This window comes from Cibotium barometz, chromosome 60, assembly GCF_041138505.1.
Source record: "Cibotium barometz isolate CiBa-2024 chromosome 60, ASM4113850v1, whole genome shotgun sequence".
NCBI classification, from domain to species: Eukaryota; Viridiplantae; Streptophyta; class Polypodiopsida; order Cyatheales; family Cibotiaceae; genus Cibotium; species Cibotium barometz.
The window spans coordinates 13,212,654-13,284,742 of NC_141105.1; the positions used below are offsets into that span (position 1 = coordinate 13,212,654).

The following is a 72,089-nucleotide window of genomic DNA, read 5'->3' on the forward strand; positions in this document are numbered from 1 at the left end:
ACCATTGCAAAGCACTGTGCTTACTAGAATTACAAACACTGTGCTTATTAGCCCTGGAAGTCCTCACTACCATTGCAAGCATTATAACTAGTACTAAAGTACTATGGCATACAAGGTAGGTAGCACAATGGCATTGATAGCTACCACACAACAATATTTACATGTACTCTAAAGCACTACTAACTAGCATTGCTACTACTTACTATCACTACAAGTAGTACTACCTAGCATTCTTAACTAGCTGTTATAGAAGTTAGATTAATGGAATGTGCAAATGTTCACAAGGTTATGTGCGAATGAGCACAAGGTTATTTTATAAGTTATTTTTGTTGGCCACGTGCCAAATGTTTGTACAAATTATTTATGCACACTTGTGCGTGGCGTTACCATATTCCTAGCACATATGCTAAAAGAGTTTTGATTATTTACACTTAGTGTGTGAACAAGCTCTAGTGCTTGAGCTATTTTGTAAAAAGTGGAAAAGCAAAGCCCAATTTTGTATGTACAACTATTAATAGCTCCTTAGGCTATTTATTGAATAGAATTCTCAAAATACTCATGTCGTGGAAGTGGAGCTACACGCATGAGGGGGGAGATTGCACCCAATCTTGGAGTTGTGCTTTGTGAGCTAAGTATTATTTATTTTTCACTCAAATATTGAATATGTTTAACATGTGGTATTTGATAAGTTATTTGGTTTAATCAAATTCTTGCAAGTTTCTTTTAATTCTATTTTCTTAGAAATTTAGATCCGTGACATTGGTATTAGAGCGAGGATCTAGGAAGATGGAGGCAAGAACTTTGGTATTAGAGCGAGGATCTAGGAAGATGGAGGCAAGAACTGAAGGCTTGATTCAAAGGTTTTTGAAGGGTTGCACTCTATTATCCAAGGAGCATAGACCAAAGAATAAAGAGGGTGCCAAACCACTCTATTATCCAAGAAGGATAGACCAAAGGAGCCAAACCACTCTGCTGAAAACCATGAAACCATCTTCTTCTTCAAAAGTGGTTTTTCCCAAAACCTCTCAATGATCCAAGGGTATGGATTGAATGAGATTCTGAAGGAGGTTTGAGTTCCATAATTCAATTACTGAACCACTAATGGAGATAAAAATCCATAATGAAGGGTGCTTGTGTCTCTACAAATCAATTTATGGAGAATACGTTTGAAGGCTTCTTTTTCTTGTTTAGAATTAAAAAAGAGAAGAGCTTGATTTAATTGGAAGAAAATCAAGATTACAATTAACCCAAATAAAAAGAAATTGGATTGCGATTTGTTTTTTAAAATTTTTCCCTTATGCACATTCGCGCAACGCTGCCTGAGAGAGAAAAACGCCGTTTCTTCTTTTTCTTCTAAAAGCTTAATAAGCTTTTCATAAAGCTTAATAATAAGCCTTACAAAAATTTGAGATAAAAGCTTAATAAGCTTTACACAAGCTTAATATTATAAGCTTTAAAGAGAGTAAATCTTAATAAAATAATAGCTTATAGTAACCACAAGCTTACAACGTTTGCTTTCAAAGGTTTCAAAGAAGAAAAACAGCTTAAATTTAAGAAAATTGAGCATTTCAGAGTTTCAGGTTGCAAAAAATTCACATATAAATTTCAAAAAAGATTTCACCTCTTCTTGTTGCAGAAAAAATTGGGAGTCTCTTACAATAAATTTTTGGACATCCAAGAGCAGCAAAGAAATATCAAGAAATATCGGCATCATTAAATTCTTGGAGGATGGAATCAAGGCCAACCATTGGACAACGAATTCAACGATTCAAGAGCTAAGTTTTCTGTCTTCATTCATTTATTTACATTATTAAATAGCACTTTCTTTATCTATTTAATTGCAATGACCACTTTACCTGCACAACCCACTGTGCAAGATCAAATCTTAGCACTACAAGATAAAATTGCTAGTGAGTGAGAACTCCGATGCAAATTAGAGCGTCAAGTGAAGTGTTCCAAATGCAAAGGTGACTTTTTCGACTCTTCCAACTCTGACAAAGAGGAAAGTGATCATGTTAGACGCACTGTTAAAGCTACCTTGTGTGCTTAAAATTCTTATAAGAAAGCTTCAAATTCTACAAAGAGAAGGTAGTAAGAAAAAGGAAACCTTAAGAGGTCTAAACACAGAGATGGGAGGAGGAATCAAAGAGATGAGGGAGTTCAGGGGCTTGTGGAGTAGACATCATAAACAAGAAATGTTCCAACAAGCCATTAAGGACATAGCAAGAAGGACCTCCTCATATGCAAAAATCAACAGTTGATTAAGCCTTAAAAAAGCCATTGGTTCTAGTACTTAAAGAGCTACCTGATCCATTATGAGAGTAGCTGATAGGGAGCAAAGGAAGGTGAAATACACAGGGAGATAGGGTATCTTGGTCTTTCTTTAAATAGAGACGTCCATAGAGCCTTTTTTTGGTTCAACAGCAGGCTGTTGTGCAACGCTTTAGAGTCGGCTATATGGGAAAACTTCTATGCTTCATATCAAGTTAGGAAGAAGGTGGGCATCATCAGGGTAATGGCAGATTTAGTGAGACGACCTAGCTGTTGGAGAGTGGTAGACGGTTGGCCCACACTCGTGCTGCCAGTCGACCACTAGAGCGGAGTGTCAGCGTGTTGCGTGCACGAAGCTGGCAGAGTGCAGGATGATTCGGTTCTGTCAGAGAACCATTCTGAGCATTTATCACAGCACCTACCCATTGGCAATGGGCCCCCTCTAATCATGGAGAGGGCCCCTTCGCCCCCTGGTTTGGCGGCTGATTCCTCGTCGAGACTCCTCTCCCGACTCTCAGTGCCCATTGAGGAGGCCGATAGACCCCATTGATTCCCCGGGGAGCCTCTCCCAGCAGCCTTCCTCTCCGTCTCCCAGAAGCGACCCTCTCTAACCCCCCCGCCCCGGTGTGCGGAATCTATTCCTTCAACCATCAAAGGAATAGCCTTCTATCTCCAATTCCATAACCTCATTAAGTCGAGAGCCATTCTTAAAAATACCCCTTCAACCCCATTGACACCAACAACCAAGGTCACGTCTTACTCTCTGACAAGGGTAATTCCAAAAAACCAACTCAACATTAATAGAACTGTTAAGGGTCATCTCTCCAATTGATAAAGGTATAATGTAGGAGGGCACTATGATAACATAACAAGAAGGACCTCCTCATTTGCCCTCCTCATATGCAAAAATCAATAGTTGATTAAGCCTAAAAACAGCCATTGGGTCTAGTACTAAAAGAGCTACCTGATCCACGATGAGAGTAGTTGATAGGGAGCAAAGGAGGAAGGCAAAATACACAGGTAGATAGGGTATCTTGGTGTCTTGCTTTAAATAGAGGCGTCCATAGAGCCTTTTTTTGGTTCAACAGCAGTTGTTGTGCAACGCTTTAGAGTTGGCCATATGGGAAAACTTTAGTATGCTTCATATCAAGTCGGGCGAAGTAGATAGGAAGAAGGTGGGCATCATCAGGGTAATGGTAGATTTAGTGCGATGACCCAGCTCCCGAAGAGTGGCGGGTGGTTGGCCACTAGCCGACCACCAAAGCTGAGCGCTATCTGCTCACACCAGGCTAGCAGAGCACAGGAGGATTCGGTTCTGTCATAGAACCGTTTTTAGCATTTATCATAGCACCTACCCCATTGGCGATGGGACCCCTCCAATCACGGAGCGGGCCCCTTCACCCCCCCTAGTTTGGTAGCCTATGCCTTGTCGAGACTCCTCTCCCGACTGTCAATGCCCACCCAGTGAGGCTGATAGACCCCACTAATTCCCTGGTGAGCCTCTCCTAGCAGCCTTCCTCTACCTAAACTCCCATGAGTACTTGGTCTCATTAAAATCCAATTTAACTTAGTGTATTGATCAGGGATCCAATTACCTTCATCATCTCTCCTATTAAACACCTCCACTGTGTGAATACTACTAATATTCCTCCTCCTTGGAGACATCTACAATAAAAAACAAAGCACCAAATTAACAAAGTTAGACTGCATGATTAATAAATATCTATGTTAAGATTATAAGCAACAAATAAGCATTATAACAACAAGAAATAAACAGCAACCTATTGCTTTGATTCACACAACCTTGTTGCTTACAACCTATGAAAATGAATATAAACACATCAAGACAAAACATAAACAAACCCTAAACCTATGATCATTACTCACTCACAAATAAGTATTTTATGCCACTTAAAGTCAAGATAGTTATCTGTGGTATAGAGAAGATTATAAGCAACAAATAAAGATTAAAACAACACGAAATAAACAGCAACTTACTGCTTTGATTTGCACAATCTTGTTGCTCACAACCTTGCTCCTATGAAAATAAACAACAACACATCAAGACAAAACATAAACAAACCTATTTTACATCAAGATAAAACATAGACAAACCCTAAAGATATGATCATTACTCATAAGAATTTGATGCCATTTCAGATCAAGATAGCTATTTGTGGCGCAAAGAAGAGAAAGTTCATGTGAGAAAACGTACATAACTCATAGAGCTTTTGTCTAAATGAGATGAAATTTTATGAAGAGAGAGCTATGGTGGAGAACAAAATTTCATAAAGAAAGAACTAGAGTTGCAGAATATATGGCAAAATTGAATTCCGCTAAAAAAAAGGGGGAAAATGAAAAGGTAGTGAAATGCAAAAGGCGGCAAAGTAAAAAGTTAAACATAAAAAAAGGAAATTCAATTTTCAAACTTCCATGTGCTAACCACAAGGTACATTTGACATGAAAGATATGAAATCTGACATTTCTCAAATTTTTTAAGATATGGGCTCTATTATTTTATTATCTTAAGAGATTTGGGCAAAGATATGATAAAAATATCCATGTTACATGGATCTAGAATCCCAGCTCTCTCATTGGTCAGGCCAATCTTTTTTTATTCACTCCTTAAGGGAAAAAAGATATGATAAAAAGATCCATGTTACATGGATCTAGAATCCCAGCTCTCTCATTGGTCAGGCCAATCTTTTTTTATTCACTCAAGGGAAAAAATGGAGAGTCCATATTTCTCCTAATGCAACAGATTCCCACTTTCCCGCTTAGTATGACAGGGCTATCCTAATGCAACAGATTCCCACTTTCCCGCTCAGTATGACAGGGCTATCCTTTGGCACCTTACCTCTTCCTATTCATCACCGAGGCCATGAGTAGTTTTCTCTAAACCCAGGAGACTGGGCTTTAGGGATTGCATCTCCCCCTCTGTACGCAAGAGGAGCTGCTTGACTAAGAGTTTGCAGATGACACAGCGGCTTTTCTTTCAGGAGATGTGGGGAATCTCCAGAGACTCGCAGAGGTGATCGAGGTGTTTTTCCGTGCATCAGGAGCACATATCAACTGGCACAAGTAGTGTGCTTTTTGGGTAGGCTCTGCACCCAGCCCGACTTGGTGCCCAGTTGAGGCTTTCCCTCCAGTGGAACCCAATGGGCACTCCGGTTTGCTATCTTGGTTGCCCCACGTTGGCATTGATATCTCTCCTTGAGCAGTAGCTCGCCCCTCTTCTTCTAAGTATTTGAAAGAAGCTTTTATTGTAAGATTCCTCCTCCAACCTCTAAAGGTGTATAACACACACCCAGTGATCACCCCCCTCTCTTCTGTGCAATGAAAGACCTTGTTTACCCTGTTCTAACCTAGAGAGAGAAAATTATTCTAGACAGAGAAGACCACATCTTGGAAATATTTTGATGGAGAAATTATCCCATACTTTATAATCACATTCCTCAAAGCTGTATTTTAAAAAGGATTTTTAGTTGAGAGATATTTTGGACGGTGGATGCACATCGCACATAAGGTAAGAATTAAGTCTAGTGAAATTTTAATAAATCCTTTTGAATGAAAATATTCTTCTAGGCTCTATAATATAGATCGATCGATTAGAAACCAAAAAGTATTTATACATTGGGTTAAAATCTTGGACGGTGGGTGCATGGAAACACACCCTTATTCAAAAATGAGTGTAAAATTTTTCAAAGGCAAAAAATAAGAGATCTTTCTAGATATCAATATTTACACACATGGGAAATGTGGAACAATGCAAAAATAGAAGATAATTATCATAAAAAACATAAAATATTCAAGCATGATGAGGTGGCAAACAAGTGGCAAGTGGTGGCATAGACTTGGAAGAGTGCTATTGTCATAATAAGAGGGAATCACACTTCAAGGGGGTGCCTAGAAATCACATCAATGGGCCATTTTTTATTCAAGAAAGTACATGAGGTGGCTAGATATTTCCTCTTATTTTTTGATGGGCATAACTAGGCCAATTTTGACTAAAATTAAGCTAAATTAAATGGGAACCTCTAAACTTAGAGAGCACCCCCATCTCCCCTATAAATAGATCCTCCCCCTTTGTAAAAAAGTTAGTGTAAACCTCATTCTAGTACATTTTTTCTCATTTCTCCCTTCCTCTCCCTTGGTGGAAGCTTTGGGGCTTCACTAAACCATTTCATCTTGCCCTAATCCTCTCCATGGTGGCCATGTCTCTCTTATCTTGAAGCCTACTCCTCTCCATGGTGGTCTAGCCTCTTCTCTTAAAGGTGAATCCTCTTTTGAAGGATCCTTCTTCTTCTCTTGAAGGCTACACTCTTCCCTCCAAGATCAAGAAGCAAGCTCACACTAAGGGTAAGCCTAAACCATGATGCTTATACGCTCTTCTTCTCTTTTGTAATGCTTTGGAAGCATGGAAGTCATGGCTTCCTTCTCTAAGTCATGTTTATGATGTCTTTTAGATCTTTAATCTCTTCTTAATCATTAGGATTTTCTCTCTTCTCTTCCACATGCTTTGGAAGCTCTCCACTCCATGGTTTTTCTCCTAAACCATGTAGAGTTGATCTATATATCTTCATGTTTAAGTATGAATCATGTCAAATGCTAAAAAGAAGGAGTTTTGTCATAATTTCATATTCATATATGTATGTGTATACATGAATCATATAGATGCTAAAAGAGGATGTTTAGTCACATTTTCACATTCATATTCATGTTATATTTAAACATGAATGTTCTAGATGTCAAAAGAGGAATTTTAGTTACATTTTCATGTTACACATTCATGGCATGCTTATGCATGAATGTCATAGATGTCAAAAGAGAATGTTTGGTTACATTTTCATGTTCATATTCATGGCATGCTTATGCATGAATCATATAGATGCAAAAGAAAGATGTTCGGTTCCATTTTCATGCTTACATTCATAGCATGTTTATGCCTCAATAGTTTAACTGAAATAAATAGAGAAAGGTTAGAGAAATTTCCTTTGTTTTCATTTTCATGGATAAGAATTTATCACATGGAGTATGTAAAAATATTCATTTATGAAACTCCCTCTATATTATTGGATGGGTATTAAAAAGATATATTCATTATTCTCTTTAGAAAAAGATTGTTCTCTACATTTTTCTAGATAGAGGATTTTCTTATACTTATTAGAAAATGAATAAGATTTTTTATACTATTATTATTTATTTATTCATAAGGTTTTCTTTGGAAATTAAATAAAGAAAATTCTTGAGATTTATATTTAATAATTTAGAAGATAGATAGAGTTCAATATCATGATCATATGAAATGGGTCTTAATATAAGAAACAAGTGTTTCTATGGGATGACCACCTTGTCTCGATTTACGGATCCATCAGTCCAGCCTAACCCCATCCAGTCCCATGGGTTAGCCAACTGCCCAACCACTGTAGTGATGGGATCCAATTACGAATTTGGTTAGGTTTTGTCCCGGGTACCAAGGAAAAGAGTTCTCAGGCCCCCTAGCTGGATGTTCATGCAAACATAAAATTAGTCACACCACTTACACACCCAATATGAAATTACCTTTTTTCTTAGCATCAGCTATCTTTAAAACAATCCTTTAATGAAACCATTGTGTGACTGATCACAATCCTCAAAATCTCTGGTTGAATCCTTATTTCCAATCATTCTTTCATCGGTATACTTATGGCATCATTGGCAACCAAAACGCTCACCACCTGTTCACTCAGGGGCCTTTTCGATAGTTCCTAGCTCATAGTACCCGGCAATATAATCACTTATAAAATCAAGATGGAATCTCCGTTGAAGATCAGCAAGATCAACCAACAGATCCATAAAAAAGAGCCATGGACTCATCTGTTGAGGACCAGCAAGGTTAATCAACCAGATCCATGCCCGGTTTCAGAAAACAACTCTTACTCCTTGTTCCAATATCTTCCACGACGCACGTGTGGGTATCTTCGATGACCCAGAGCCCGAGCACCGTATGGTCAGCACCCTCTAGGATCCTTCGCAGGTCTCCTAGCTCTTCACTCATAGGCCGCTTCCTTGGTCCCTCATCCACCGTATCGGAAGCTCACCATTTAAATCGAACCCCTCATCAGTCCACATTTATTCCACATTCCATTCATATGTGTACTCATTATCCCTTATCAGTCCACATTTATTCCACATTCCATTCCATTCATATGTGTACTCATTCTCATCCAATCATATGTGTACTCATTCTCATCCAATCACATCATTTTCCATCTCATCACATCAGATTCATTCACATCACATATCATTTATTCACATCCCAATTCACATGTCATCACATCTCATCCATTCACTCATATCGACATCACATCATTTCACATACACATTCGCATTCATTATTCCACATACACATCCACATTCGTACATCCACATCCATACATCCACTTCTACTTTCACATCTACATTCATACATACATATCCATATCCACATCCATACATCCACATCCATACATCCACATCCACATCCACATTCATACATACATATCCATATCCACATCCATACATCCACATCCACATTCATACATCCACATCCACATCCACATCCATACATCCATTTCCACATCCACATCCGCATCCATACATCCATTTTCACATCCACATTCATACATCCACATCCACATCCATATCCACATCCACATTCATACATCCACATCCACATCCATACATCCATTTCCACATCCATACATCCATTTCCACATCCACATCCCTTTTCACATCCACATTCATACATCCACATCCACATCATCCATTCATCCATCTACATCAACCCACATCATTCACACATCAAACCACATCATCCATACATCAATCTACATTAATCTACATCATTCACACATCAAACCACATCATACATTCATCCATCTACATCAATCCACATCATTCACACATCAAACATCATCCATATATCCATCCACATTAATCTACATCAAACCACATTATCCATTCATCCATCTACATCAATCCACATCATTCACACATCAAACCACATCATCCATATATCCATCCACATTAATCTACATAATTCACACATCAAACCACATCATCCATTCACATCCGATTCACATGCCGTCATTCATTCACATCCCTTATCATTCATTCATATCACGATTCACATGCCATCACATTCCTTCACATCCTCCTATACCATTCCTAATTCACAGGACATCACATCCATTCATCCAATTTCATTTATCTTATTCATATCACCTCCATCCATCCATTTACATCTATCTGATTCCTATCACATCTCATCACATCTATTTATAGAATGTAAGAGAATTCTAATTTTTTGATATAAAGATTCTTTACGCATCTAATTAGGCATAAAGACAACTTTAGTAGGAATAACACTTTTATAAAAATCCTTTTATGCATCTATTTAGGCATAAATTCAATTTTAAGGAAAATAACACTTTCGAATTAAAAATAAACCTTTTATACTATGCATAAATTCCATTTTAATGAGAATAACACTTTCAAAATAAAAATAAATCTTTTATGCATCTTCCTATGCTGCATAAATTTAATTTAAATGAGAATGACACTTTTGAATTAAAAATCAATCTTTTATGCATCTTCCCATAAATTCAATTTAAATGAGAATGACACTTTTGAATTAAAAATCAATCTTTTATGCATCTTCCTATGCATAAAATCAAAATTGATGAAAATAACTCTTTTGAATTAAAAATAAAATTCTTTATGCATCTTTCTATGCATAAAATCAAAATTGATAAGAAAAACTCGTTTGGAATAAAAATAAAATTCTTTATGCATCTATTTATGCATAAAATCAAAATTGATGAAAATAACTCTTTTGAAATAAAAATAGATTTCGTTATACATCTTTCTATGCATAAAATCAAAATTGATGAGAATAACACTTTTTGGATTAAATTAAATTCTTTATGCATCTTTCCATGCATAAATCCAATTTAGTAGGAATTACACTTTTAGAATAAAAGAATTTCTCTTATTATGCATCTAAAATCCATTTATGATGAAAATCACACTTTTAATATAAAAATATCTTTTATGCATATGTTTATGCATACAAATCATTTATGATGAAAATCACTCTTTTAATATAAAAGAATTTCTTTTATGCATAAAAATCATTTATGATGAAAATCACACTTTTAATCTAAAAAAATATCTTTTATGTGTGTTTATGCATACAAATCATTTATGATGAAAATCACTCTTTTAATATAAAAGAATTTCTTTTATGCATCCATTTATGCATAAAAATCATTTATGATGAAAATCACACTTTTAATATAAAAAAATATATTTTATGCATGTTTATGCATACAAATTATTTATGATTAATCTTTTTGAATTTAAAAAAAATAAAACTTATTTACACAATTTTAGAAAATTTTGCCATAAGCTTCTTTGTATGGTTGACCATTTTTCAAATTTTAACTCTCTAAAATTAATTAGAATTTCACCAAGAGTATTCAAATCATTCTAATCTAAACATTTTCTACTTATTTAAGAGAAACATTATGAAAAACTTGATTTTATCCATTAATCATTCATCTAGGATAAAGAATGGTTAAATTTACTAAAGAAGAGAGGGGAATGCCTTTTCAATGAGGCAAAACATCATTATTCACTTTAAAGAAGACAAAAATCATTAAAAAACCATAAAATGAAATAGAAAAGAGAAGAATTTCCAACTTACTATTGCCATATGCATAGGCAGTGATGTGTGTGAACACACTTAGGACCGCCGGGGCATTTTTTCCCTCTTTAGGAGGTTTTTTCCCCGGCTTATATATACGCCCATCCTTCTAGGGCTAACTTATCTTTTGTACATTGACACAATCTAATACACTTTGTGTTGTGTGCATTCTTGCTTCTTCTTCTCCAAGCTTTGTGTGCTTTCCTGCAACCCTAATTCCAACAATTGGTATCAGAGCAGGCATCGGCTCCTAGGGCTACGCCGCCAGCACCCTCCGACTCACATTCTCCGATTGAGGTGATTTTTCACGAGCGCTTGCAGGTCCCTATACTCTGCAAACTAACCCGAAGGGCTTTGCGTTCTCGGAATTTGCATCTGAGGTCGTTTCGGGCTCCGTTTTTGCATTTCAAGTTCTGCACAGGTGTTTTCGTCATTTTCTGCAGAAATTTTGATAGTGCAATTTTTTGTAAAACAGGCATACGTGTTCTATTGTGGACTGTGCTACATAGCACGAGTTGTTCTCTGTTCAGTATTTGCTTCATTACAGGTAGCTTTTGCATCAGTTTCAGTCAGTGGCCATGGCTGATAATAGCAATGATGTATTTCGCATGTTGTCTGCTGAAGACAAACTGGATGGAGACAGCAACTACCCACTTTGGGCATACATGATGCAGCATGTTTTGGTTGCAAAAGGAGTGTGGAACATTGTGCAGGATATGGATGTACGTCCAGGTTCTTTGGATGTAGGATCTGTTGAGGATGTTGCAGGTTCTAGCAGTTCTACTGTTGTTGCTGTTTTACCCACTGCTGAACAAGCTCGTTGGGATGGTAAAGATGCGCAGGCTCATGCCTTGATTGCACTTTTTGTCAAACGTAACATCACCCCACATATTCGTTCAGCTAAAACAGCAAAACAGGCTTGGGATATTCTAGCTGGTTTGTATGCAGGTCGTAACGAGGTAAAAATCGCTTACCTGCGTAAAGAGCTAGAATTGAAGATTATGCAAGAAGATGATGACATGAATGTTTTTCTTGCTGAGATTAAAGATCTCAAAGAACAGTTGATTTCTGCAGGTGAGATTATTCCTGATCATTCTCTTGTGTAGACTGTTCTTGATGCTTTACTTGAGACATATCAGACTTTTGCTTCCACGTGGAGACTTCTTAATGAGGACAGACTTGATGCTGTCAAGTATGATACTTTAGTCAACAAACTCTTGCAAGAAGCGCAATCCAGGAAAAACAGGGCCAGGCAGCATGCAGTTGATCAAGCATTTATTGCTGCCCAGCAGCAGAGAAGAAGTGGTAAGGCAGCCCCTTCCACTGTTTCTTCTCCTATTAGTAGGTCTGCAACTTCTTCTCCTTCCACAGGTAGCAACAATAAGTCTGAGAAGGCTCTTGATAAAGGCAAGAAAAAGACCAGGTGCAACTATTGTAAGGCAAATGATCATGTCATTAAGAATTGCCCTAAGCTAAAGGCTAAAGAGGCAAAGAAGAAAGAGTCAAATGCAGCCACAATAGCGGATGCTTCTACAAATGCAGATTCTGCAAATGTTGTGCAGGATACAGAATGGGCGTTTAGCGTGTATTGCCAGTATGACCCATCTGTACATGATGCATGTTTGGCAGTTTTTGTTGACTCTCATGTATGGTATTTTGATAGTGGTGCTACAAAGCACATTACCTCGCATCGTGATATGTTCACTTCTCTTGAGGCTGTCCCTAATAGGAATACTGTCACATGTGCCAATAATGCTTCTTACCCAGTGAAGGGCATTGGTAAAATTATGCTTACTACTGCAAATGGCAGCACTTTCACACTTTCAGATGCTTTGTATGTGCCAGGGATAAAGAAGAATCTATTGTCTGTCTCTGTGCTTGCTAGACTTGGACTTGTAGTCAAATTTGTGGATAACAGATGTACTGTTTATGATTTGACTTCTGGTGATACGATTATTGCATATGGCACCTTGTTTCGTGGGCTGTATAGGCTCAATTCTTATGACAAGTGTGTGGAAGATTCAGCAAATGCAGTTTCTGATGAAAAGGCAGTTTCAGATGCAAAACTGTGGCATGCTCGTTTTGGTCATCTAAACTTTGCTAGTTTGCTGCGTTTGCAGAAATTTGATATGGTTGCTTCATTGCCCCCTCTTGAGGCACCATTGAAACATGTTTGTGAAGGCTGTATTTTGGGCAAAATGCAGCGTTTTGCGTTTCCAAAGGATGGTTCTGTGCGGGCCAATCGCAAATTGCAACTTGTACATAGTGATGTATGTGGGCCTATGCAAAACTCCGTCATTTGGTAAACACTTGTACTTCGTGACTTTCATTGATGATTACTCAAGGCATGCATGGGTATATCCACTGAAGGCAAAGTCCGAAGTGTTTTTGTGCTTCAAACAGTTTATGCTTATGGTTGAAAATGTATCCAATTGTACTGTGGGCACCCTTCGTTCTGATCGAGGGGGGGAGTACATGTCTAAAGAGTTTGATGCATTTCTGGCTAGTCGTGGGATAAAACACCAATGTACAGTGCCGTATACCCCTCAGCAAAATGGTGTTGCTGAGAGGAAAAACAGGTCACTTATGGTGGAGATGGCATGATGTATGGTCAAGAGCCAAGCTTTGCCACATGCGTTTTGGCTTGAGGCTGTCATGTGTGCTGCATATGTACTCAACACGTGTCCCACTAAGGCCTTGCAGTCTATTACTCTATACGATGCTTGGCATGGCAGGAAGCCTTCTATTGGTCACTTGCGTGTCTTTGGTTGCTTGGCCTATGCTTTAGTGCCTGTGCAACAACGCAGAAAATTGGATGATAAGGCTGTCAAATGCATTTTTGTTGGTTACAGTGCTGAAAGCAAGGGTTACAGATTGTATCATCCACAATCAAAGCATATCTTGATTAGTCGAGATGTTATTTTTGTGGAAGATGCTGTGCAGCCCTTGTTATCATGTACCAAAGAGATAGGTGTGAGCTCACGGGATGTATTTGATACATTGTTGCCTCTGTTTATAGGTGGGAATTCAAATGTAAGTCCTAATGAGGTAAATATTCAGCCTATGCAGATTTCAAACGACACCATAGATCAGCCTATTTCTGATGTAGATTCACAAGATGTAATTCATGAGGATAGGGCTAAAAATGAGCAGGCTAGAGGTATGCCTAAATGGCTGGTGCAAACCTTGCGTGATAGTAAGATTGATGCACCTATAATTAGTCATACTCGTTCAGGTTTTCAACATGCCTCTTATTCATCAGATTGTTATGCTTTGGCTGTGTCTAGTATGTGTGAAGAGGAAGAACCTCTTTCATTTGATGAGGCACAAAATTCAGAAAATTGGTTGGCTGCAATGCAAAGTGAATATGATGCTATAATGAAGAATGGTACATGGTCTTTGTGTGATTTGCCTATTGGTAAAAAGGCCATTGGATGTAAGTGGGTTTTTAAGTTGAAACGAAAGCCAGATGGCAGTGTTGATCGCTATAAGGCTAGGCTTGTTGCAAAGGGTTATGCTCAAGAAAAGGGCATTGATTTTGATGAGACCTTTGCTCCCACTTGTCGTATGACTATCATTCGTAGCATTTGTGCATTGGCAGCTCATAATGGTTGGAATGTACATCAGCTGGACATAAAGACTGCATTCTTAAATGGAGATTTGCATGAGGAGGTGTATGTATCGCAGCCTCGTGGTTTTGTTCAGGGCAGGAAAACAAAGTGTGCAGGTTGAAAAAGGCTTTATATGGTTTAAAGCAAGCTCCACGAGCTTGGTATGAAAAGATACATGCATATTTGACTGCACATGGTTTTCAGAATAGTCCAACAGAAAGCACTTTGTATGTTAAACGTGTGGATGGTGTACATCTAATCATTGCTCTCTATGTCGATGACATGCTGCTCACAGGACCAAATGAGAGTCATATTGCTGATTTTAAGGCTGATTTGAATGCCTCTTTTAAGATGTCAGATTTGGGGCATTTGCATCATTATTTGGGAATACAATTTAAGCAGTGTGATGGAGGTATTGCTTTGTGTCAGACAAAGTATATTGAGACATTGTTGCGGGGATTTGGCCTTGAAGACTGCAAGCCTATTGCTACTCCAATGGAGACAGGTCTGAAGTTGAGTCTTCATGATGCTGGAGATCACTTTGATGTCACACTCTATCAGACAGCTGTTGGTTGCCTCATTTATGTATGCATTACGAGGCCAGACATTCAGTTTGCAATCTCACAGGTGAGCAGGTTTATGCATAGCCCAGGGTCTCAGCATTGGAAGGCAGTTAAACGCATCTTTCACTACTTGAGTGGCACCATACATCTTGCGTTGTTTTATCCCAAGGGGGGATCGTTGCCGCCAGATTTACATGCTTTTTCGGACTCAGATTGGGCTGGTTGCTATGACACAAGAGTGTCCACAAGTGGTTTTTGTTTCATGCTCGGTAGCTCATGCATATCTTGGTTGAGCAAGAAGCAACCTACTGTGGCCACTTCTAGTTGTGAAGCTGAGTACAGGGCAGCTTTCACAGCTACGGTTGAGTGTGTGTGGCTCAGACGGCTTATGGCTGACTTGGGTGTTGGACAGGAGTCTGCCACCTCTATCTTCACTGACAGTCAGAGCGCATTGGCAGTTGCGAGAAACCCAATTTTTCATGCTCGCACAAATCACATTGAGGTGCATTATCACTATGTCAGGGAGAGACTCTGAGCAGGAGAGATCAGCTTGGCCTATGTGCCAACACAGGACAACCTCGCCGATCTTTTCACAAAGGCGCTTCCTCGTGAGAAGTTCGAAGCTTTCCGCAAAGCTTTGGGCTTGCTCCCCCTTGTGGACTGATCTACTTCGGGCATGGCACTCCCCTATACATGAGTGCCAGCTCTCGTTCACACCATCACTCCCAGGGGGGATTTGTTGCCATATACATAGGCAGTGATGTGTGTGAACACACTTAGGACTGCCGGGGCATTTTTTCCCTCTTTAGGAGGTTTTTTCATTTGTTGCCATATACATAGGCAGTGATGTGTGTGAACACACCTAGGACCATCGGGGCATTTTTTCCCTCTTTAGGAGGTTTTTTCCCCCGGCTTGTATATACGCCCATCCTTCTAGGGCTAACTTATCTTTTGTACATTGACACAATCTAATACACTTTGTGTTGTGTGCATTCTTGCTTCTTCTTCTCCAAGCTTTGTGTGCTTTTATGCAACCCTAATTCCAACACTTACAAGGAGAATTTGAGAGCTTTCCTTTGGCTTGATGGTTTGAGGGATCTACTCTTGTTTGAAACAAGAGTGGCCACCAATCTTTAGAAGAGGGAAAGGTCAAAAACTAATGAATTATGTAAATTCACAGTTTTTGGCTCTAGGGAGAAGTAGAGTAACAATGCAAAAACACTATTAAGCTTCAACAAAGGGGAAGGCTTCTATTTATAGGAAAAAGTGAGCCTCTAACCAAGCAAACTGATTCTAGAAATTTCCATATCAGTTTGGTCAATTTTTTACCATTTTTAGGTCATTTTAGCTCACTTTTTGGATCTAGTTGAAATAGGAGAGAGGAGAGATAAAAATATCTCATTATTTGGGAGTTTAAAACTCTCCCACACATGTGAAATAGGCACCTCCTTCATGAGGGGAATTCCCCCATACTGTGTCAAAAATGCATCATTTCTTCTAAATATCTCTCTTTTTTAACTATTAACCTTGTCCTTAGTCAACTCTTCATCTTATGTGAGTATTTACTCATTTTTGGGGGGGATTTTCTTTATTTCTTCCATTTATCTCCTCCACACATTTGGATGAATCTGATTAGCCCCTCAAAACCTTAATTTAAAATTTTCAGAAAATCTGGACCCCCAAGATAAGGCCTTTTGAATAGATTATAATTTATTTCGAATGCACCTTCTGAAAATCTTTTTGATCTTCTGTTTCGGGAGAACTTATTTAAATATGAAGAGATATTTTTCTATCCAAAAATATCCAAAATCAGAATAATCTCTCTCTAGAATATTTTCTCTCTCTAGGCCAAAACAGGTATAAACAAGATCTTTTATATTTCTGAAGAGGGATTTGACTACAGGGGAAGATACTGGACATTCTGAGAGGCTGGGGAGGAATCTTACAGGACCTATAAAAATAAGTTGTTTAAGAATAGAAAGAATATAGAGACTTTGTAGTGGTTATCATGACAAGACCCCAGAACTTACCCAAAGGCCATAATCGCACAAGTAAGGGTTAAATGGTAAAACATTTACCCAATTAAGGGTGCAAAATAAATATGAGTTTGTTCTAGAATACTATCAACCCCCGGATTCAAAGTTTGGTGCTCTATCCGATTGAGCTACAGGCACAAGTTGACCTTACAGATCGAACAGAGGCTAGATCAGTGGAATTCCGTATAGTTGAAATATAAATAAATCAAGGGTAGAAGTTTAGTTCAAGATACTTACGGTAGATAGAGAACCCAGACAAGTCTTGTTTTAGGGGACCGGATCAGCGCGACTGTGCCTCACTCGAGGGGGAAAAAAAGCATTGATCTCTTTGAACCAAGTGCAAGACTTGCTCCTCTTTAGACTGGGTCACTCAATAACGTGACATAGTCTGGATTAGAAGACTAGTAGACTAAATGACCATGTTAGATAGTTGTGTTAGATTTTTCCTTGGAGGAATCGCCCATGTTTTCCCAGCAAGAAAGTTTTTTGGGGTTTGGCTTAGGGAAGAGTCACCGGATAGTCTCTTGCTCGGATAGACGTAGGCGAGCTCCCGAGTGGGATACTCTACCCTGTGTAGTTACTATTCCACTGCTAGCATTCCAATAGATTGCAGAGGGTGGGGGTCTCACAGTTGGTATCAGAGCTTTGTTTAAAGCTAACAAACAAGAAATTGTTTTTATCAAATCTCTAATATCTTAGAAGAATGTTGATGAATGAAGACGGCTCCCCTATTGATAATAGTAATTCGGAATCCATTCAAGGCCTTTATCAGATCACTACGAGAATAGGGATGGATCATGTTAACTGCCGCAGTAGACAAGTTGATCCTCAAGTAGAGGAGGAAGAGCTCAATTCTGATGTTCACAAGGCCCTTCATAGAGCCCAGCTGAGCCCTTTTAAAGGAGAAGGAGAAGATTTAGGTGAAACTCTTGAGAAATGGATAGAGGCAATGGAGGAATACTTTGATGTGACTGAGTATAATGGCAAGAGCAAGATGGCTCTTGGTGGCAGGCTGAAGATTATTAAGACAGCCGCTTGAGTAGCCTAGAGAAATCATTGTGATACTAATCATTTAGACAGGAACACCCAGACCTGGGAGGATTTGAAAGCCTATCTCCGGAAGAGATTTTGTCCCCCCCACGGTTCATAGAAAATAAGATGAATGAATTTCTAGAACTTATTCAAGGAAGCCGAACAATAGAGGAATATCACCAGGCATTTTCTCTCCTTCTCAAGTATGCTCCACCCTTAGATGAGAAAAAACTGTTGGACAGGTTCATTCGCAAGTTAAATGAACCTCTAGATACATTGGTCAAAAATGTTAAGCCAACTTCTATGGCAGAAGCAGTAAGGATGGCAAAGGATTTTTCAAAAGCTTTTGTGTGGTAAAGATTCCACCAAAACCAGTAACTTCCTCTTTCAAACTCCGAACCATCAGCCCAACGAGCTTACAAAATGTCAATCTCCCAGAAGCTATAGAACTTAAGGAACAATTGAGGCAGCTATTAGAGCAAGGATTTATCTGACCTAGTGTATCACCTTGGAGTGCACCTATTCTCTTTCAGAAAAAGAAAGATGGGACACTAAGGCTATGCATTGATTACAGAGGTATGAATCAGTTGACCGTCAAGAATAAGTATCCTATTTTGAGGGTTGATGAGCTCTTAGATCAATTAAGTGGGGCCCAGATCTTTACAAAGATAGATCTTAGATCCGAATATTACCAAATCAGAATCAAAGAGCAAGATATTCCGAAAAAGTGCTTTTGATACTCATTATGGTCATTATGAATTCACAGTCATGCCCTTTGGATTGACAAATGCCCTGGGAATACTTGGATGATTTTGTTCTTGTCTTCTTCGATGACATTCTGATATACTCTAAGAATGCAGCAGATCATGAAGGTCATGTGCGTAAAGTCTTACATATCTTAAGAGAGCACAACCTTTTTGCAAAGAAGAGTAAATGTACCTTCTTAGTAGATCGTGTTGATTATTTGGGGTTTATAGTATCTAAGGATGGAATTTCTCCTGAACCCGCTAAGTCGACCAGAGCCCATGAAAGAAGTCAGAGGATTCTTAGGATTAACTAAGAATCTTTATACCTAGGTATGCTCATATAGCATCTCCTTTGACCAACCTTCTCAAGAAGAATATCCCATTTCAGTGGATGACTTCATGTCAAAGTGCTTTTGAGCTAAAGGCTGCCTTAGTAGTAACCAACCCTATTCTTAAATTGCCAAATTTTTCCATACCCTTTGAAGTAGTAACAGATGCCAATGTCTTTGCCTTAGGAGGTGTACTCATGTAGGAAGATCATGCAGGCCTATGAACTCAAAAATCTCAGGCCGCATGAAAGGAATTATGATGTCCATGACTTGGAATTATTAGTATATGCTCTAAAGTTATGGAGACATTATCTCTTGGGGGCAGAGGTTCACGTTAAGGACTGATCATCAAATTCTGAAGTTCACTCAAAAGGACCTCAACATGCATCAAAGAAGATGGATGCAGACTCTACAGGAGTATGATTTTGAGATTAAGTATCGACCAGGGAAAGAGAATGTGGTTGCAGATGCGCTCAGTAGGAAATCTTCCTTACTTGCAGGAACCCTAGTATCAAATCCCTTGATCAGTGAAGCAAAAGAAAGAATCATGCAGGACAAAACCTTTGGCCTTATTGCTACTTTACTTATGCAAGAGAGCAAGACTCCTCAGGAAATGAGCCAATTTTATGGGTACAAATTAGAATATGGATGCATGTATTACAATAATTGGCTATGCATCCCCAATGTTGAAGAAATAAAGGGAAAATATCTGAGAGAAGCCCATGATAGCTTGATAGCTAGACATCCAGGTTTCATAAAGACCTATATGTCTATCAAGAAAAGTTTCTTTTGGCCAAGACTCAAAAAGAATGTACTCAATCATGTGCATCAATGCTTAGTATACCAAGAGTCAAGGCAGAGAGAATTAAGATGCCAAGGAAGTTGCACCCTTTAGACATTCCACAAACGAAGTGGGAATGTATCAGTATGGATTTTGTTACTGGATTACCATTAGGGCAATCAGGTTACAACTCCATCTTTGTGGTAGTTGACAGACTAACCAAAGTTGCCCATCTGATTCCAATAAAAGAGGCTTACATTGCAGTAGATGTCGCTAGAGTCAATCTGAAAGAGATTTTCAGATTGCGTGGATTGCCTCCCGAAGGATTATGAGTGATAGAGATGCTAAGTTCACATCGAGATTTTAGACTGCCTTCTTTGAGGCAATAGGAGCTTTTTTGGATCTCAATACAGCTTATCACCCAGAGACTGATGGTTAGACGACAGAAAGAGTAAACCAAGTGATTGAAGGTATTCTTCGATCATACTGTGGTAGAGAACAACCAAGGAAGTGATTAAGCTATTTACACTTAGTCAAGTTTGCTTATAATGCCTCTTATCACCAAAGCATCAGGATGAGCCCTTTCAAAGCTCTGTATGGACAATATTTCCTCACACCATTAACTTAGTCCGACCCATTGATTAGGGTCGAGATGTCCAAATAGATACTTGATGATATGGATCATCAAATGCAGTTAATTCGCAAGGATATTAAGGTTGCCCAGGACAGAAGTAGTATGCGGATAAGAAGAGGATTGATAGAGTATTCGAAAAAGGAATATGGTCTTCATTCATGTGCGACCCAAAAGGAGTTCTTTATCCTTAGGGAAGTACAAGTAGTTATCTCCTAGATATTGTGGACCATATGTGATCACAAAGAAAGTAGGAGATCTAGCCTAGAAACTCTTACTATCCTTACAATTGAAGGTACATAATGTGTTTCATGTTAGTTTACTTAAAAAGTATATATCCAGTCAGAGTCATGTTCTAGATGATGAACAGTTAACATTTCCAACTCAAGGTCAAATGAAACTCAAACCTGAAGAGATCCTAGATGTACAAGAGAAAACACTTAGAAATAGAGTATTAAGGAAATTTTTGGTCAAGTGGAAGTTCTATCCTCTAGAGGATGCCACTTGGGAGAAAGAAGATGAACTGGTAAAGAACTATCCCAGTTTGCGAGATGAGGACATCTCGCATTTTTCAAGTGGGAGAGGATGTAAGATTCCTCCTCCAACCTCTAAAGGTGTATAACACAACCCCCAGTGATCACCCCCTCTCTTCTATGCAATGAAAGACCTTGTTTACCCTATTCTAACCTAGAGAGAGAAAATTATTCTAGAGAGAGAAGACCACATCTTGGAAATATTTTTGATGGAGAAATTGTCCTAGACTTTATGATCACATTCCTCAAAGCAGTATTTTAAAAAGGATTTTCAGTTGGGAGAGATTTTGGACGGTGGATGCACATCGCACATAAGAATTAACTCTAGTGGAATTTCAATAAATCCTTTTGAATGAAAATATTCTTCTAGGCTCTATAATATAGATCGACCGATTAGAAACCAAAAAGGATTTATAGATTGGGTTAAAATCTTGGACGGTGGGTGCATGGTGAAAGATCCCTGTCCCCCACGCAACGAATTCAGGGGTACTAGTAGCGGAAGTAGCACTTCTTGCGCGGGACAGAGCCCCTCACTCAGGGCCTCGCCCACGGATATCCAGATAAGAGACTTATCCCTCGATTCTTCCAAAACCAAACCTGGAAAAACTTCCCTCGCCCTGAAAGCACAGGCGATTCTTCCAGGATATTTTTACTCTAACAACATAATCAAAAGCCTTAACTAACTGAACTGATCTGACTGAACCCGTAAGTCCCATAGTCAGATCAAGGAAAAGATTACACTTGGATCATAGAGACCAATGCTTTTTTCCTCATTCAGAGGCACAGCCGTTGATTCTTTTCCATAGAACAATTTTTATCCGGGATTTACTTCATCTATCATACCATACCAAAATTGACTCTCATTTTAGAGATCCATCAGTCCAACCTAACCCCATCCAGTCCCATGGGTTAGCCAACCGCCCAACCACTATAGTGCTAGGATCCAATTAGGAATTTGGTTAGGTTTTGTCCCGAGTAGTACCAGGGAAAAGAGTTCCCAGGCCCCCTAGCCGGATATTCATGCAAACTTAAAACTAGTCACACCACTTACACACCCAATATGAAATTGCCTTTTTCACAGATTCGGCTGTCTTTAAAACAATCATTTATTGAAATCATAGTGTCACTGATCATAATCCTCAAAATCTCCGGTTGAATTCTTATTTCCAATCATTCCTTCATTGGTGGCATCATTGGCAACCAGAACGCTCACCACCTGTCCACTCAAAGGCCTTTTTGATGGTTCCTAGCTCATAGTACTCGGTAATATATTCATTCACATATCAAAATGGGATCTCCGTTGAAGATCAGCAAGATCAACCAACGGATCCATATAAAAGAGCCATGGACTCATCCGTTGAGGACCAGCAAGATCAATCAACCAGATCCATGCCCGAATTCAGAAAACAACTCTTACTCCTTGTTCCAATATCTTCCACGATGCACGTGTGGGTATCTTTGACGACCCAAAGCCCAAGCACCATATGGTCAGCACCCTCTCTAGGATTCTTCGCAGGTCACCTAGCGCTACACTCATAGGCCGCTTCCTTGGTCCCTCATCCACCGTACCGGAAGCTCACCATTTAAATCGAACCGAGGCTGGTCAAGACCTCGGCCGACCTTGCTACGCGAGACGTCCTCCATTGACTCTTTGTCTCAGCTATTGCAACTTTATCAGATTAGGTCTCCATGACCTCATTCACAAGACGGTCAAAATGTTTCCCTAGCATTCTTGACATAAAACAGTCATTTAAAAATAGGTCATAAATACAGTTTCTATAATGAACTCTCGTCTTTCCACATATCAATCCACATTATTTAAATCACATCCATTTCATATGTATTCCCATTCTCATCCAATCACATCATTTTCACCTCAATTCACATGACATCACATCTCATTTATTCACATCTCGATTCACATCACATTCATTCATAACCATCACATTCATTCTCATCACCATCCCATCACATACATTCTATCCACATAACATCTAATCACATCTATCCATATCATATCTGTTCCACATCAATCCACATTATTCATTAGGGAAAAAGGGAGCTCATTTTGGGGCCTTTTACGGTTTGGAAAAATAAGCTCTCAACCAATCAACAGAGGGCCAACGTAACGTTGGAAATTCACAAAAACAAGAGAAAATAGATAAAAGAAACAATACTTTATGTAGGTACAAGCGTGCTACATTAATGTGGAGATTGGTTTTTTATTCTCACAAGATCTTTGGACATGAAGATAGAATCTAGTCTGACATTTTCTCTGACAAGGGCCTTCCCGCTTCCACCTTCCTTTGAACTTTGAAATGTTGTGCTGCCTTTCCTTCGAAAGTTCTACCATTCTACACCATTGCCTCATTGTGCAGCAGCCTCTTCTTTTCCAAAAGTGCTCCCTTGATCCTGTTTGGCTTAGAGTAAGATGTTTCTTGTCAACTGTCTGTCTGCCCACTTTCTCTTTCTTGAAACTTCACTTTGTTATCTTGTTTACATTACTTTGCTGTTGTTACAGATTCACAAGGTCTCCATGGTGAATAAAAACTATGGCCATTCTTGTGGAAGACGCTCTGTGGATGATAATGCTATAAAGGCAGAATCATACCACACATCCTTACCCCGTCGACCTGCTTCTTCTATTTCTTCGGTAGAGAATTCAAGTACAGTCAAAACGGAAGGAACTTGGGAAAGGTTTAGTGTTTTGAAAGGAGCATGGGTGCTCATGCAACCTAGCAAAAGAAAGAGACCCCAGACAAAAAATATTTTCTTGGCGTCATGGAAGGAAAGAGTACGAGATTTTAAAATCACCAGAGGAAAGATATCGGTGAAAGAAGTTTTGATTCAGCATGTGTACATGCATAAAGAACTTGTCTTGCGAGACTATCCAAATGATCTTCCGCAACACAGGCCTAATTGTATATTTTTCTATTGTGGTTTTGTTCTTTATGAGGTGTATGGATTTTTAAGATGAAGCTTTCTTTCTTTGCTTATTGACATTCTTGTGTTATTTTATTTCAGATTTATACCCTTCATTGTATGAGACATGGCAAAACATCGATTGTATTCTGGGATTTATAGATGTTTTGCATGGATTGATAGGAGAACAACAATACCTAGGTCGATGTGCAATAGAGCTAGCTCAATCGAGTATATTTTTTACTGATCATTTTTATCACCAGTTTGCTGGACAATGCTAACACACATGGTGTGTTAAGAAAACAAGACCTTCCAGCATGGAATTCAGTGGATTGGCCTCTCCCACATTTTAGTGTTACAGAGGCATATAGGGCCAAGCTTTTCAAAGAAGTACAGAAAGCTCTGAGGCCCAATATTTCCACAAGGATAATAAAAATTTCTTTATGCATGCCTCTCACAGTTTTTGTAGACTTGTTTAATACCTTTCCAGTGAAGGTTTCAAAAATAATGTTCACAGTTAAAGCACCAAGTCTAGCATGCATGCCACAATTTTTGGATAAAGGTTGGGATAAGAAGACATGTAGTTCAGTGTTTTGTGAGGTTGTCCATGCAACTGAAGTACATGGTTGCATCACAAAATTTTATTTTTTCTTTTTATTATAAGCGCAGTCGAATGCTAGGCACAAAACTAGTCCCAATGGATCAAGATGAAGATTCTTTTGGTGCAGAAAATAAACTTCTTGATATTGATGTTGTTGAGAATGGTGATGTGCTAGTCAATATCTCATTAAGACAGTGTTGCTCCCTAGCTCAATTGCGCAATGACATTCTGTTTGAGACAGAAGATTCTATTTCAAAGGACTTTTTATTTATCTACAACAATAAGAAGGTACACCATCTGACTTATCCTAGTCTCATTAAGCAATGCTATTAGTTTACTTTACCCTATTGATTCATATTGCTTTTTGCAGGTGCTCAAAAGAAGAGAGAGTTCAATAAAATGCAAAGACATTGAAAATTTGAAAATTGAGATAACACAGACTCCATAAACAAAGGTATTGTATTCAATAAAGTAAAATTTTGTACAGAAGTGTTTAATTGTACATGTAGAACATATTCTTGACAACCATTTCCTATTTATCTACAGCCTGATCCAGAGGCTGCTCTACATGGTCCCAGCTCTCCGTATCATCTTTTTTTGGAGAATCTATTTTCTGCTGCTCCATCCTGTCCTGTACAGTCTCTTGGTGCTGCTCCATTGTCTCCTCTACTGCCCCTGGAGCATCTGTTTGCTGCTGCTCCATCTTCTCCTCAACAACATCAGCAGCAGTAGCAGGTCCTTGTTCCTGTGGCTTCTCCTCATCAGCATTAGGTCCTTGTTCCTGTGGCACCACATCAGCATCATCTGTGTCATCAAGGTGTATGATACCTTCTTGGACTTTAGAGCTCTCACCCAACTCGACAGTAGCTGGTACAATAGGTTTGGGGGAGGCATACTTCAAAAACTTCCAAATTGTATCAACTCTGAAACTATATACATAGTTCGAGCTGAAGCTATCTTCTCTCATCTGCAATGGCATATGATGATTTAGAACACTTTGTACCAATATCAATTATTTTGAAGCTAAATGAAAATTATTTTTTCTTACAAGGTCTGGCTGTCCTATCTCAAAATAGCTTGAAAGTATATATTTGGCACTGATCAGCACTCTCCAGCCGCGCAGCTACTTGAATCATCTTGTTGTGGTGTCTGTATAGTTGGAAAGATATGTTAGAAACTGTTAACATCTAAACAAAATTGTTAACATCTGAACAAAACAAAATTATTCAATAGGTTCAAAGGCATAGCATGAAATAGACATCAGTAGAGGGAACCTGCCATTTCCTGTAAGGAAATGGCAGTCCTATTCCACCTGAAACCAAGGTGCCAACTATCACATATGTCTTTCACTAGTCTCTGAAAAGGTGCCTTGTCGATTGCAAAGCCTATAGCTTTCTGTTGCTTCCTGATCTCCTTTCCTGTAAGGAAAGAATGGCAGTCCTGTTCCACCTGAAACCAAGGTGCCAAATATCACATATGTCTTTCACTAGTCTCTGAAAAGGTGCCTTGGCGATTGCAAAGCCTATAGCTTTCTGTTGCTTCCTGATCTCCTTTAGCACACATGCACCAGGAGTAGGCTCATTGGCTTCCCCTTCCTGCCATGTGCACCTCTTCCCTTTGGAGGCACACTAAATTCCTTGGTACCTGCCCCAGCTGCTGCTGCTGCAAGCCCTGTCCCTTTGCCAGCACTCCTTGCAGTTGACTTGGTTCTTGCCATCACTCTGACAAGCTGCATACAAAGCAATGGAAAGAGATTACAGCCATGGAGAACATGGAATGACACAAAAAGACAATGACAGGGGTGGATGAAGCAACATTTATAAATTTGCAACAAAACACGATTTTGACAGTTTGAAATTCCTAACAGCTCACTCTCGCATTTTCCTACAAATACCTGAAGTAACATGCTGGTACATTCCTATAGTGATTTCTCTGTCTTTACAACTAAATACAATATGGATTGAGTCTATGCAAGGAGAGTACAGCCATGGACAACTTGGAAAGACACAAAACCACAATGACAAGGGTGGATGAAACAACAATTCAATATTTGCAACAAAACGTGATTTCGGCTGTTTGAAATTCCTAAAGCCTTCTCCTCGCGTTTTCCTGCAAATTCATGAGGCAGCATGCTGGAACATGCCTTCAGTCATTTCACTGTGTTTGTAACTTGATGCAGGATGGATTGAGTCTATGGAAGGCAAGAAGAGTGCACAAACTGAAGGAAGAACCCATAAATAAAATTTTACCCTTAAATGCAATTATCACACTTTAAGATCTGCAAACATTGCTAAATCTATAAAGATGATCAATCTCTCACTCAACCAGCCCAATTCAAAAGTCTTCCTGCTTGTGGTTGCAGTGGAAAAAGCTAAGGAATGCCTATAATATTTATCCTAATATCTAAGCTACATCACATCCCAAAGGTATGTGTGTTATACTATTAAACAAGAAGATAAGGATATAGAGAGTCCTACTGACCTGTTGGAAGCTATCTGTGGGTGTGCTGTGCTGCTGATGAGTACCCTGTGCTAGGGATGAACCTGTGCTGCTGGTCAGGATGCTGATGGTGCAGAGAGTAGGGAGGTAGGGAGGCAAGAGAGTTGAGACGGGAGGGCCGAGATAGGAGAGATTAAACATGAGGGAAAAGATTAATGCAAAATACAAACAAGGCAGCTACTAAATCCCACACGTGTGGAATGGAGTCGTTTTTTCACACGTGTGGATGGGACCCAGATCTCTTGGAGTTTGAAACTTGGCACATGTGAATGGGACACTTTTTGCCTTGGAACTTGTGCCAATCATGATTTCATAATCAGTTCCATAACCACTCTTCCCTCCCCTGCCTCCCAATTTTTCATCCCTGCCAGCACCCTCCCATCATCCTTTTCCTTCCCTCTCTGATCTCTTCCTACCCAACACACTCCATCCAGACTGCAACCTGCCTGAAGACTACTACCACTGCCAGATCTCTAGGTTACCTGCAGCTCAAGTTTGGGAAAGAGCAGAAGATTCACCAGTGCAACTCCAACAGCATGGAAAAGGAAAAGAAAGGTCAGAGTTCTAGATTCTTTTCAATGTTTTTTGATATATATTTCTTCCATCCATAGACTTCTTGATGTCCAGATATCTGGGTAATTCCCATCCACCACATCCCATATCCCACATTTCCACTAAGCTCCAGCATTTCTTGTCACATGTCCTAGTCCTGCTGTCCAATAATCTCATAGAACATCCCAGATATTTTCAACCATATGCGAGGAGAGTGGTTTACATATCTCTAATCACCCCATATCGCATTTTGTCGCAAATTCCCTTCCCAGACAGATTTCTATGAATATCTTCACTCAGCTCCACCCTTCTTGTTACATATCCAAATCTTACTGTCCAAGAATCTGGTAGATCACCCTAGGATTTGATTGGAGATAGATATCAATAGAACCTAGAAGTTTGCAACAAAATGCGAGGAGAGTGCTTTACCTATCTCTAGTTAACCCATATCGCATTTTGCTGCAAAATCCTTTTCTCGACATATTCCTCATGAAAAGCTTCACTCAGCTCCACCCTTCCCCTTGCATATCAACTCCTACTGTCCAAGAATCTGTGAGATGATCCTTGCATTTGATTGGAGATGGATATCAACAGAAATGGAAAATTTGCAACAAAATGCGAGGAGAGTGCTTGACATTTTCCAAATGGCCCTACATCGCGTTTTCCTCTGCAAATTCCTGTGTCCCTTTTGGTTTTCACTCCTTCCTCATTGTTTTGCTTTCTTTGGCCCTGGGGAATTCTTCCTTGATGCTAGGATCATCTCACAGTTGCCTACTGTCCAGGAATCTGTGAGATGATCCTAGCATTTGATTGGAGATGGATATCAACAGAAATGGAAAATTTGCAACAAAATGCGAGGAGAGTGCTGACATTTTCCAAATGGCCCTACATCGCGTTTTCCTGCAAATTTCTGTGTCCCTTTTGGTTTTCACTTCTTCCTCATTGTTTTGCTTTCTTTGGCCCTGGGAAATTCTTCCTTGATGATGAGAAAAGTTTTTGCTTTGGAACAGTTGATTCTCAGGCCCCTCCTTTCAAGAGGAAGCTGGACTTTTCTGGTGCTATAATTAGACCACAACAATCACCAGGTGAGTCATGAGTGCTCATGAAGGGAATTGTTTGGTGATATCCTATACATTCCCTGATTGCATATGTCAGCATATAGAATTCATGATATATAAATTTTGGTTCAGGCAAAAGGAAGAGACTGGAGCAGAAAGCTGTCTTCCCTCTCAAAACAAAAGGAACAAGAAGAGGACAAATCTCCATATTTGCTCCTGTTTGAGTTTCTTCACAAATGCAAGGCTCACAGGAACTTCCACATATACCACAGTATTTTCAACAGGGAGTTCACTATGAGCTCTGTACTGGAGCATCACAGAGATTTTCTTTCAGACCATTGGGATACCTTCAAACAACTGACAGAGGCAGGAAGAATTGTGGAAGGTGAAAAGGTTTTTGTGCATATAAATCATATTGTCTCCATTGACAGGCTGAGGTACCATGTGAATAGAAGATTTGACAGCCTGCCCGAGGAATATAAATTCAACTGTAACTTGCACACCAGAAAGTGTAGAGTGCTTGAGGAAACCATGGCATTCCTTATGTACATTGTCTTCAGTCACAAGACTCTCTAGAAGAACAAGGGCAGGAGGCTGAAGAAGAAGACACATCTGAAGCAGAGGAAAAAGAGGATGTTCCTGTGGCAACAGAAGAAGAAGACACATCTGAAGAAGAGGAAAAAGAGGATGTTCCTGTGGCAACAGAAATGGCAGAGCAGGAAGAAGATATCAACGTCCAGGATGAGGGGCTGCAAGTGGCTGCTCTTGACCTTGTTCAACTGAGGACTGAAACTCTTAGGGCAGCACAGCCAGTTGAACATTTTGATGTTCAGAGCAGCAACTATGCAGTGCCCATGCTTCCAGGTGTCTTGATTGGTGGTAAAGATTATGTTTTCCTCCATGATAGAGTGTATGTTCAATTTGAGGGAGGACTATGCCATTTCCCTTATTGCCCAGGCTTCAAGGCTTGACAAGGAGGTTGGCATAGAGGATGACTACTGGCTTTGGAAACAACTTTTGATCCTGTAGAGGCCCTTACTATTTGTTTCAAAGAGGCTGAAAAGTTCCAAGAGCCAGATGAAGCTGTCTTCCAGCTCACACAATGTTAGATATCCGCGGCCTCTGGCTCACCACCCAGCCATAGAGGAAGAATGAGGATTGCCCCTCATCCCCAGGCTATATAGTGTGTGGCCTGCCGTCCACACTAGCCTAGCCGCCCATGACTCTGCATGGGCGTCCTCTCCCACTGAACCCCGGACATGGCCATCTGGTCTGCCGTCGGTATCATAGGCGTTACAGCCTACGTGACATTACCCCCCCTTAAGAAAAGTTTTCGTCCTCGAAAACAAACTGGGAAAACCTTTTGGAAATTGCACTACGGCGTTCCCAGGTAGCTACCTCCTCATCCCTATCTGTCCATTTAACAAGTACCTCCTGGTACACTTTATATCGGGTTTGTCTGTCACGATACTCTAGAATCTTTTCAGGTTCATGTGGTATCTTTGGTGGCTCTATCAAGTCCACCAAAATCTCTGGAGAAACTACGTTCTCTAGCCCGTGAACTAATTTCTTCAGTTTACTGACATGGAAGACAGGATGGACTTGAGCACTCTCCGGTAACTCAAGTTTATATGCTACGTCCCCAATCTTCCCTGTTTGGTGTTGGTATGAAGTATAACTATGAGAACATTGTTTGCTGCCTCCTCATTATAGCGGCAAAGCTACCTAGTCATCACAGGTGGCAATCTCTACCAAGCTATAACCGATGACAAGCAAATAAACGAGTACTCTTGTAAGAACTTCATAACCATATCTCACACCAAACTCATAATCACTACGGATTAAATGCCAGGGCTTGCAAAATTGAATGTTGTCTGATAGGTAAAGGGGATCATCAAACTACGGATGACCTTGACAACTCAGTAGGACTAGTGATGTGTAACTTTTAAGTTACTCCACTCTCCTTGCTTATTCCATACCATCGAACAAATCGGTCCATCGATTTGAGCAACGTCAACATATTTATGAGTACCTCGATACTCATGGATTGTGGTTCGGTAATTTAAAATGTTGATCTAGAGTATCTTTCACTCGAGGATCTTAATTTTATTAGCAGCTATGTATTAGTAGTGAGTAACTACGTACCCACTATCATCACACTAGTAGCTCCATACTAGTCTGTGAGTAACTCCATACCCAATGGGGTACCTCCCCCGAGTGGGAGTACCATATACAACCATCTATAACAAGATGCTTAAGTCACTTGCTTGACTACACAAATTGACCCCTCCATTGCACATTGCAGTACAATCTCTAGTATTACAACACGAATTTTTGGACATTCTTATCATAGAGGTCAACTTAAAAACTAGTGCATAGGTCTTGTGGAGTCTCGGCTGACCTATCCACACCACTGGTGACTTCCTACAAAAAATGTGGCGCCGAAGTCACCACCTATGTACTTTAACTCTATAAAGTACATGGTCTTCATCTATCATCTATGGAAAGTTGTAAAACATTCCTGCGATGGATTTTTATCACCCTAAAATTATTGTGCACTATTTTAGTGTGAAGAGGTTTTTTCCTGGGTACCATGGTTCACCCCAAGCTCATCTGTTGCTAAATTCTCTGATTTAACAAAAGATATGTCTGCCTCCGAACAGTCCAGCTCAGCCCCAGACTTTGAGTTTACTTCTTAACACTCCGATTAAGTCAAAACTCACCAGATACAGTAGGATTTACCACTAAGCTCTCCGGCTTAGCCTCCTATCCTAACTCAGCCCGAGTTTATGTACACTACATATGTCGGATCCGATACTAACAACAACCAGGCTCGTCTGGAGTGAGATACTACTCACTATTGCCATGTAAAACCTTATTAAATCCTAGAAATGCTCCACTCATTCCCCAGGGGTCATACGACTTATAGGGTTTACACGCACATGAACTTTGTAAGCAAAATAGCCTGTCATGCAATATTACAATTGCTTATGTAGGAAAGTAATATATTTCCCAAATTCATATGGTAGCAACTAAAATGTGCTCACAATCGCACACTTATGTTGAACATAGGCAAGACTACGCTTGCAAAATGCTATAGGGCGTCCCCCATGCATGAAACTGTCCAACCAAACTAGTCTTACTGCTAACCTCTAGATTTAGATCACTCCGGAACTAAATCACTCTGTTAGCACTAGTACACCATCACGGTCTTGCTACCTAGAGCTTCTCTGAACTCTGTAACTGGGTTTCATCCCAACTTATGGCTATATTTGGTAATTTTCAAAGTTCAAATTTTATCTTGCACACTTTATCACTACAGACAAGTGTACATACAGACCTGCCAAAGAGTCAAGTTACATGCACAAGCCTTGGCTACAATCGATTCCGTGAGAATTTGATGTCCCATACCATCAAATTACCACCAAACCAATTGATGTGACATATAAAAAGGCTCTTTCCCCCCTCGAAAGATCACCACAAACTCTCGAGCAGTGGGATGTCGACGCATGGCAATAAAAAGAAGAGAAAACCATGCTAGTAAGTTTAAGAACAGTTCTCTTCGATCAACTTCTATAAGGGCATTGAGCATTACATATCAAGACTATACCCCTTCAGATTTACCTTTGATTTCTACAAATCAATCCTAAATCTGCTATTATTATCTAGGTGTATGCTAATCCCTCAGATTAGTACTCCTAGATAAACCATTCAATTGAGTACTGCTAGCAGCACTGCTCGCCTCTTTATCCCAAGTAATACACACCTTAGGGATTACTTTTACAAGGCAATCTACGTGACTAAATCAAACTAGTCACTACTCTCTAGGCCCAAGTAGTGACACTATTTTGTTACTACCAACAGCTTGCCTCTACGGGCCAAGGCTCTCTTGTTGCTACAAACAGTAAGCAACTTGTTTGGACACAAGGCATAACCACATCAAGACTACGCTTGTACATGGTTCTCATTTGCCAAAGTTTATCACAATCTTGTAGCAACTGTTAAAAGATTGTGAAGGGTTATGAGCACTACTGCTCAATTAGGCTTACCTTGATTTCTCGTGATAAGCACTTCGTCTAATTTGGGCACAACTGATGCCACTGCCGGTCCTCTTAGCCCAAGTAAAACACACCGCAGTTTTAGATTTACACTATAGCCAAACTACGTGACTTTGATGGTCAATACTAAGTCTATGCTCAGCTTAAATTTAGTCTCTCTGAACCAAATGTGTGATCACCACATGTGCTACCCTCGAGGCGCTACGGCCATAGAAGTGTTCACTAGGCACAACGGCCATAGAACGGCTCTCTCTCAAAGGACTCGCGGTATACGGCCGTGGGATTTGTCTCTCTCTTAGCACGCGGCGCTACGACCGTGTGCGGTGGGTCTCTTTCGTGGAAAACGGGCACTACAGCCACACGGCGCGACAACCGTGTTGGGTTTGTTTCGTGGGGCGTACCGTTGTTTTGTGTTTTTTTTTAAATAACGGGCCGGGCCGGCCCTTGCCGCTTGGGCGTGGCTGCCCGCCCGCCCGTGGGGCTGCTCGCCCACCCGTGGGGAGCCTGGCCGCCGCCGTTTGGCTGGCCGCTCGCTGGGCTAGCCGCCTAAGGGTTGGCTTGGCCGCCCGCTGGGCTGGCCGCCCTAGGCTATTCGCCCCCCACACAGTAGAGAGCCTCCAGCAGTCGCCCCAGGCTCTTCGTCGTGGGTCTGTTTTTCGCCCCCCCACACCAAACGAAAAAAAATGGTTTCTTCTCCTCCCGCACCAACAGCAGCAGAGGAGGCTGCCCACAGCACAGCTTCAGCAACAGCTCGACCCTCGAGTCTGGCGCAGGCCCTCACCAGCTACAGCAGCACGGCAGAGGAGGCTGCCACAGCACAGCTTCAGCAACACCCTCGAGTCTGGCGCAGGCGAAAGAGGTTGACTCCGGGAAGCAGCGACAGAAAACCCTGGATTTCACCAGCACTGCGTGACGGGGATCGCCCTCCCGCACCAGCAAGCTTTTCCGTGGGGCTGGTCTTCGCCCCCCCACCCCCACACATAGTGTTGCAACCTTTCTCTTTTTCCGTGGGGCTGGTCTTCGCCCCCCCACCCCCACACACAGTGTTACAACCTTTCTCTACATTGAGATTAAAATGGCGCAGACACATCAATTTCGAAAGGAAAAAAAAACAAAATAGCTTACCTACGTTTTTGCTTGCTGTGTGTGACGGGGAGAGAGAGAGAGAGAGAGAGAGAGAGTTCTTCCCTTCCAATTCTGTCTTGGCCGCCTCCCTCCACACACTCCATTGGAGATAAGGATGAGAAGATGAATGGTTGAAAACCATCGAGTGGGCTCCGATCCCTCGGTCACGCGCGGACTCTGACGACCCCATCGACGAACCATGCTCTGATACCAGTGTTAGATATCCGTAATGCCGCTACGGGTGTTACCAAAGGAGGGGACGGCCTCTGGCTCACCACCCAGCCATAGAGGAAGAATGAGGATTGCCCCTCATCCCCCAGGCTATATAGTGTGTGGCCTGCCGTCCACACTAGCCTGGCCGCCCATGACTCCGCATGGGCGTCCTCTCCCACTGAACCCCGGACATGGCCATCCGATCTGCCGTCGGTATCACAGGCGTTACAGCCTACGTGACACACAGGAAGCTATGAATCGCTTAGCACTATACAAGGGAAAGCTTAAAGAAGAGGCTGGACTGGAGGGGAGAGGAATAAATCTTTGGAAAGATGAACTACTTGTTGCTGATAAAAATGAGAAGGTATGATCTTGTTACTTCAAATCAAATACTTTATCTTGTGTTTAAATGTTTTATAGGTTGTGTATTGTCTCACTCCAATCTTTTGATATGTGGCAGCTACAAATTGAGGATGACACATTCCTCCAGAGAACAAGTGGAAGCAAGCCGGCTGGGTTTGGCAAACTGTCAAGCCTAGCTCATTATATTCATGATCTAGGCAGTGCTAAGATCTTGATTTACCATAGGCAGTTGAGCAACAATGGAGAAGCCATTGTTTACTTCTTTAAATGTTTGTCTAGGGTTTTAGGTGGACATGATCTTTCATGGCAAAAGGAAAAGATCATTTTGATAGAGAGGTTGTCTGCCATAGATATATTTGGGGATTATGTGAATAAGCAGGCCTCCAGGGCCTCTTACTTTTTGTCTTACACTTCTTATGTGCATTAGCATGTGCTATTAAGGAGCCCAAATGTCTGGAGGGCTATGGAAAACACAAGCTCATAAGGTTTCGAGAGCCACCCATGATTGCATCAGGCGACACAATCCAAGAAGAAGAGCATGTGGAGATAGCTGAAGACAAGGATACCCCTCCCAGACAAGCAACAGAGGCAAGCATTGATAAACAGACAGTCGACATCAAGCCAACAAGGAAGAAAAAGAGTCCAATCAAGATCAAAAAGAGAGTTCCGATTGGCAGGCCCTAGGAGTAATAGGATTTAGTCATCAAATGTAGCACAAACATTATGTTGAAGTTGAACTGATTTGTACAAAGTCTTTGATGTCTAGTATGATCTTGTATAAATGAACAATATGTTGAAGTTGAACTGATTTGTACAAAGTCCTTGGGATAGATAGAGTGGCGTCATTAAATATTAAACAAACAATATATTGAAATTGTGAACAAATTGTATCACGTTTTTGACATCTGTTATCTTTTTGTATAAAGATGGCATTGCTTATGAAACGATTGCTCTCTGATACTTATAAAGGTAAGCATTTTATTATATCATCGGGGAAAAACCCATCACAAAATTCTCAAGTACATTTCATCTGTTCACATTTACAACAGCCTCAAGAGAGGTGGGATTCATCTACACCCATCCTTCCTAAGGGCCTGTAATAACACGGCTGAACAAAACTACAACAAAAAGAGATCTCCCTAATCCCCTCTATCACAATAGTATCCTCATCTTCTATCTAGTCCTCCTCGAATGGAGTTAAGCCCTCCTAGGATAGACATTTTGAAGGAGGGAGGCAGCTCCGGAATCTTTGTAATTTCCTTGCAGAAGTGGTGCATTCCTTTCTTTCAGCTCCGGCATGATAAGCCCCAATAGGGCTAATCCTCTACCTTTCCCTCGTAGAAGTCGAAGAAGTACGTCCAACGTCATGCCTTCATCTGCCATCTTAGTCTTCCTTTGCCGGCCCCTTGATATGTAAGACTATCCGCGTCACGGAGTTGAGCTCCTTCTTGTTTTGCAAGATCCACCCACCACTTCAAATTAATATTTGAGAAAACCACACTTCAAGATATCATTCCGAATTGATATTCCCTCCTCGATGGTGGTGGTGGATTGACATGCATCTTGTCATCGGTTCCTTGTCCGTATGGACGATCAGTACCCTTTTGCATTTGTCCCATCACCGTACGACACTTCAGTACTCTTCCCACACTCAATAGCTTCTAAAAGCGTTTGACACTCAGTACCTTATTGGTAAGGATCAATAGTGTGTCTAGCATAATTAAGTAGTATTGATTGAATTTTTTGTGTGTAGCTCATGGATGTATTGATGCTTGTTAATATAGATCACATGTTTCACAAAAGAAATACTTTTGATGGAGTCTCAAAACATATAGGCATAACACCAAGAGTCACTTGTTCCACAAAAAAAAATTCTATTGATTGAGTTTGAAAACATGTGGACATAACACCAATAAGTTACAAACTGCTATTCATGTTGACTTGTCCATTTATGGTTTCTAAATATCTTCGAATCCCTCCATTGTCTATGTCTCTCTGCTGCCATTGAATTGTCCAAAGTTTGTCTTCGTCTTTGCTTTTGGGCTAGAATAAAAGCAAGCTTGACTTTGGAGCTAGCAACTTTTCTTTTAGCATGCAGCCTCTGTAGCATGCCTCGATAAAACCATTGGAAGACTTCTTTCAGACTATTTGCCTTTTGACTCCCTCCGTAGTGTTGTGTGTGTCTGAAAAATGCATTACGTGCCATGTAGTGAGACTTCTCCATGCCTTGGGTAGACCAAATTGCTGGGCATCCATACTTTTTGACAAAATAGGGAAGGTGGTTGTAGATGATATGTTGTTTTCACAGAGACATAAGAATGCATAGTAAGTTATAAAAAAAAAGAGGATCACACTTAAGTAAAAGAAGAAGACACAACCTTACCATGTAGTGAGTTATATTGCAGGCTGTCCACGCGTCTTTCATTGACTTCCCAAAATGTTTAATTGCCTCTTCAAAGTTCTTGTAATCACTCTTTGTCCATGTTACATTGTCACAGAACATGAAGAGTTGATCAAGAGACCTCCACACCTCTGCCTTCACATTTCGTGCTTCCCCATCTGCCTCATGATCTTTCACGGCATTATGGACTTGCTTCCACAATCCATAATTAATCCTTGAAACTGTTCTACCTTGCCTTACTTGCTTACTACTGTGTTTGGGTCGAGACAAGAATCTTCTTGCCTTAACACCACCAATAGAGGGCTTGATTGGTACCTCCTTGCCATTGGTAGACTTTTTAAAATCCTTTGTGATACGAACATCACCTCCATGCAGACCTATATCGGATAACACTTTTTCCAATGCTTGAAGAGCATCCTTTCTATTTTTTTCGGGACGGAGTTTCCAAGCAAATCCAATATACAAAAATACCAATTTCTCAATAATTTGACATAGACCATGCAATGTGCATATGTGAACATTACATAGTGGAATGTCAAGAATGGCCTTGAAGTCAGGGTCAACTTTATCTCTATTAGGTGCTCTCTTCCACCATTTGGAATCCATTACTTGAGCTGATTCTTTGCAGTAAAGACAAGGAGACTTTGAGTTGCCTCCTTTACTAAAGTTATACATGCACTTAACTGTTTTAAGATCCCCCGCCATGTGCCACTCTACTTGAAAATCACCTTTTCCTGCAACATGGAGATTCTCTCCTTGCACTTGTCTTTTAATTATTCTTGGTATTTTCGTGTGGTGAAACACCCAATCTAGTGTTTCATGGTCTTCTGTCTTCACATGTGATTATAGAAAACAAAAGTCTTACTATAAAAGATTTAAAAACAATGACTAAAATCAAGTACAAAACAAAAAATGATCATACCTGGAACAAGCCTAACCGCCATATGTGTTTCTCTGACTGCACACTAAAATACTTCGAACTCGCTTCAGTCAATGATGTATCAAGTGCTCCATTCATCAATGTAATAGTAATCCTTTCCATTTTCTTTTCCTTTACAACCTCACACTCATCCAGTTTGATAACAAATTTCAAAATGCCTTTGCACTCCTCAAATGTTATTCCATAAAACTCGACCATTCTTCTTTGAAGTTGTTGTAGATCTACAAATATATTGTTCCAAGGGTCATACACAGTGGTTCCTTCACCACCATGAAATATTTCTTCAATATGGATATATTGCCCAATAAACTCATCTATACTTTCATTCAAATGACCTCTTATCCCCTCCACACGGTTGCTGGATTTGGCAGTAAAACTCGTTTAATCCTTTGATCTTTCAAAGTTGAGGATATCGCATGGAAAATCGAACTATATCCCTTCCTGCTAACTCCACCAACATCAAGAGCCTCTTGGATTGTAGTGCCATCAACTTGATTATTGGATATAATTGTGACTCACTAGTATCGGCCATTTTTTTGTGCTTCTGAGGTTGCGAAGTTTGCTTGTCAATCTCATAGTCTTTTTGTAACATGAATCATGGAAGTGTGGCGGTATCCATGTAAATATTTTGAAAAAGTGTGGCGGTATCCATGTAAATATTTTGAAAAAGTGCAATCATCAAGTTCAGTGATGGATTCTTTATGAGAGGCCTGCACACGTCGTCAAAAGAGATGCGGAATCTTCGGGAAACAAAAAAAAAAACTAAGGAGATATTTAATGCAAAATCGTGTTAGTTAGACAAAAGATTATCTTATTCCTTTCTGAACTAACAGTTCTGTAGTCCTTACTGACAGTTCTGAGCCACGTTTTTGTATTTTACTATTTTTGAGGTCTTTTAGGAGAGAAATAAATCAAAAAATAGTGAATTTCTTACATGGCCCCAAAATGAGCTCCCTTTTTTCCTAATGTAAATCACATCCATTTCATATGTATTCCCATTCTCATCTAATCACATCATTTTCACCTCAATTCACATGACATCACATCTCATTTATTCACATCCCGATTCACATCACATTCATTCATAACCATCACATTCATTCTCATCACCATCCCATCACATGCATTCTATCCACATAACATCTAATCACATCTATCCATATCATATCTCATTCATACACATCTCATCTCATCTATTCACCTCACATCTCATCACCTCTATTCACCTCACATCTCATCACCTCTATTCACATCACATCCATCCATCCATTCATTCACATCTATCTTATTCACATCACATCTCATCCATTCATTCACATCTATCTGATTCACATCACATCAATTCACCTCACATCTCATCACCTCTATTCATATCTATTTCATAGAATTTAAACATAGAATTTAAGAGAATTCTAATTTTGATATAAAGATTCTTTACGCATCTATTTATGCATAAAAATCAACTTCAATGGGAATAACACTTTTATAAAAATCCTTTTATGCATCTATTTATGCATAAAAATCAACTTTAATAACACTTTTGAAATAAAAATAATTTCTTTATGCATCTTTCTATGCATAAAATCAATTTTAATGAGAATAACACTTTTAAAATAAAAATAAATCTTTTATGCATCTTTCTATGCAATGAGAATAACACTTTTGAAATAAAAATAAATCCTTTATGCATCTTTCTATGCATAAAATCAAATTTAATGAGAATAACACTTTTGAAATAAAAATAAATCCTTTATGCATCTTTCTATGCATAAAATCAATTTTAATGAAAATAACACTTTTATAATTAAAAAAAATTCCATTATGCATCTTTCTATGCGTAGAAATTAAATTCAATGAAAACAACACTTTTATAATAAAAATTTTCATTATGCATCTTTCTATGCATAGCAATTAATTTTAATAATTAATATCAGTGATATCCATGCATATTCATAAGTGAATATGTATATGGAGTAAATTAGAATATTTCTTTTACAATACACAAACGGTGGGAATTACTCTTTTGGAATAACATAAAAATAAACATTCTTTTCCACAAAATTCTAGAAAATTTTACTATAACCTCCTTTGTATGGCTGACCATTTCTCATTTTTATCATTCTATTTTCAACTTAAATTAACCCCAATTAGATGTAAAGGACTCTTATCTACATAATTTTTAATTTCCAAGAGAGTAAACAATAAGAAAAGTTTAATTAATCTTTTTGTTAATCATTCTAGGATAAAAAAGGACTGAACTGTAAAGAAGAGAAGGGGGGTGGCCTTTTCATCAAGGCATAGGATTAGAATTTACTTCAATCAATTATAAAACAAGAAAATCAAGAAAACCATAGATTTAAAATTAAAAAGTAAGAAAAAATTAGCTTACATGGAGTTGTAAGCTTTACTTTGGCTTGAGGGATTGAGGGTTCTACTCTTGTTTGAAGCAAGAGTGGCCACCAATTACTTTGGAGAGGATTAAGCCAAAAATAATTGAATTATCAAGAAAATTCAATGTAAATTGCTCTGAGTAAGAGTAGAGTAACAGTGCATAAACACCATTAAGCTTTTACAAAAGGGAGAGACTTCTATTTATAGTAAAAAGTGAGCCTCTAACCAAGCAAACTGATTCTAAAATTTTCCAGATCAGTTTGGTCAATTTTTGACCATTTTTAGGTCAGTTTAGCTTACCTTTTGGTTTTCTAGTTGAAACAGGAGAGGAGAGATGAAAATATCTCATTATTTTTTAGTTTAAAACTCTCCCACACATGTGAAATAGGTGCCTCATTCATGAGGGGAGATCTCCACACTTAGGTGTCAAAAATGTATCATTTCCTCTAAATATCTCTTAATTTTTAACTAATAAACCTTGTACTAAGTCAACTCTTCATCTTATGTGAGCATTTACTCATTTTTGGGGGTTTTTCTTTTATTCTTAAATTTATCTCCTCCCTACATTTGGATTAATCTTATTGATCCATAGGAACCTTAATTGAAGCATAATTCAAATTTTTTTAAAAATCTGGACTCTTAGGCTAAGGTCCTTGTCACCTATTTTCGATTAATTCCAATTGCACATTGGAAAGTTCTTTTTGAATTTCTGTTTCAGGGAAATTCATTTTAGACACTAGGAGGATTTCTCAATTTTGAATTACCTCTCTCTAGACATTTTCTCTCTCTAGGCCAAAATAGATAGAAACAAGATCTGTTATTATTCTGGAAAAGGGATTAATTACAGGAGGAGAAACTGGACATCTTGAGGGGCTGGGGAGAAATCTTACACATGGAAACACACCCTTATTCAAAAATGATAGTGTAAAATTTTTCAAAGGCCAAAAATAAGAGATCTTTTTAGATATCAATATTTACACACATGGGAAATGTGGAACATTGAAAAAATAGAAGATAATTGTCATAAAAAAACATAAAATATTCAAGCATGATGAGATGGCAAACGAGTGGCAAGTGGTGGCATAGACTTGGGAGAGTGTGACTATTGTCATAATAATGAGCAAATTGACACCTTGCAAGGAGAGGGAATCACACTTCAAGGAAGCACCTAGAAATCACATCAATGGGCCCATTTTTTATTCAAAAAAGTATATAAGGTGGCTAGATATTTCCTCTTATTTTTAGATGGACATGACTAGGCCAATTTTGACTAAAATTAAGCTAGATTAAATGGGAACCTCTAAACTTAAAGGGCACCCCCATCTCCCCTATAAATAGATTCTCCCCCTTTGTAAAAAGTTAGTATAAACCTCATTCTAGTGCATTTTTCTCATTTCTCCCTTCCTCTCCCTTGGTGGAAGCTTTGGGGCTTCACTAAACCACTTCATCTTGCCCTAATCCTCTCCATGGTGGCCATGGCTCTCTTCTCTTGAAGCCTACTCCTCTCCATGGTGGTCTAGCCTCTTCTCTTAAAGGCTAACCCTCTTTTCATCAAGGCTCCTTCTTCTTCTCTTGAAGGCTACACTCTTCCCTCCAAGCTCAAGAAGCAAGCTCACACTAAGGGTAAGCCTAAACCATGATGCTTATACTCTCTTCTTCTCTTTTGTAATGCTTTTGTAATGCTTTGGAAGCATGGAAGTCATGGCTTCCTTCTCTAAGTCATGTTTATGAGCTCTTTCAGATCTTTAATCTCTTCTTAATCATTAGGACTTTTTCTCTTCTCTTCCACATGCTTTGAAAGCTCTCCACTCCATGGTTTTTCTCCTAAACCATGTAGAGTTGATCTATATATCTTCATGTTTAAGTATGAATCATGTCAAATGCTAAAAAGAAGAAGTTTTGTCATAATTCCATATTCATATTCATGTATGTGTATACATGAATCATATAGATGCTAAAAAGAAGATGTTTAGTCACATTTTCACATTCATATTTATGTTATGTGTAAACATGAATGTTCTAGATGTCAAAAGAGGAATTTTAGTTACATTTTCATGTTCACATTCATGGAATGCTTATGCATGAATGTCATAGATGTCAAAAGAGGATGTTTGGTTACATTTTCATGTTCATATTCATGGCATGCTTTTGCATGAATCATATAGATACTAAAGGAAGATGTTCGGTTCCATTTTCATGCTTACATTCATAGCATGTTTATGCCTCAATAGTTCAAATAAAATAAATAGAGAAAGGTTAGAGAAATTTCCTTTGTTTTCATTTTCATGGATAAGAATTTATCACATGGAGTATGTAAAAATATTCATTTATGAAATATTATTGGATGGGTATTAAAAAGATATATTCATCATTCCTTTAGAAAAAGATTGTTCTCTATATTTTTCTAGAAAGAGAATTTTCTTATACTTATAAGAAAATAAATAAGATTTTTTGTACTATTTATTATTTATTTATTCATAAGGTTTCTTTGGAAATTAAATAAAGAAAATTCTTAAGATTTATATTTAATAATTTAGAAGATAGATAGAGTTCAATATAATATCATGATAAATGGGTCTTAAGATAAGAAACAAGTGTTTCTATGGGATGACCACCTTGTTGGGCGGCGGTCAAAATAAGCCTCTCTAAGTACCACCCGACATTGTCCGGTGGCTGTCGGGAGTGATTTTCGTAAAAATGTCGGACTTTGTCCCGTGACTTCCTGTGTCTCGAATAAACAATTGGATGACCTTTTATCTTGGACGGTGGACCGTCAAATTATAAATTTTAATCATGATTAAAGTAATTCCGGGTACCCGTTTGAATCTCGAAAAATGGAAAACTAGGATATTGTGATGTTGGTGATTCCAAATTTGACCTCAGAATAGAAATAGCCTAACTTAAAAATACCCCTTTTTAGACCTATAAAAATAAGTTGTTAAGAATAGGAAGAATATAGGAACTTTAGAGTGGTTATCATGACAAGACCCGAGACCTTATCCAAAGGCCATAATCGCACAAGTAAGGATTAAATGGTAAAACATTTACCTAATTAACGGCACAAAACAAGGATGAGTTGTTTCTAGAATAAGTATGAATTCAACCTCACTCGAAAATAGTAGATTGATTAAGCGAAAGAGAAAATTTGTGACTATTCCTTTGGGAAAGTCTGAAAATTGAAATAAAAGATCTCATGAGAATAAAAACTTAGAAATCTTAGTTGACAAATCTTTTTGTGAAAATATAATCAAACTCACTAGAAATCTTTACTTGCATAGAAACCTGTTTTGATAAAAGGAATGTTTTACGCCACAATGCTAGGGGGAGCATTTGGTTTATCGTTTTAAATAAGGTCGTGGACGTGAGAAGAGCTCCTGTTGCAACAGTCGACGGGGAGTCATCGGAGGATGTCCCACGCGGGAAAGTCTGCCGAGGTCTTGAGTCGTTAAGATTAAAATGGTGTGCTCCCGGTATGATGAGCAAGGGACCGACAAAGCGGTCCCTGAGTGAAGTGCTAGGATACCTAAGGAGGATCCTAGAGGGTTTTGACCATGCGATGCTTGAGCTCGAGGTAGCCGATGACACCCATACGTATGACGAGAAAGATCTTCATGGATTGGCGAGAAGTTTTATGAATAAGAAATGAATTTTTAGAAACTGAATCTGGAACTCGTTGGTTGGTCAGCAGACCTTCAACGGGGCATCCGGAATGATACTTATGTTGTTTGAAAAGGACGAAATTTGGTATATTCAAGCTATGAAAATGTATTGGTATTGAGGTTTGATTACTCAACCTTGTCTTAAGAGGAGTGTGTGCGTAATTATTTAAGAGGAGTGTGTGTGTATTTGTCTTCGAAATCAAAATGGCATTTCAATTATGGGTGGGCGAGTAATTGAATTTTCACCAATACAATGGTTGGGCGGTCGGCTAACCCATGGGACTGAGACTGATTGGCAAGGACACACAGAGTGGCAAGAAGCAAGCCAGAAAACCGCCTTATAGTTGAAATATAAATAAATCAAGGGTAGAAGTTTAGTTCAAGATACGTACGGTAGATAGAGAACCCGGACAAGTCTTGTTTTAGGGAACCGGATCAACAACTATGCCTCACTCGAGGGGGGGGGAAAAGCATTGATCTCTTTGAACCAAGTGCAAGACGCAATTGCTCGTCTTCGGACTGGGTCACTCAACAACGTGACATAGTCTGGATTAAAAGACCAGTAGACTAAATGACTACGTTAGATAGTTATGTTAGATTTTTCCTTGGGTGTGGAGGAATTGCCCATGTTTTCCCAGCAAGAAAAATTTTCGGGGTTTGGCTTAGGGAAGAGTCACCGGATAGTCTCTTGCTCGGATAGACGTAGGCAAGGCCCCGGGGTCTCACATTTATACTGGAGTTCTACAAGGCTCTCCCTAGCCGGTAGAGTGGTGGTGGTGAACCAGGTTCTTCTTGCCACCATGTGGTACATCACCTCATGCTGGGCCTTCTCTCGGGCATGTATTGGCCAGATACAGCAGTTGATCCGGAACTTCTTATGGGCCAACAGTGAAGGCCAGCTAGGGCAAGGGTGGGCAAGCTGATCGTTAGAGGACTCCTTCCTGGTGGTGAGCCCTAGAAGGACTTCCTCTTGGCTTGGATTTCAGCCCGCACCCCGAGTCTAGGGGGCCCTTGGCCGTAGAGTACCAGATGGATTTTCACAGAGATGCGGACTCGCGGTTTTAGTCCAGCTTTTGAGGACAGATTTGCAGCCAGGTTACTTCGGGCTTGGGATCACCTCAAGCTGGCTCTTAGGCAGATAGCTCTGGCAACGTCAGAGGAGCGGCTTCAGTAGCCTTCAGAGGAGCGGCTTCAGTAGCCTTTGGTCTGGAGCCCCCTGATCCGTTTACCCAGTGGCCACATGTTGGGGGCCCGACCTCATGTATCATGGGGTGCCTTGAGCATAGGACTAGCCAGTTCCTTGGAGATTGGATCGCAAACAGACAGTTACCCCCAAGGGTGAAGGAGAGAGGCCTGACATGGGCCGGGGGTAGAGACAAGCTCAACATCAACATCGACTCAAGAGTGACTGACTCCTATCCCAGACCCAACTCCCCCAATGTGGCTAGGTCTGTTTACCAGACATGATATTCTCGTGGCGGTCCACAGAGCAGATGAGGACAGTAGTCTGCTCACTTCCCATGGCAGATTAGAGAGATCCAAGCTTCCCTTAGAGGATTTCAGTGTTGCACCTTGCAAAGGGCGAGGGTGATTGGTTTTTAGGCACGGGAGTGGCAAATAGACCCACCACCGGCCAAGGTGGCTAGGGAGAGATTCTGGCAGCTATGGATATGGGAGTGCCGACCTCTCACACGCCTACAGTGGGACCCTGGAGAGTGGATTGCGCATGACCCTGCTGATCAGGAGGAGACTCTGGATGCCCCCTTCTTTGCATATACAGCATGGCTAGGCCGCAAGATCCAGATGCTAGAGATTGATGCCACCCTAGCAGACAGCACATTGGCAGTCACAAGGCCTCTCATAGCGTTTCCTTTCAGATTTTTGGAAGAGGCTTTGGGACAGTTTTCGGCCTAGAAAGATCACCGTCTTTCTTTGGCTGAAGGCACACAGGAGCTTGGCGGTCGGCACTTGGCTAGCAGTTGGAGGTCCGATTCACATCACATCTTATTCACTCACATCTATCCATTTCACATCACATCACCTCCAGTCATAAGGAATGGATGTACATAGAGCTAGTTAAACTAGGAAGACTAGTTTTGGGCCCCCATTTGTAATTGGGCGGCCATACATTGTAAATATGAGCTCATTTATATAAGACATTTTATAAAATATGAAAAGGGACAATTCCATTTGTCTCAATTGAGTCTTGCCTTCTCTCCCTCTCTTTCTCTCTTGAGCCTCTCGGAGCCACTTCATGGCCCAGTTGAGGTGCATTGTGTAGTGTTGGTGCTGGAAGGGCCAATGGTGATTGTCTAGGGTTTGGAGGCAAGGCTTGGGTTAGAGTTTGTGCTTGAGCAGCTCTTTGGTGGGGTAACAATTGGTGGTTTCATGATTACGCCACCTTTGGCAGTAAGCACAATAGAGAGTGGATCGGGGTCTTAGTGTGGACACTCTATACTGGTGTGGTTAGCTTGACAAATCGGGCACCATACTAGTTCCCTCTTTGGGTAAAGATGGGGTTTCCCAACTTGATCCTAACCTCCCTCGCCCACGGTGCAGCCACCCTCAGGAGTCTCAGCGACATTGTCTTTGGGATTGCCAAAAGACTCAGCAGATTTGGCAGCAGATTCTCCACACCTTCACTATGGACAGGGCCTCGACCCGGATCATTACATAGGGCACTGTCGCTTGGGCCACAAAGGCTGAGGTGGTCAGGGCTTATGAGGAGGATGGGGGAGGGCTAGCCCTTCAAGTCTCTCACCATTGTATTTCCGCAGTACCAGTCACAACCCCACTTATAGACCACTAACGACCAGGCTCATGCCAGAGATGGGAGATTTACAATAGCATTGCAGCTTGGCACATTTGGCGAGCTAGATGCAACGAGGCCATAGAGGGTACCCACACTCCGTCTATCAGGAGCATTTAGCTTGACATCATTCATACCCTCCACGGTCAATGGGGGAAGTTACAAGGAGGTTCTGACCGCATGCGGAAGCAGCGGAAAGCTTTCTTGAGGCTATGGAGGCCTGGCCCTTTTCTCACAGATAGAGGTGGTGACCCCACTTGGCATTACAGACCACCTGTGTGGTTGTCCCCCCCCCCCCCCCCCCCCCGGGTTTTCTCCCCTCGTATGAGATAGCCTTCTCCTCACAGAGCGGCCAACCGGAGGAGAAGCATCTCTTCCCCTTATAATCATTTGATTCCCTCCCCATACATGAGGTGAGTTTGTATCTAGCCCTTCGTGGTTGTATCTAGCCCTTTGTGGCTATCTTTCATTAACTAATAGAAGGATCTTTTTCCCGGAAAAAAAAAATGGAGGATTTAGCGACCATAGACAAAATCCACACCAAGATGATTCATAGGGATGAAAGGGGGAGAATACTGAATACTGAAAATCCAAAAGGCGATATATGACACCAACAATGATTTTTGACGGGCTGGGTCACCCTTCAAAATGATGGGATTAGTAAAAGTAGTGCCCCTCCCCCTCCCCCACACAGGCACGCTACACACACATGCACAGTTTCAGTACCTGCTGCGGCTCAAAATATACATGCAAGTTTTGACTCTCTCTCTCTCTCTCTCTCTCTCTCTCTCTCTCAAACACACACGCATGCACGTGCACAATTTGAGTACCTGCTGGGACCAAAAGATAGATGCAAGTTTTGAATGTAACTTGGAACTATTTAAAACTGCTTTGCATATTTGAATGTGCAATTACATATTTGAATGTGCAATTACAATGACGAGGAGAAAGCTGGAGAGGGGCGTGAAAAAGATTAACATCCTTCAAGTTGTGTGATCTTTGCAAAAGGGGGAGGGAGGCCACCAGTCTTATAAATGACATGAAATTCACAATCTGGAGATCGCCTTCTGGGAAAGCTCCCGCCGTAGGATCTTCCCTGAACTCGACTTTGGGATTGTGTCCACAAATTTAACCTTCCTCACCTTCTTGTATGGAGCAACCTGTATAACCCACTTGTTGAATGACCAACACTATAATTTGTAGTACAATTACAAACAGATTGGAACAGGCCAGATACTTATGAGACTAAAGGTCTCTTGTACAAACCTGAGCTGCAACAAATTGAATGACATCATGTTCACGTAAAGAGCTGCGAGTAGACCGAACCACACAAGCCATAGGCACTTCCCCTGCATCATCATCTGGAAAACTACAAGAACCGGTATAAAGACTAGAAACTGTCTGGAGTGAAATCCCGTAGCCAAGTCTTTGAACACAAAAATGTATTTGTTTTTGCTGAGAACTTACGGCACAACAGCAGCATCTATGATCTCAGAGTGGGTCAGCAGTAATGCCTCCAGCTCCGCAGGTGCAACCTTCTCAGCAAGTAGCGTGATATTAGTGGGAGGAGTGCAAAGATATCTTCAAGAAAAAAAATAAACCAATCTCTCTCTCTCTCTCATATCAGGGGACTCTAAAAAGGTAGCACTCAGGGAGGTGGGATCAGCTGCACACCTCTCAGACCTCTATTACAGACTTTTTTGGGCCCCCCAGGGCAACCAAAGTGACCGCCATCCAGGCTTGCAGCTTGCCTGGACAAGAGAGCACAGATGTCACGTCTAACACCACGCATCCAAGGAGTCACTAGAGAGAGAGAGCAGTCCCTCCAAAGGCCCAAATGTCTAGACCCTTCAACTGCCAGCTGCTAATACAGAACATTCTCAAAAAACATAGAGATAAACTGCCACAAGAGGTGGACATTGATGCGCTATATACCATTCAGGAGGAACATGACAGCCGATGAGCTTTGACTCTCTTCATTGTATACACTGGTCAATGTAGTAATACCATACGATAAAATACGGGGTTTTTTTTTACACTTACAAACTATGGAGCTTCAAGCTTGAATGTGAGGAAAGGTTGGGGGGGGGGAGGAGTCCTCAGTGCTTGAGGAACCAGAACATGGAGATGTGTCTCTCCCAATTGGATCTCCCAATTGTCTCCAAAAGAGAGCATGCATGGGTAATGCGATGCCAAAGGTCTCCCAGTGTAGTGTTTACGACTAATGGACCGTCCTTGCACACATACGGGCAGTGCATCTAGGGTGATAGGTTTAGGGACTCCTCTGCAAATCAAAATGGCCCTGTCCAAATCTTCTCCCTCGTACATAACTTGAGGATCTAACTGTCTAGCCTACCTATACTAGGGATCTCCAAGTGATGTAGCAAGATTCTCCCCTCGTCCAGATCAAAATGGCCCTGTCCAAATGGCCCGGTCCAAATCTTCTCCCTCGCACATAACTTGAGGATCTAACTGTCTAGCCTACCTATACTAGGGATCTCCAAGTGATGTAGCAAGATTCTCCCCTCGTCCTACCAATCAAGTGTACACTACCAATCTACCTTGCCAGATTTTTTGGGTCTCTCAACAACCCCATATGGAATGCTGAGTGGACACAAGAGTTGCGAAGTATTGCGAGCATTTGGGATCTATTTCTCGAGAAGAGAGGAAGGGGGGAAGGGGGGGGGGGGGGGGGGACATATCGTACCGTACCATATGAACCGTACAGTACCAATTGGTTCGTACCAGTACGAGAAACAACCATGAGTTATTCATGGATCATATGTACTCATTCTTAGTCTCATAGACACTTTGGGCCTTTTGTAGACGTTTGATTCAATCTCTCTCTCTCTCTCTCTCAGTTGTATAGCGAAGGAGTCTCCACATGGAAGCTCCACATCAGCATGATACTCAGAGGCACAAAAGTGCTCCATCACAGACGGTGGTTGTGGAGAGCTTCTATGAAATCACACACATACACACGCGCATGCACATATGAACACGTGTGCATGCACGTGTATTACAAGATGAAAATAACCACCTAGGAGCACGAAATATTGAATGCTTCCAAGAGAGTTGTAAAGTCAGATGGATACTTTAATGCCGAATCTCTGAAGCGAGCTGGAGCTTCCCCCCGTCTGCGCATCTGTGTCTTTCCCCCTTCCTCTGTCGCACTGCCCTGCCTCCTGTGCATTTCCGCAAGCCTTTGTGCTCTCCCACCCTCCCCAATCTTGCGCTCTTTGTCACCTTGTGCGCCCTCGCCTCCTTTTCGCCTCGCCTCTTCCTTCAGTTCCCTCCAACCTCTCGCCTTCGCCATTGCCCGCTGCCTCCCTAGCCTCCCTTTCTGTGTGCGTCCCCCCACCTTCGCGATCCCCTCCACTTTCTTCCTTCCCGCTGCCTTGCCCCTCCTTGCTTCTTCCCCCTTTGTTGTCCGCTAGCCCTGCATTCCGCCCACCCTCGAGTTCTCCGCCAGCCTGCTCCCGTCGTCCTGATCCTCTTTGTCTCCCCAAGCCCTATCCTCTTCAGCCCCCTTCATCTGGTGTTTTCGGCTTTTGGGCAGGTTTTTTCTTCAGTGAGTGTCAGCGTCTTTTGGTCTCTAGGAGGACTCCATGGCAACCGCTTTGTCATCCCCGATTGAGGCCGCCGTCCCTTGCCTTTCCTTTTTTGAAGCGGACCTCCAGCTCCTCGCTTCAACAATCAACTCCTAGGAGGCCTCCACCCTGGTTTGCAAGATTGTGGGTAGCCGCCCGGCATGCGGACAGCTCAGGCAAGCTAGCCTCATCAGCGAGCTTGGCAAGATTACTGATATTCATCCTTTGGTGAGTGCATACTACCAGGTTGAGTTTGATTCGCTTTTGTAGCATCAGATAGAGTCATGCAACTGAGCCCCGTCACTCTGCGTATGGCACAGGCCTTCTTTGCGAGGTGGCAGAACAGCGTCGACCCAGCATCCAAACCTCTAACTGGCATCTTAGGCTATCCACAGTCTTCTTTCCTCGCCTCAAGAAGGAATATCTTCCCATCCTCCTCCCCACTCCCCTTCCCAGCTCAGCTCCTCATCAAGGGGGAGGGGGGGATCTTGCCCATAGTCATAGGAAATGGCCGTTTCAATCCCTAGAAACGTGTTTCTCTGTTTCAGCCTTCAAGACCTCATCTGTTTCCATGGCCATTTCTCCTTTCCCAAGTGATATTGTCATAGGAAACGGCCGTTTCCACTCATTCATACCCTCCGTGGATAGTGGGGGAGGCTTCAAGGTGGCTCTGACAACATAATACGGAAGCACCGCGAGGCCTTCCTGAGGATTTGGCGTCATGGTCCCTTTCTTATTGACAGTGGTGGTGAGCCCACTTGGCATTATACATCACTTGTGTGATTGTCCCCCCCCCCCCAAAAAAAAAAATAAATAAATAAATAAAAATAAAAAATAAAAAAATAATTAATTAAAAAATGTATGAGGTAGCCTCCTAGAGCGGCTGTTTGTACTTAGCCATTATGGTTGTTTTGTTTGGTAACTAATACAAGGATCTTTTTCCCTGGAACAAAAAAGTTAGTCACAAACGGCCCAACAAGTAAAACCAGATAACACAATGGCCCGTAACTTTCAACCAAGGGATGAGATAATTGCTTCAAGACACAGGCAGAGGTTTGCAAAGGTGGTGAAGGTTGGAGTGATGTGGTCATAATTGCCAAGAACCAAAACAGTGATCATGTAGGAAAATAGGAAAGAGAAAGTAGGAGAAGTTAAATGGAAAAGAAACAGTTTGTGAAACTGAACGTCATCAAATCTACAGAACTTATGCAACAAGCAGCAGGCAACAAAGATGGGAAACTGAGTGGTCAAGAACGGTGTTCCCAAAGTGTGAAATGGAGATTATGTACGTAGCGTAGGATTTGAAGAATGGTGACAGAAAGACAAAAGGTTATACCTGCTGGTTCTTAACAGCCAAAAGGAGAAGGCCCTTCACATGAGGGTTGCGGGCTATGGTCTTACATACAGTCGTAGCCAGCTGAACACACTTGATTGCAGGTCAAACCCGCGCCACATGGCAGCCATCCACACCCGGGCTTCCTTTTCAGGGATCTACGTGTGCCCCAGAAGTGTCCACTTCAGCCCACTACGCTCCAACAGCTCAGCCTAATGTTCATGTTGTCTTGCCATCAGGTCCAATCTCACCTCGTTTGGTGTGAAACCAGGATCCCGGTGGGCATATTGCTGCTAAGACATGGCTTCTCCTAATGCTGGGGGGCATCAAAAACATTAGCTAGCAGATACCTGGTCTAAGTCCAACTTGAGGTGGCCTGACTGAAGTGGGAGCAAAAAAGAAAGACCATAAATTGGACCAGAGGGTGCTAGCTTACCATGCTAGAAACCTCGATATAAACACACAATGGGGATGTAAAAGACCATAGCTACGTACCTGCAAGCCCTTGTACTTAATCAACTCCTTTAATCGATCCATAACATAAATGTTGCCCTCATCATCAATGTATACAAGGTCTCCTGTATGTAGCCACCCATCTTTGTCCAGAGTTGAAGCAGTGGCTTCCTGATTGTTGAGATAACCTACACAAAATAATATTATCAAAGGTTTTGACCTTTAACATACATCTGCATTTTAGAATAAGAAAAGGTTTTGACCTTTCCTTGTTGTTTTTTTTAATTATGGTATTTGATTAACAAGAAAAAGTGTTTACACCTTGCATGATGTTGGGTCCTCGAACCCATAGCTCGCCTTGCTCGTTAGGAGGAAGACGTTTGCCAGAGCTAGGGTCAACCACAACAGCTTCCATTCCAGATACCAAGGGTCCTACGGTGGCATAGTTCTTCTTGATAGTTTTAAGCATGGCAATAGATATGATTCCAGAAGTTTCTGTCATACCATAACCCTGTCCATGGAAAATGCATTAGAAAATGCAGAAACTTTTTTGAAGGCTACAAAGGCAGCCACAGAAAATAACCTATGCCTTTCCAGCTCAAAAAAAAAATTAAAAATTAAAAAAAAAGTTTTTAAAAAAACATATAATAACCTTTTAACGATCATAAAAGAATGTTTCTGTTGCCTTGGGTTTGTTTTGGGGCTTGTGTGTATTTTGTTGTTGGTGTTGGGGTGGTTTTGAGGGGGGAGTCGCCAATAACCCTATAGTTACTAATAACTATGCCTCCACTTCTAAGCCTCCTCCCGTGTGGGTGAGTTTATCTCCTACTGAGCGCCTGCTACACCCGGCCTCTGGCTCGGGCACCTAGGATGGACCTAGTCTGGACGTAAAAGATATACAGTTGGACATCGTGAAGTTGTCCAGATCATGGATTCCATGGTCTGTGGGCATTTTTTTGGAACACTGGACATTGCACTAGAAAAGTGGGAACAAGAGAAGCCCCCAAAGCTTAAATACTCCTTGGTAATCTGAGATAAATTCCAAGGGGCGCCAGGGTCCCAATGCGGTGTCCAGTATTTATGTGTGCCTATGGTTATTAAGTGGATAAATTGTGTCTTTATTTTAAGTGCTTAATTGCATTGATAGTCGTGTGCACACCGTTCCTGGTCTTGTGCAAGCTACTGACAAAGTCATCATCCCAATTGACATGGCCACCAGCACTCTCCCGAGAATCACACCTAGAGTTGCCACTCCAAGAAGCATGAGAAGTAAAGGAAACATTCCCTCTCTCAAGATCCTTCTTTCTCTTCTCATTCTTCTCACTGCTCTTCTCCCAATTCCCATTCCTCCACACGTCACAACTCCACTTCGAGACCTCACATCCTGATTATCATGTCAAGCCCTGAGCAGGCCTTAAGCCGCCCAAGTTCAACAGGAAGATGACAATGAAGACACTGAGACAGGCTCGAGAGAAGTCAACCACCCTCATTCTAATCCAAAATCATACGATTTGCAATTGAGAGGATTGTCGAAGTCCCATACTTAAAAAATTCACACCACCAGCACGGCTTAAGGAAACACTGGGGAAAACTTTTCTCGACAACAGAGGCAAGTAAGTTGCTAACTACCTCACTTGTTTCAAGAAACGTTGGGCCACATGAAGCAAGTCAACAGGTTCACAAAGGCCTGGGGCAGTTTGTACGGGAATGACCATCAAAACCGTGGCTAGTCCCAAAGTTGGGGCACAGCAGCAGCCTCAAAAGGGTGAGGACAAGACTAATGAGAGGAGCCTCACTTGCTCATCTATAGCGAGGAGGTTGGCACTGCTGCTGTGACTCAATCGAGCACATTGGAAGGTTTTGCCAAAAGAACTAGAAGAAGAAGACTGGTAAGGGCAAGGAGAAAACAGGTTCCTCAGCAACAACTATTGTGAGCTTCAGTAGACCACTCTCGGCATAAGTCACCACAGCTGCTCTTCATCTGACCGTATCTCTATTGTTCTTGGACAGCATGACACAGTGATCAGCTGGGGCACTGTTCATGGGCAAGCAGCTTCCACTTTTTTGACAGTGCGCAAGCTCACAGTAGTTGACATTGTCAACAGTGGTGGATTTGTGTTGGCTACAGCAGAAAGAAGAAAGAAGGCCATAAGACCTGGAGGGATGCTAAGATTTAACTGTTTCAAAATCTCTACCAACATGATGGTAACTTAAACATGCTAACAACCACATACCTAAAGGTCAATTTTTGCCAGAAGAATGCGTTACAAAAGTACCTGTCTAATGTCTGGAACCTTAAGACGTTTATAAATTTCCTCCAAAGTCTCCTGACCGACAGGAGCAGCGCCGCTCGTCATTTCTATCACAGAGCTGAGATCAAATCTCCTAATCACTTCCTGCTTTGCTAGAGCAATCATAATGGGGGGAACAAGGGGTAGATTTGTGATGTGGTAAGTCTGGATTGCTTCCAGCATATGTACGAAATCAAATTTGGGCATGGTGATGATGGTGTTGCCCCTTTGCAACTGACCAAAGACTATCACAGACAGTCCGTAGACATGAAACATGGGTATAATACACAGGAAGGTTAGATCTGTCTCCTTGTATGTATCTGCATCACCATTCACTTGCAGAGCTGCAGCCATGAAGTTTCTGTGTGAGAGGATGACCCCTTTGCTGAGTCCAGTGGTGCCAGAAGAGTAGAGAAGAGCTGCTGTATCTGTTTGCTTGATTTTAACAGGAGGTGCTTTGTGTGAAGAAGCCTCCTTAATTGTCTCTGAGAGCAGCTTCACAGACGGGTTTCTCTTGTGTAGTGGTTCGCCGTTGATGAGAAGGATGGGCAAGCCACAATCCATCACTTTATCTGTTAATTCAGGGACTGTGAGGATAAGCTTCGCTTTGGAATCCTTAACCTGCTTCAGAATCTCAGTGGGGATACAGATGGGGTTCACTGTGGTGGCTATGGCGCCGAGGGATATGATGGCGAAGAAGACAACGGGGAACTGCACAGAGTTGGGGGAGAGGACGAGGACAACGTCGTGTTGCTTGATGCCGAGGAAGGAGAGGCAGCGGGCTGTGCTAAGGATATGAAGGCGAAATTGGGAGAAGGTGAGGGATTGGCCAGTGAAGGCGTCAGCTAGGGCGAGGCGGTGGTGGAAGGGGCGGGAGGAGGTGGTGGAGAAGAGAGATGAGATCATATCGAGGTCGGAAGGGATGGAGAGAGGGGGGCGAGGGGAGTTGAAGATGAGGGAGGCGGGGTCGAAGCAGGGGGAAGCCATAGCCACGCAGAGCTGACAGAGATTAGAAGCACGGGAGATGACCAGGAGAGGGAAGAAGGAAGAAGAACGCAATCGAATAAGTTCAATTTTTTTTTTTTGCTTTTTTTCTCCTTCGTCTTCTTCTTGTGGATCACCGAGATTCCGCCAAGATTCCCCTTCCGCTTTTAATCCTTTTCACACACACGTACGGGCGGACAGATAATAAGAGGGCCTACTCGTACTTGAATCGAAGTTTGAATGTCAGGTTGAGAATGTACCCCTTAGATCATGGAAAAACAAGAATGCACAGTTAGCGAGTTTCGTGGTGCGTGGTGTCAAATTTGCAATCTCTAAGTGCTCTTCTGTTTCAACAAATTGATTTCGGAGCTTTGTAATATGCGGATTCCGTGCGTAACAAAGGTGCCTTTTGTGTTTTAGTGCTATCACCCACCAGTATAAAGATCACCTTTAACACACTGATGGTCCAAACTTGGACTGACCAAACTCTAGTAATAAAACAATAAAAGTTAGGTGTCCCAATCTGACTGGCTAAAAATTCGTCATACTATATATTGGCCCTTTGCAAAAATGCTACTCCCTTCTTTGTGTGACTTTAAACATCCACATGCCTACATATCTCAAAAATACTTTCACAAGTAGAAGATTGGCATCACAAATTGAAGCAAAACTTAGTAGTAACCATTATGTGGAAGATCTTGATCACACACAAAAAGAGAATGAAAAGGAAGAGAAAGAGTGACATGGCCAAACTTGTTGCTTTTGCTGAAGAAGAATGTACAAATTTTGATTTGCAACACTTGGTTTTGTGTTTATTTTCATAGAGAAAGACGCTTCTCCAAGAAGATTCATAAAATGATTCATCATGAAATGCTGAGAAAATAAAATGATGCCTAAACAACAAGAAGGAGAAGGATACTATGGGAGGGTTTTGCGTGGATAGAAGACTTGGAGAAATGTGCATTAAGGCGCATAAGTCGTGCAAGGTAGGTAAACATCAAATCACATAAGTCATGCAAATCAACGAAAGATATGAATCAACGAAAGATATGCTTGTGGTGGAGAGGGACTGCCTTTGTGAAGAGGGAGGAGATTTCAAACTTACATAAATGCATTCATCACAAGAAATTGAGAAGAAGATGCTCACTTCCTCTCAGCGTGCACGTGCGCACGCGCACACACACATATATATACATATGTACATATAAATATATATGTACATATGTATGTATCAATACACACACACACACACACACACGTATATATATGTATACACACACACACACACACACACAGACATATGTGTGTGTGTGTAAAGAGAGAGAGAGAGAGAGAGAGAGAGAGAGCGAGAAAGAGCTCTTGCCTCATCCTCACTTCCCAATTTTGAACATGAAGATGGAGTTTGGAAAGCAATGTCAAAACAAGTGCATCCATAAGTGAGGTACAAGGGACCACAGTTTTTAGTCATTGTGTAAAAGAGTACGTAGTGGGCGTTGATTACACACACACGCAAGCACGCACGAACAAACGCACACACACACACACACATAGAGAGAGAGAGAGAGAGAGAGAGCACTTTCCTCATCCTCACTTCCCAATTTTGAACATAAAGATGGAGTTTGAAAAGCGAAGTTAAAACAAATGCATAAGCGGGGTACAAGGGACGACCAGTTTTTAGTTGTTGTGTAAAAGAGCAGGTAGTGGTGAAGGTAGGGAGAATGAAAGCACGGACGTGTGCACATGCATGTTAGGTAGCCATATCATTAATTCTTGAAATGTGGCCATGTGGGCTAATATTAGGTGAGTGGCGATGAGTGGGACCCACTCTCCAACCTCTTGGTCTTAGAAGTTGGAACCTAGTAAAAAGAGTACAAATATTATGTGTACGATTCAAAAACCTCCTCTTTACACATACTTAATTCCCCTTCATCATGGTGTGTTTTTGTGCATGTGTGGGTAGGTGAGTACGGGGACGCTTAACAACCAAAGCATGTGTATCTTCCCCTACCTTGCACCAGGCCTTTGAAGTAGATAGAACGGCTCAAGGGAGAAGTGGCTATGGCATCCTTTGTGGTGTGGGATGCTAACCTCTTCCAACTTGCAACAACCAGTCCTATCCTCCTCATATTCCTTTCCTATGGGCAGCAAGCTCTAGCCTCGCCTTCTCTCAAGCCCTTTAGAAGCATCAGAGGCAAATAAATCATTTGCATACCTCGACTCTTCTCTTGCCCCTATGCCCACCTTCTTCATTTCCTTCTCATTCATGGGTCAAGGTTTGGGCTCTAATGTGGTAGGGTTTTTTTCTTCTTCTCCAAGGGTTTTGGTTTTGCATGAGTATTTGCCTTTTTCTCTACGAGACACACACGGACTTTGCTCGATATCTTAGAGTGGCCCTTTAAGGTCATTAAGTGTAGAATTCAATGCATGATAGAGATTAGGAATCTGGAAATAAATTTCTGGGACTACATTAAGAAATTACATAGTACAATGAGGCACATGAATATGTGTGTGTGCCTGTGTGCATGTGTGCATGCATGCACACATGCACACATGCATGTGTGTGTGTGTGTGTGTGTGTGAGAGAGAGAGAGAGAGAGAGAGAGAGAACATGCATATATACATGTGTGCGTAACATAGAGATAGAGTATCTCTCTCTCTTGATATAGGAAAGCGTGTGCGTGTGTGTGTGTGTAGATAGAGAGAGAGTATCTCTCTCTTGATATAAGAAAGCATGTGTGTGTGTGTAGATAGAGAGAGAGTATCTCTCTCTCTTGATATAGGAAAGCACATATGGAAATTTTTAACCCTCTAAGTGAAGAAGATTTTTTCTAAAGGAAGGAGGATCCCTCCCCCCTCTAAAACCATAAGGACCTCAAAAATACAAAGATGGAATCCTTCCTAATGATTCCCCCTCTAAAACCATAAGGACCCTCAAAAATACAAAGATGGAATCCTTCCTAATGATTGACAAAGACACAAGAATTAAGCCCAATAAATCCAAGGGAAAAAAGCAACTCATATGGAAGGGATGCACTTATAATGCCCTATAAACACATTAGTTCTATTAACTAATGTGAGACAACCTATAGACACATTAGTTCTATTAACTAATGCACTTATAATGACCTATGAACACATTAGTTCTATTAACTTCATCATTTTTCTTATAATTTGAGGGAACATGTCATAGCTCTAACAAAGCACCAACATATGCTAAGTCTAACACAAGAATTATGTGAAACCACCATGCTCATGGCCCCACCAAACATCCATATTGTGTGTTCAAACCTCCATGCTCATAGCCCCAACTCTAATTTTTGATCCATAAGGAATGAACAGTGCAAATGCACTCATCTTGCACATCCATTTACATCACATTCTTTCACATACACATCCACATCCATTTACTTCCCATCTCTCCCTTTTACATATCCTCTCATTTCATTATTCACATCCACATCCATTTACTTCACATCTCATCCACATTCATTTTCATCACCTTTGAATTTAAATAAAATATCCATTAATTCCAATATGCTAAGAATTCCACTCTTCCTATTTAAATGATTGAATTCCAAATGTCATGGGAATTCTTCTTTTATCATGACCTCTAGCTTCACAAGCCTAGAGTTTGATTTGTGAATTGAGAATTTCTCCATGAGAAGCATCAATTGAATAGAGAATTGGTCATAGGAATGACCATTCTTTGGGGGAGAGAGAGATAAACATAAAAAGCATCCTAATTAAGCATAAATGTAAACTTTCTTAATTATTCATTACAACTCTTAAGAAAATCTTGATTTGCATTATAAACACTTAATTTAGAAACTTCTCAAGCTTGAGAGGGGTTGAGAAGTGAAAACATTGAGAATAGTAGAGAAAAACCATAAAATTACACTTTACCTCTTGTTTTTGCTTGCTTCTCTATCTTAGAAGAAGCCCCCAACCAATCAATTGGTTAGTGTGTTGAAAGGAATGCTCCAAGGATGGTTGAAGAGAGAGAGAGGCTCCACTCTCTCCAAAAGTAGAGGATTTTTAAGGGATAATAAAAAATATCATTATTTTAATGTAATACTGGCATGGTATAGTTCACATATTTTTTTACAAAAGACTAAGGATCTGTTTATAGGTGAGGGAGGCCTCTAACCACATAGAGGTATGCATAAAAGTGGATTTTTTTATTATAAAAGTGTGACTTTTATCATATTTGGATTTCATGCATAGAGGTATGCATAAAAGTTGATTATTTTATTAAGGAAGTCCTCTGTTCACGTTATGCATAAGAATGAATCATGTATCAATTTCTTAAAAATTTTACCATAGCTCCGCTGCTATTACTAATATTTTTTAATATTTTTGAAAAGAATAAGACTTAGTAATGTAATTATGATAGTATAATTATATTTTAATCTTAAATCCAATTAATGGATTTAACTCATAAGATTACCATAATTTACTAGTATATAAGTATAAAAAATCATTTTCTTAACCTCTAGCTTCACAAGCCTAGAGTTTGATTTGTGAATTGAGAATTTCTCCATGAGAAGCATCAATTGAATAGAGAATTGGTCATAGGAATGACCATTCTTTGGGGGAGAGAGAGATAAACATAAAAAGCATCCTAATTAAGCATAAATGTAAACTTTTCTTAATTATTCATTACAACTCTTAAGAAAATCTTGATTTGCATTATAAACACTTAATTTAGAAACTTCTCAAGCTTGAGAGGGGTTGAGAAGTGAAAACATTGAGAATAGTAGAGAAAAACCATAAAATTACACTTTACCTCTTGTTTTTGATTGCTTCTCTATCTTAGAAGAAGCCCCCAACCAATCAATTGGTTAGTGTGTTGAAAGGAAAGCTCCAAGGATGGTTGAAGAGAGAGAGAGTCTCCACTCTCTCCAAAAGTAGAGGATTTTTAAGGGATAATAAAAAATATCATTATTTTAATGTAAACTGGCATGGTATAGTTCACATATTTTTTTACAAAAGTAAACCTCTCCTTTGGAGTTACATCATGTATGGCTGCAGGGTTGGAGTCCTGTTCATGATGTAAACTCCTGTAGAAATAGCCTCAGCCCAATAGCTATGCGGCATATTCTTCTCTCCCATCAATGCTTGTGCAATCTCAGCAATGTGCATGTTTTTCCGCTCAGCAACTCCATTTTGCTACGGAGTGTATCTGCATGTAAACTGTCTCTGAATACCATTCTTCTTAAAAAATTCAAAGAACTAATTGGAGAAGTACTCTCCTTTTTTTGTGTGTGAAGACTCTCCCCACACACGAACACCCCCTGTCCCTCGTATGTTGGAGCTTTATCATATCTAGAAGCTATTTATATTATCCCCATGATATCTTTAACGAAATTGAACTAAAGTTGGACATACAACTCCTCCATCCATATCTAAATTTGAGGTATTACTTTAGGTTTAGAGTAATAATTATGCAAAATAATGTTAAGCTCTTAAGTTCACTACTAAGCATGCCAACTTATCCTCTTTGTGTCTCTATTCTATGTGATAGTCTATACAATTGGGATGAAAAAATTATCCTATCTTTTTCATTTTTGAACTTACGATAGCAAGTTCACATGTAAGAATGCTAGCATACCCTCTGTACATCTTTATTCAATATGTTGGGCCATTAGATGTGATAAAGACAATCCTACCTTATTTAGTTTCGACTTTATGACACATATTTTTGTGTAGCAATAGGTGTATCACCATTTATAATCCAATGAAATAGATTTGATGTCTCTCGTGTGTGGGTAGGTCACTCATAAAAAGCATGTGCTTAACTTAACCTAATACTGGTGTAATCAAGCTTGTAGATTAAGAATATTATTTCATGATACATCATAACATGCATGTGTGTACATCACAACATGCATGTGTGCGTATGCTTTTTAAAAAGCATCCCAAGTATAGCCACAAATAAAAGTAGAAAAATTATGGGGATTTATTGAAATCTAAGATGAATGTACACAAAACTTTGGATATGTAACCATTCTAACAAATGAGTGGGATAGAAGAAAGTTTTGCACAAGTTTCATAGGTAGAAATTTTTTACATGCCACCATCCAAAACAACACAAAATTATGTACTAGTAAAAGTTTTGCAGAAGTTTCATAGGTAGAGTTTTCATACATGCCACCATCCAAAACAACATAAAATTTGTATTAGTAGAGGTTTTGCACAAGAAAAGTAGAGTTTTTATACATGCCACCATCCAAAATAATACAAAATTCTGTATAAGTAAAGGAAAGGTAGGTGCGAGAGGAGGACTCCACATATGTTATGGATGTCACTGAGATTAGATATTAGTAAAGGAAAGGTGGAAGAGCAAGTAGGACTCCACATATGTTAAAGATGTCACTAATTTATGTGCTTTAATTTTAGGCAAAAATGTGATTTGGAATGAGGAAGGGTCATAGAGACCATGAGTCATAAGTGGCTTAAAAAAAATTTTAAGAGCAAAATTATCGATATGCGAGAAGGAATTATAAAAGAACTTATGAAATTAGGCTATATCCAAGTTTTATTAAAAAATGAGCTAAAAGAAAATTTCAAATTTAACAACTTTTAAAAGTATCCATGAAATCCAAGTGTAGTGTATGTTGTGAAGAGAGAGAGAGAGAGAGAGAGAGAGAGAGAGAGAGAGAAGTAAGCGTGGGGGGATAAGAAATATATAAATATCTATGTGTGTGTGTGTGTGTGTGCGTGCGTCTATATTTTATTCAAATATATGTGTATGTCTACATGTGTGTATGGCTACATGTGTATAGGTCTGTATCTGTGTATATATATGTGTTTGTATGTATATATACATGTGTGTGTATGTATATATGTGTGTGTGTGTGTATGTATGTATATATGCATGTATGTATATATATGTGTGTGTGTGTGTGTATGTATATATGTATGTGTGTATATAAATATATGTATGTGCAACATGTATGTATGTATGTACATGTGTGTGTATGTGTATATGTGTGTGTGTATATACATATATGTGTGTGCATGTATATATATGTGTGTGTGTGTGTGTGTATTTATATATATGTGTGTGTGTATACATATATATGTGTGTGTATATAAATATATGTGTGTGTATACATATATATGTGTGTATATAAATATGTGTGTGTATATATAAATATATATGTGTGTGTATGTATATATCTATGTGTGTATATAAATATATGTGTGTGTATATATATATTGCCCACTCTTCTACATGACTAGAGGACACCACTACCCCACTACCAAGCATGCTTGTGGTGACCTACCTTATATAGTGATACTATAGAATTTATTAAACGATGAGATTTATTATAAACCCATGATAAGGACATCAACCCATGATAAGGATAGAATACCCATACATCCAAACATTTCTTTAGAACCCTTTTGAGAAATGGGGCATTAACTTTGTAGGGAACCCTTTAAGAAGTGGGGCATTGACTTTGTAGGGTGGGGCATTGACTTTGTAAACCCCATTAATCCAACTGTGTGTAGAACACGTAAGAATGATATGAAAGCACAAGCTACAAGGAAGACCGATGCATGATCCATAGCCAAATTCTTATACAAGAATGTCATCACACGATTGGGTTGAGTGTCCACTCTTAAGCTAGTGAGAGTTGAGTTTATGTTAAGGAATTCTTGGTCACTCAACTTACTCCCCACATGGCCATGATTAGGTAGAGAGAACTAATAAAGTCATATGTGGTAGGGAATTATTGGTCACTCAACTTACTATCCACATGCCCACAGTTAAGTAGAAAGCTCTAATAAAGTCATATGTGTTAAGGAATTATTGGTCACTCAACTTACTACCCACATGCCCACAGTTAGGTAGAGAACACTAAAATAAAGTCATATGTGCTATCTTGAACAAAACAATCATATGGTCACTCAACTTACCACCCACACACCCACAGTCAGGTAGAGAGCACTGATCCTGATCAAATCGGCCAAAACAATAGAAGCACTCCATAAGGATTGGAAACATAAATTGCTAGGCCTGCAAGACCACTTATAAGGTGGTCATCCACCAACACCAACACCACACTATTCTACTTGGTGTTGGTGGTCATCCACCAACACCACACTATTCTACTTGACCTACGAATTTAATATTGGCCACCTATAAGGTGGCTGTCCAACACCACACTATTCTACGTGACCTATGGATTTAATGTTATTATGCCCATGGAATTCTTAGTTATGTGGCCATCCAATACCAACCTATTCTACTTGACCTATGGATTTAATGTTGTTACGCCTATGGAATTCTTAGTTTCATGGTTGTCCAAAACACCACACTATTGTACTTGACTTATAGATTTAATGTTAGTAAGCCCATGTAATTCTTAGTTACAAGCTTAATAATTGTGATCAAGTGTAAGATTCTTCCCTCCAGCTTTTGAGGTGTAAAGGTGTAAGAAACTCCCCTTCTGTTCTTGCAATTATTCCCCTCTCTGAAATAAAAGAAAGATCATGTTTTGGCCTAGAGAGAGAAAATGTCTAGAGAGAGATAATCCAAAATTAAGATATTTTTGGATATAAAAATCCTCCTAGTGTCTAAAATGGTTTTTCCTAAAATAGAAATTCAAAAAGAACTTTCCAATGTGTATTTGGAATTAATTGAAAATATGTATAAAGGACCTTAGCCTAAGGGTCTAGATTTTCAGAAATTTTTGGATTATGGCCCAATTAAGGTTCCTATGGGGCCAATAGGATTAATCCAAGTGTGGGGAGGAGATAAATCTAATGAATAAAAGAAAATACCCAAAAATGAGTAAATGCCCACATAAGATGAAGAGTTGACTGAGTACAAGGTTTATTAGTTAAAAACTATGAGATATTACTTTAAAAAATGAGATATTTTGGTATAATGATACATTTTTGACACCTTGGTAAGGAGGGGGGGAGACTTCAAGGAGGTGCCTATTTCACACATGTGGTGGAGTTTTTAACTCAAAAAAAATTGTGATATTTTTATCTCTCCTCTCTACTGGATCAAACCAAATCAAAAGGGAGCCAAACTAGGTCCAAATCTTGTCCAAATTCAGCCAAACTGAACCTGGAAAATTCTAGAACCTAGTTGGACTACCATATTCTAGGATTGAATATCCTAGGCTAAAAGAATGATTTTCATCACATTCAATGGAAAACTAGTTTTTAAGGTTTATGTATAATTAAATAATTAAGAAAAGAGAAAATTATGGTATTTTTATTTAAATGATAAAAGAGGAATTCCCATGACATTTGGAATTCAATCATTTAAATAGGAAGAGTGGAATTCTTAGCATATTGGAATTAATGGATATTTTATTCAAATTTAAAGAGAAATTTTAGATAAACTTATTCTATGCATGAGAAATATTTAAATGATAAAAGAGGAATTTCCATGACATTTGGAATTCAATCATTTAAATAGTAAAAGTGAAATTCTTAGCGTATTGGAATTAATGAATATTTTATTTTAGATAAATTTATTTTATGAGAAATATTTAAATGATAAAAGAGGAATTCCCATGACATTTGGAATTCAATCATTCAAATAGTAAAAGTGAAATTCTTGGCATATTGAATTAATAAATATTTTTATTAAAGAAAAGAGAAATTTTAGATAAATTTATTTGATGATAAAAGAGGATTTCCCATGACATTTAGAATTCAAGCAATTAAATGTAAAAAGAGGAATTCCCATGATAATTGAGATCCAAGAAATTAAATGAAAAAAAGAAAAAAATTTAGTATAATTCAATTTATGAATATTTATCAAAAGTGAAAATATGGGTAGAATTGATTTTTGTAAATCCTATGAATTCTTTTATTCAAAAGAGGAATATTGAACATAATTCATTTGAGAAATTGAGAAAGAATATGGAAATAATCGTCGAGAAAAAGAACCTTTATCTAAGCCAAACAATTGGCAGAAATTTAGAAAAAGTCCCATTATCGATATCGAAGTAGGAAAAGCTACTAAGTGGGAATAAGATGGGATGTGATAGGATGTGAATAGATGTGATAAGATATAAATGGGATGTGATAAGATGTGAATGGGATGTGATAGGATGTAAATGGGATGCAATAAGATGTGAATGGGATGTGATAAGATGTAAATGGGATGTGATAGGATGTGAATAGATGTGATAAGATGTAAATGGGATGCGATAGGATGTGATAAGATGTGAATGGGATGTGATAGGATGTGGTGTGATGAAAATGAATGTGGATGAGATGTGAAGTAAATGGATGTGGATGTGAATGATGAGATGAGAGGATATGTAAAAGGGAGAGATGGGAAGTAAATGGATGTGGATGTGTATGTGAAAGAATGTGATGTAAATGGATGTGGATGTGTATGTGAAAGAATGTGATGTAAATGGATGTGGATGTGTATGTGAAAGAATGTGTTGAAAAGAGATGTGGATGTGAATGTGATGCGGATGTGGATGAGATGTGATCTGATGTAAGGAGATGTGGATGTGAATGTGATGTGGATGTGGATGAGATGTGATGTAATGTAAAGAGATGTGGATGTGAATGTGATATTGATGTGGATGTGGATGAGATGTGATGTGATGTAAAGAGATGTGGATGAAATGTGATGTGATGTGAATATATGTGGATGTGAAGTGATAGATGTGAATGTATAGATAGATGTGGATAGTCATGCATGTGAATGATTGGATGGATGTGGATGAATGAGATGGGATGTGTATGAATGAGATATGATGTGGATAGATTTGGACGTGATGTAATGTGGATAGAATGTATGTGATGGAATGGAGATAGAATGAATGTGATGAATGTGAATGGATGTGGTGATGTGAGTCCGGATAAGTGTGAATGGGTGATGTGTGTGATGGAATGGAGATACAATGAATGTGATAAATGTGAATGGATGTGATGTGATGTGAGTCCGGATAAGTGTGAATGGGTGAGATGTGATGTGATGTGAGTCTGGATAAGTGTGAATGGGTGAGATGTGATGTGAAATGGATGTGATGTGATATGATGTAAATTGGGATAGATGTGAATGGATGATATGTGATGTGAATGGATGTAATGTGATGTGATGTGAATCGGGATAGATGTGAATGAATGAGATGTGATGTGAATGGATGAGATGTGATGGGATGTGAATCGGGATAGATGTGAATGAATGAGATGTGAGGTGAAATGGATGTGATGTGATGTGATGTGGATTGGGGTAGATATGAATGGATGAGATGTGAATGAATGTGATGTGATGAGTATAAATGTGGAAAGATGTGATGAGTATAAATGTGATGTGATGAGATGTGGATATGGGTAGATGCGAGTAGATGAGATGTGATGAGTATAAATGTGGAAAGATGTGATGAGATGAAAAATGATGTGACTGGATGAGAATGGATGAAGGACGATGGGAATACATATGAGATGTGATTAGTATAAATGTGGAAAGATGTGATGAGATGGAAAATGATGTGATGAGATGGAAAATGATGTGAATGGATGAAGGACAATGGGAATACATATGATTGGACTTGGATTAAGTAATGTGGATTGATGTGGAACAATGTGGAAAGACGAGAGTTCGTTATAGAAACTGTATTTATGACCTGTTTTTAAATGATTGTTTTATGTCAAGAATGCTGGGGAAGCATTTTGACCATCTTGTGAATGAGGTCATGGAGACCTAAGTGATAAAGTTGCAACAACTGACGAAGAGTCAACGGAGGACGTCTCGCGTAGCATGGTCGGCCGAGGTCTTGACTAGCCCCGGTTCGATTTAAATGGTGAGCTTCCGGTACGATGGATGAGGGACCAAGGAAGCGGCCTATGAGTGAAGCGCTAGGTGACCTGCGAAAAGATCCTAGAGGGTGCTGAACCTACGGTGCTCAGGCTCTGGGTCTCGCCCGAAGATACCCACGCGTGCGTCAAGGAAGATATTGGAACAAGGAGTAAGAGTTGTTTTCTGAATTCGGGCATGGATCTGGTTGATTGACCCTATTGGTCCTCAAAACGAATGAGTCCATGGCTCTTTTATATGGATCTGTTGGTTGATCTTGCTGATCTTCAACGGAGAGTCTATTTGGATTTTTATAATTGAATATGTTTTCGGGTACTATGATCTAGGAACTATTGAAAAGGCCCCTGAGTGGAGAGGTGTGGTGAGCGTTCTGGTTGCCGATGATGCCATAGGTACACTGATGAAGGAATGATTAGAAGCTAGAATTCAACAGGATATTTTGGAGGATTATGATCAGTGATACTATGATTTCATTAAAAGATTATTTTAAAGTTAGCTGAATCTATGGAACAGGCAATTTCATATTGGGTGTGTAAGCGGTGTGACTATCTTCATGAAGCTGGCTAGGGGGCCTGGGAACTCTTTTTCCTGGTACCTGGGACAAAATATAACCAAATTCCTAAACGGTGGGCGGTTGGCTAACCCATGGGACTGGATGGGGTTAGGCTGGACTGATGGATCCCTAAAATGAGACTCAATTTTGTTATGGTACGATAGATGAAGTAAATCCTGGACAGTCCTTGGTCTATGGAAAAGAATCAACGGCTGTGCCTCTCGATGAGGAAAAAAGCGTTGGTCTCTATGATCCAAGTGCAAGTCTTTTCCTTGATCTAACCATGTGACTTACGAGTTCGGTCGGATCAGTTAGGTTAGTTAAGGCTCTTGACTACATTAGAATAAAAATATCCTGGAGGAATCGCCCGTGCTTTCTGGGCGGGGGAGAGTTTTTCCGGGTTTGGTTTTGGAAGAACCGAGGGATTAATCTCTTGTCCGGAAATCTGTGGGCGAGGCCCCAAGTGAGAGGCTCTGCCCCACGCAAGAAGTGCTACTTCCGTTGCTAGCACCCCCAAATTCGTTGTACGGAGGGGGCAGGGATCTTTCATCAAGTAAATATTAACAAGAAATATCCTATCAAAGAGAGACTATGAGCTTGAGAAGCTTGAAGAAGCATGGCTCATGGCAATCTATGGCATAATCATTGAGAAACTAGGGCAAAATCAACCGTTTCAAGGACATAGAAATGAACAAAGGAGACATGGCCCTTTATGCCCTCAAAACCAAAAGTGAAAGGTCAAATATAGAGGATTGGGAACTTCATAGTCATAGAATTACCTCTTAGGGCATTTTTATAATAGAAACTTTAAATGGTGTATAAAGATGGAGGATACTCCAATGGCATCAAAGCTACAGTGTCAAGATGGAGTAATACTCCAATGGTAGCAGCTACCATGGACCTTTAACAAAAAATTCATTAAAGGTCACACCCTCAAGAAGGAGGAAAAATAAAAACAAGAAGAAATGAAATAGCAAGCCCAATAGTAGGCCCAAAGGGCAGCCAAATAAAAATAGGAAAAGCTCATACAATGGGGCATCTCCATAAAGTTGAAAGAAGAGGAGTTGGAGGTAATGCCATTGACTAGGTATAATCATTAGGTTTAAACAAAAACTAGGCTCTTTGATAGACATTCAAGATAGCCATAATCTGATTTCTCATGAGTCTTGGTGTACATCAGTTCAACCCACTCTTACACCCACTAAGGCATACAACAAAATTGTAGGCTCAAAGAAAAGTAGCATGCCCAAGGGCATTCACCACTCTATTTCAAATTAGGAATAGTCCCTTGAAATGGAAGTTTTATGTGATGCTTGTAGGAGCCATGATGCAAGAAGAGATCCCCTTGAGACTAGTCCTCCTAAGGGTGGATGTGGTTGGGACTCATGAATTCTAATACTACACCTTGCCTTAGGGTAGGTGATTGTCCTCTTGATGGTGTCCATGAACCCCCAAGGAAGGAAGGACATCATAGCCTCAAGCCCAAAAGCCCTTCCTAGATTAAAATTCATTCTAAAGAAAACCTCAACATTAACAATATGAAGAGACCCTTGCTTAGAAAATAAAGAACAAGTTAAGTGACACAATTCCATTAAAAGCCTCACCTAACCCTTTAGTTACCTCATCTTAAAATACCCTCTTGAACCTTGAACCTGACTAATGGAACTTCACGAACCACCAACATCTAACCTTATATTGCTTATCCAAATAGATAAGGTGGTGCCTTAATAGTGCATGGTGAAGCCCTCTATACCAAAGGGGTTGTCAATAGTTTGAGCTTTGATTTTTTGAGCAAGAGACAACAATGTGTATTAATTTCAACACACACAATGACAATTGCACAAGAGAGCATGATAACATGGTTTGTTTACCATAAAACCATCGCATTTGAAGCCATCGTATTATACTATACTAACAAAAACATGAAACTAAATTATATTGTGGTAATTTAAACCATTGAAACTACATCAAACCATTAATCAACAAAGCACAATATACAAAAGAATATTTAGGTTATGGGAAACAAGCATAGCATAATACAAAAGTTGTGGTGCTATGCTTGAGTTATGCCAACTGAATTTTTCATTTGCTAAATGGCTATACTTGGTTGTAAACACAATTTTGTTTATTGAAGAAGGCTTATCAAATAAAACTAGAAGGTGATTCTAAATTGTCTCAATGTAATTATGAAAGGAATGTATAACAATCAATAAATACACCACATCACAAAATCAACCATAAATTTTAATCCTACACTAGGCACAAAATCAACCATCTATTTAAAGCTACACTAGGCACACTAAATATAACTAGAAGCTATTATTGAAGCCCGAAAATTAGACATTGAAGTCAACCAAGTCTCTTTCCTAGAAACAAAAGCAAGAGACAAAGCATGACTTTCCATCCAAAGGCATTATCTTCTGATTTAGTTCATCATCTTCTCTATCAAGCCCTTCAAAAAATGCAATAGTATGCTGGTGTTATTCTCATGAGGGTATGTTATTTTGGATCCAGTTAATGAACCACTTAAAAAATGTAGTAAATATATTTGGTACAATTTTATTTCTAGCTTGTAGATTATGATCTTAAGCACACATAAGTTTTATTCTTCTCCCAAGGACCCCTTTATTTATATCTTGTAGATTATTCTCTTCCTTTATTTATAGCTTGTAGATTATGCTCTTCCATTGTCCCCCGCATCTATGGTCGCTATAATAGTTTGAAAAGTGAGAGATCTTGACATTCTCATTCTTTGTTTCCTTATTACGGTGTCAAATTTGACATGAGGCCCTTCCTCAACATAATCCTTCACATTTGTTCGTCTTTCATTCATTGCTTTTCTGCATTCCTATTTTAAAAATAAATCCACCCTTCCTTATAAAATTCATCGATTCACCAGCCAAACTAGTGCCTAATGTGATAATCCACTCCCTTGGTGCACGCACCAATAACATTAGGCATAGGCCATGTGTTATGTACAAAATTTGCAGTACAAAACTAGAATTGCTAGTCTTTCATGCCTTGCAATGTGCTATACCTTCTTTTAAAACATGGTGTTAGGGATACCTATAATAAGTTTGTTGCATTTAGAGGATGTTCTTGGAGTATGGCCTTTACACCTTGCCTTGCTAAGTGGCTTACATCTCTTTATTGCTGATAGTGCATCATTTGTCTCCACCTCTTTACAATGACCTCATTATCTATTATATCCATTGCAATTGACTCCATGGCACCCTTTTAAAAAAAGTTTGATGTCATATTAATGTATTCTAGCCCATGGCTATCTAAATTATTAGTCCCATTCACCACTTCCATTCGCCTTTTTTTTCTCACCACATAAAGGTCCCCATGGACACGTAGATTTAATTAACAATGCTTTTACACCTTTAATTATTTGCTCTTCTCTTTAGTTCCTCTAAAAGTGAGCCCACCTCCAATACATTGTCCACTCAAGAATGCAACATAATTGTGTTGTTTTGACATATCACACCCACATTGATTTTTAAAAAAACTTATTACTACCAACCACTACCTACCAAAACATGAAAATTTTTATAATCATCCAAATTATTGTTCACCATAAATGCACAAGGAATAACACAATGCTTACCATTCTCATGAATTGTCCCCAATGAGACATGCATGTATGCCATCATCTAAGCCAAGATTGCAACATTGGAAGGCATACCCACCCTCTCACTATTTCTAAAGCACCTAATAATGTATCAAAAGTATTCCCACCCTTGTTATGCTTGACCACACCTCCAAAGGGAACTCTACACATTCACCTAATGGATGAGCAATGAAACACAACCATCGTGGCGTACTTACCAATGCTTCGAGCTCATGTCTCTTGAAGCCTCCAAGCTCACATGTATGCTCCAAACTCCAAGCTCCACCTCCACACTGTCACCGTGGAGTTGCTCACACCATCACATAGGCCAATCACACTCTCTCTCACTCTCTCATACAAGCATAAACACACAAGCATGAAAGAGGCACAATGCTAGAATACTCTCACTCCTCACTCTCTCACAAATACAAGGGAAGAGCTCCCAATAGCACAAAGGGGATTGTATCCTTTCATTATGAGAAAATAACTTATATACAATTGGCCCTTATTCACACTTGGGCGCCCAAAACTTACTAACTAAGCCTTGGGTAGCCAATGTCTCATAATGTACAACCTTTATAGTGCCCTTACATGACACTTATTAATGT

The 72,089-nt window shown here is 40.0% G+C and overlaps 1 protein-coding gene across 2 annotated transcripts; it reads right to left on the reverse strand.

The window, feature by feature from the left end:
• Positions 1–47,709: 47,709 nt before the first annotated feature.
• LOC147605005 (putative CoA ligase CCL7) lies at positions 47,710–55,578 on the reverse strand. 2 transcript variants are annotated; one of them, XM_086794105.1, is made up of 6 exons: positions 54,505–55,578; positions 52,550–52,739; positions 52,271–52,416; positions 48,320–48,387; positions 48,119–48,221; positions 47,710–48,012 (listed from the first exon to the last, which is right to left on the reverse strand). In XM_086794105.1, the coding sequence occupies exons 1-6, from the start codon at positions 55,504–55,506 to the stop codon at positions 47,899–47,901; spliced, it is 1,623 nt and encodes a 540-aa protein (XP_086650231.1). In that variant the 5' UTR covers positions 55,507–55,578; the 3' UTR covers positions 47,710–47,898. The 2 variants fall into 2 exon arrangements, 1 of the variants encoding a protein (XP_086650231.1); XR_015265234.1 differs by having other exon boundaries at positions 47,968–48,012; positions 48,119–48,213.
• Between the last annotated feature and the right edge of the window lie 16,511 nt (positions 55,579–72,089).

Excerpts from the sequence above, each read along its gene's own strand:
- LOC147605005 (XM_086794105.1), bottom strand. The coding sequence starts at position 55,506 with ATGGCTTCCCCCTGCTTCGACCCCGCCTCCCTCATCTTCAACTCCCCT. Across the intron at positions 52,740-54,504 it reads AGGTTCCAGACATTAGACAG|GGTTATGGTATGACAGAAAC; the intron begins GTACTTTTGTAA and ends TTCCATGGACAG. Across the intron at positions 48,388-52,270 it reads TTAAGTACAAGGGCTTGCAG|GTTGCACCTGCGGAGCTGGA; the intron begins GTACGTAGCTAT and ends CTTGCTGAGAAG.